We start from the raw sequence: 72,089 nt of genomic DNA, 5'->3' as shown, positions 1-72,089 counted from the left end.
ATCCCTAATAGAAAGGGAGAAAACCAAACCTAAATTATCTTAGAGTTTGGAAATGCACTGCCTAGTACAAGGTCCCAGGTAATAAAAGAACTAAATTACGAACAAGTGCAATTAAAAGTGCATTTATAGGGTACGATAAAAATTTTAAAGCCTATAGATTATTTGACTTTGATTCTAATGTGACTGTAGAGTCAAGAAATGTGCAATTTTTTAAATAAGATTTTCAAAATTTCAATACCTACTGCAGATCGAAAAATTGTAAAGCCTATAGATTGTTTGATTTTGATTCTAATGTGGTTGTAGAGTCAAGAAATGTGCAACTTTTTAAATAAGATTTTCAAAATTTCAATATCTACTGCGGATCGAAATAATGATCAAGAGCCACTCCAAGATATTGGTCCTTCCTAAAATAATAAAAGGAAGGTGGATGACACCCCTATTGAACCCAGGGTAAGTTAAGGACAAATAAATGAAAAGTATCCTTTTTTATTTTAGATTTCATATCTTTACAAGCAATTATCTTTTTGATTGAAAGCCATAACGAATCTCTATATAATAAGATACCAATCTTATTGAACGTAGAAGAAGATCCAAAAATATTTAGTAAAGTTATGGCATTAGGAGATGCTGGATCTTGGAGAGAAATGATAATTGATGAAATGGATTCAATATTATCTAAGAATACTTGAGTTTTAATTGATTTACTACAAGGTTCAAAACCAATTAGATGTAAGTGGGTATTTAGAAGAAAAATGCTACAGATATATCAATTCTGGCCTTTAAAGCTAGATCAGTGACTAAAGATTTTAAACAAAATGAAGGAATACACTATTTTGAGACCACCAATTGCTAGACTTACACCCTTAAGAGTACTATTGCCATTAATTTCAATGCAAAATTTGTTTATAAATCAAATGGACATAAAAACAACATTTTTAGGTGGTATCCATGAAGAGGTATATATGAAATGACTAGAAGGTTTTAGTATGTATAGAAATGAAAAGAAAGCATGCAGATTGATTAAATCATATATAGCTTAAACGAAGCACCTAATTAATGGCATAAGAATTTTGAATCCATATTACTCTCAAGTGGATTTAAGTATAATTAATAATGATGATAAGTACATTTGTTTTAAATTTACTCAAGGAGTATGTTATAATTATTTGTCTCTACGAGGATGACATGCTCATTATTAGAACTAATATGAAAGGTTTGAAAGAGACTAAGAAGTGTCTTCCTTCGAAGTTCTAAATGAAAGGATTTTGGAGAGATGGATACTATTTTGGGCATTAAAGTTAGAAAACATAGTAGGGTTTTTCCTTATATTAATATCACTATATCAACAAAAAAATTGAATGAGTTTCAACATTTAAAGGTCAAAGTACTAAGTACCCTCTTTGATTCTAACTCGAAACTTTATGAAAATTCTGGTAGTTTAATTGCTTAATTTGGGTATGCAAGTGCAATTAAAACCTTGATATATGCCATGCACCATACAAGACCAGATAGACCAAGAATCTAGGTATGGGACATTGGAATTCCATTGAGAAAGTTCTTGGTTATCTTAATGGACTAAAATTCTACAACTCTTTTATAATAAATTTTTAGTAGTACTTGAAGATTACTCTAATGCTAGTTGCTTTACTTGTGCAAGTGATAAGTATTCACTTTGAGTGACAGTGCAATTTCTTGGACTGTCAGGAAATAAACTATAATTGCTCATTACATCATGGAAGTTGAATTTATTACTTTGGTTGCTGTTAGGGCAGTCAAAAGAGCCCACTAAGCCTAAGCTTAATTAGATAAGACGGAGTTTAGACCTTAATATTACACCCGAATTAGATGCAAGCCGTGTTTGGGCCATGCTATGCTCAAACTTGATTAAGGGTAAGCCAGTATATGAGTGTGTGTGTGTGTGTGGGGTATTTGTGTGTGTGTGTGTGTATAATTTACAATTTATAATTTATGATTATACATATTGTGACATAAAATGTTAATAATTTATATACAAATTTATAGTAATTTATAATTATAAAATATATATTATATATAATTATACATTTAATTTGAGATTGGGTCGAGTCCAATTTGATCCCGAAACTCATATAATAATATATGTTGAACTTGAACCTTTTAATTTGAGATCGAAACTCAAAAAATCACATAATTTATGAGCCGAATCTAGGCATGCCAAAATCTGTTCAAAAGGCTCAATTGACACCTCTAGTTGTTGCATGTAAAGAAGTGAATTGACTTGATTTAGGAATTTATTACTTGATATCAAACTATGGCCACAACCTATGCCTCTAGTCTCTTCATGTTACGATAGTGAAGCTACTATGTCTAAATCTTTGTCAAGGTGTATAATTTTAAACATATTAGTTTAAAATATGAGTATCTTAGATAAATGTTAAAAGATGATGTCACGACCACTATATGTGAAAGAATATATAACAATTTAGTGGATGTGTTGATTAAGTCCTTTACATGAAACTTAGTGAATTTGACATCATTTGGAATGAGGTTAAAACCTTTATCTAAAATCACTAACAATGAGAACCCCATCTTTATTCTAACACTTCCAGCAGATGAAAAGTTTAAGAGGTAACATAATAAATGATTGTGAGCACCAGGACTTGTGTATACCACTACACCCCACAAGTGCACGTTATTATTAAAGGTTGAGTGGATGCTTAAATTATAGGGCAAATTACATTTTACCCCCCTATGATTTAGTATTTTTTGTACATAATTCTCTTATGGTTTCAGAAGTTATACATAACCCCCTCATAATTTGGACTAAAGTGTCAAAATGACGAAAATGATCATTCGTAACGGAACCTTTACAAATATCGAAATTATCCTTGTTTAGAAATTAAAATGGTTGAAGTGATCAAAATATATAAACATAATATACATAGCACACTATATCCGTATGGTTTTATGTTTTACCATATAGCCTCTTTATAGTTTAATGCTTTACCATATAACCCCCTTATGATTTTCAAAATATACATTAACCCCCTTGTGGTTAATAAATAATTTTTAACTTTATATAGGGGTATTTTTTACATTTTAGGTGACTCCATTATGGATTGCAAATTCCGTTACTTTGACATTTTAATCCAAATTATAAAGGGGTTATGTATAACTTTTGAAACCATAGGAGAGTTATGTACAAAAACACTAAACCACAGGAAGGTAAAGTGTAATTTGCCCTAAATTATACTCTTAATGAAATGTAAAGCCTTTCATCGTTCTACATTATAAAGTTTCAAATTAGCTTCACCTATATGATTATAGAAATGATACCGCTTCCAGCAAAAGTTTTCAACTTGCTTTCATACATGTTCATAAATCTAAGATTGAGTATATGGCCAATAATACTACTAAAATTCTTTGTGAATTAATCAAAGTTTACCATGTGTATGATATATCCAGTTTAATTTAAAAATTATAGTTTGAAACTATAGGCCACCTTGATTTGGTTAGCTTTAGTGATATTTATACTAAGGGAAAGTTTAAATTAAAAGATGCTTTATTTTATGCATTATATTGACCGGGTTAGTTTGATTTTTCATTTATTTACTAGGGGAATATTGGATTAGTTTGAAAATGAAATGTACAAATGTGCAAACACACAAACATGACTCAAATTATACAAGTAAAACATTAAAGGATTAATTTTGTATACACTAAAAGCATATACACTTTTATTTTTGGATGCCTGACAACAAATCTAAATTTTAATTTAAAATTTAAATTTTATATACGTCATATATCCAATCATAATAGTATACAAGATTTGCTTAATATATGCAAATGTAGGTTGATTTGTGAAATGCAAAACTTGAAACTTAGAAATGGAAACCCAATGGACTAACTTCATCAAAAGGATCCGACACCAGATCCTAGCTCGTTCAGCAGGGCTGGATTGTGTCCATAAAGTTCCAAAATCTAGTTTTACAAATCTGTCCAGGGACTCCCGAGATTCGACGCGGAATGCTTGCCGGTCAGAACAATGAACCGGATCTAGTCCTAGACCCGATTCTCAGTGCATCCGGATTCGGGGCCGAGCTTCATCAAGAAATTTTCTGTTGACTTTTCCCTTTAAACAGTGGTTACTTTGGTATTAATAAATGCTTTTTCAATGGCTGGCAGGAAGATGTCCTTCTGGCAGGAATTGAATTGTCACAAGTCTCATTACAAGGGGAAATCAAGGTTGTTTGGATTGTTAGTCTTTGGAAAAAAATATGTTGGGATGCCTTGAATCAGATTTTCGACCTTCGTTGAGCTGTTCGGGGTCTTGTTACCCTGTCAGCGAGTCGGGGGTTCAGGGGGCGACGCACCCCCGAAACTTACGATACATATTAGTTACCGTGTCTGTTTTATTTTGGATCTTCTTTGGGACCTATTTTTGGGTCCAATCCGTTTGGTTGTATATGTATATACACCATATATTTGGTCTATAAACTTTTTCGATTAGAACCCTAATAAAATCTGATTTCCCCCAAAGTTGTTCTTGCTTGTTCTTGTTTGTTCTTTTGTTCCGCTGCATCTATCATAACAAAATAGAAATATTCTCTTAATTCATCTTTTAACAAAGTTTTTATATGATAAACATCACATTCTAAATTGTGTTATTAGTGTTTCTAAATCACATCTACGCAATCCCAACGTTCTTTTATTGATGTTTGGCTTGATATACAATTTCCTTTTCAATGGCTTGATCTACAATTACGGTTTCGGGGATGAGTCTAGATAGACGTATTAAACAGAAGTCTCATTGAAAAATTGTACCCATGGATAAAGACATATGATGATTCTGACAGCTTTTCAATTGTACCCATGGATAAAGACATATGATGATTACGACAGCGCTCTACAAATCAGATGGATCCCCGATGATGGTAAATCACTGGTTTAGTTAACTGGTTTCTGCTTGCTGATATTTTAATTCGAGCGTTCTTCAAATCAGATGATTTGCCGATTTTGAGTTGGTGTCTGCGAAATATATATGTATGGACCAACCACAAGAACCATTAAACAGGTAAATTAACAACATTAGTTCTAAATTTAACAAGAGAAAGGAGTTTACATTAGGTTTGATCATACTCAAAACACTGTCTTAGATAATCAACAGGCAGACAAGCAGAGACAGCACCAGCAAACACACAGGTTACCACCTTTATACAGAAGAAGAACAAGAGTCCCAGAGAATTCTGTTAGTTTAGAATTTAGTTCAAAACATGAAATGTCATTTTGTATGTTTCGAAGTCACAGGAGACTTTTTTGTGTATTAGGTATACCACAAGGGGTTTTTTTTTGTTTTTAACCCTTTTATTTATTGTAACAACTAGTATACATGATGTGCCATGATATAAACGTTATCACCCAAAATTGAAGTTCAAAGGTAAAGCAAAGAGTACTAGAAATACAAATTTTTAATTATAAGCAAATAGGATACAAATTTTTTCTTAATTTCTTACATTGAAGGATAGATGAAATTCTTACTCTTAATATACTTTAAACCATGTTCAATTGTATTATACAAGGATATTTATTTTAACAAAATTTTATAGTAATCTCAAGAATATTTCTTTCCTGGTTTACGGAGTAACTCTAGGAGCTATTCTTAAAATAGCAGCTATTCGTAAAATATTTGAGGAAACTTAGATTAACAAAGTTGTACCGCAAATTTACACCCTCAAGGCACCTTTTCTTTCCTTCTCCCGAGGCAATTAACTTCTAGTATCATTTCTTAAAATATTTCAAGCAATATTCAATTCCAGTATATGAGAAAATGCATTCTTACAAGTTCTATTTCTATATTCAAAACCTCATAATGGAAATTTTATTCTCATAATAGGTTCTATTTCTATGTTAAGGCCTCATTTTCCAATATTACAGAATTAGCTACCAAAACCATAAGATTTTCGTTTGTATATATACATACGTTGTTGTTACCCGAGAGACTGTTACTCTCCATCTCAATTTCCCAAATCCCTAGTAGTACTCAAGGCAATTAAGAGGTTCGCTTTCTGTTTTTTGGTTTCTCTCGTCCGTCTCAATACTTCTTCTTGATGCATGTATTATTGTTTGGTTTCTCGTCCGTCTTTAGAATTAAATATTATTGCGCGATGCATTATGTTGTTCGGAAACAGGGAAAAGGCAATTATCAAGCACCAAAATATGTACATGTTACATGTGTTAAACGCTTTCATGCATAAGAAGAAAAAAATTATTATTATTATTATTTTGCTTATTTTCAAGTAATTGTTTGCATATCATATTTTACTGAATCTTGGATAAGTAATCATGGTGGATGATTGGTATATAATTAATTTTTTTTATTAACAGTCAAAAGCATGATTAGTTTTTTTTTTCCTTGTTTCTCTTGGATCAGTTGGTGATATTTTCGTCAGTGGTGCAATGGAGTCTTATGCAGATGCAGTAAGTGGTACCTTTTTTTTTTGGAAAAAAAAAATTCAAAATGTAAACACCTATTTGTAGCTAATTTATTACAACAATGGCATGGCAGTGTTGTATCTTGAAAGTGAATGTCAATTGTGAGGCGTGTAAGATGAAGGTGGTCGAAGTGCTGAGTTCTGTTATTGGTAATCATCCATATTAGTTCCTTTAACCTTTTATTCTCCTGTTTTTTTTTTACCTGTTGCTTTTCTGGGGAAAAAAGAGAAAGACCGGCCAAAAGGAGTCGTGGTATAAACAGTAAAATTTTGATAAATTTGATCTAAATTAAATTTTGTTTAAGTTATGGTACTTGTCCACTTGAATTTGCCATCGAGATGATATAGTTGTGTAATAAGTTATGAGATTGAGTTCTATTATTTAATGTTTTAGCACCATGCATTATAATTATTGAACTATAATATTGTACAAGGAAATGGGAAAAAAATAAAAATATTTACATATGCTATGAATTTGAAAGTTACAAATTACTCTTATCCACTAGTTTTATCAAATTTATTAGTTAATTTGCAATACATTAAATACGTACGTCTTATATATGTCGGTCTCTATACATACCTGTACTGTATTTGTGATGGTAGAAGACCATGACTTGGCTTCTTGTAGCATCAACATTAGCCCTTCTTGCCTTTCTGGCCCGCCTTATGGCCTTGTTTGGCAGGTAAGTTTTTTGCTAAGTTTGTCTGTTACAAGTTTTTAACAATTTTAACTGCAGTAGTTTCAAAAACTTCTCAAAATTTTTAACTATACATTTCAAAATATTAAAAAATTTATATATTTCAAAAAAAATTTTTACAACTTTTACAGTAAACTATAATAAAGTTTTAAACAAACATAAAAAAAATTCACTTGCCAAACGGGGCCTTATGTTGCTAGGAGATGGTAACTAAAAGAGAATTTAGAAGTCTCCCTGACTCTAAATTGACTATGAATTAGTAGAAGAAAACTATAGAAATCCCTCCAATAAAAAGAGGTCCGTTCACCTTATATGCATGGCAGCACGAAAATTCATGTCCTCTCTCTATTTTTAACTGATTGGCAGGTGTGTATTCAGTAGACGTGGATGCACAGGAAGGGCTGGCAAAAGTGTACGGGGAGGTGGATCCAAACATGCTTCTCAAGGCCTTAGCCAGAACTGGGAAGCATGCGGAGCTGGCATGGGTGAAGGTGAAGCATCCGGAACTGAACCCGCGCAATGATGACTATCATAATTACAGCAACTATGGCTATGGAAATTACGAGGAACCCCACAGCTATAGCAGGTACAGAAGGCCGGGATTGCAACAGTTCTACCCACCAAGGAGGTCGACAATGGCAGATCACCAGAATCCTTATAATTATTACAATCACTATCATCAAGGTTATGGATCGTCGTACCGCCCACATACGTACCCCTATGGTGATTATACCGCCAATAACTGCACCATCATGTGATCTAACTTGATCATTGTTACCAAAGCTTACTTTTGGTTCCCAAGTATGATACTGTGTGGCGATTATTTTCTTGAATTTCTTTAGTTTTGGTTTGATGACAGACTTGAAAATACAATGCTAATGCTAAAGACCCTGAAGTTTTATTTGTTAATGCATTGCTTGACATTATGGGATCTTATAATGTCATCAAGGTGATTACACTCAATCGATTATGGGATCTTTAATTCTCCAGTGCGTTTCTGAAATTTAGAAATTCTCTCTCTCTTTTTTTCTGTCAGCAACTACAAAATATGTTCTTTCTTCTGTTATAATTAATTAATTATACTATATATATATATATGTATATATATAGTTTGTTCAACTTTGCAAATTAGAGAATGAACAATATAAATTTTTTGTTAGAGAAATTTTATTTGCTTAAATTAAAATTTTTAAAATAGAAAACTAATTTGGAATAAAAAAGAAAAGACTAAAAAAGAGAAAAAATCAGCATCATAAAGGGGTAATTTGTCTCTCCAAGGTTAAATGATACAAATAAAGGTTATGGGGTAAAGTGAGAATCAGTATATATCTTAAGGGGATAAATTATAATTAACCCTAAAAATATCATGTATTTGTTCTAAACTCAATATAAAACATGCAACAGCCAATTTTATTTTGATTTACCATTTGTTATTCCTGTGGTAATCAAAAACTTTTCTGATTTAACTTTATCATTTCCTGAGTGCCGCCTGTTATCATATCAAGTTTTTTACTTTGGCCTTGCCTGATAACATGATTTAAAATTTAAATTTAATGGGTTCAAATCTTAATATATTTAGACGCATTTGATAATAAAAATATAACATTTTAATTAATTAAATGGTACTTAATTTTCTAAACAAAACTAACTCCAAAACATAAGTGATAACCTATTCACTTATTAATTAATGTAAAATATGCTCAAATGTGAAGATTTTAATGCTTAACAATTTAGTAATTTAATATATTTTTATTTCATATTTCAAATTTCAAATTTTAGTTTTATCAAATGTACATGAAATGAAAAGAACCTATCACTTTTGGCTATTTATAATTATAATCTTTAATCAGACGATCACTTGTGCGGTCATAACTAATACGTGGAAAATCTAATTGTATTTATATGTCCTTTAATTACAATTGGCCATTTTAGTCTATTTACCCTCTTACTTTGTTTTTGTTACATCTTATTGATAAGTGCAAGTGTCATATCTTCAAAGAAACGTGCAAGTGTTATGATAGTTAGGGCTGTAATTATGTCGTGTCATTTAGTTTTTGTGTCGTGTCACAATTATATTCATGTTAAATGAATACAAGTTTATAAATGGCACATTAAACTTTTATATTATATTCGTGTGATGACTACTTGGGACCCTCAGTTACATTTTTCTAATACCAACTCAATGCCACTACTAGAATTGCGCCAAGTGTCTTGTTATCATTAGCACTTTAGTTTTTTAATAACTCAAATTGGTTCAAGGTTAACACAAGTTTTCTTATTCTTTAAAACTCTGAACCAAAATTAACCGGGCGGTCTAATTCATATATCAATAATTTTGTACGGCTGCTGCTTTTGGAAAAAAGAATAAGAAAATCCTCTGTTTCTGATGATTGCCTTCAAACTCTTTTGTGCTTGATTGCTTTTAAAAAAGCCAAACTTTATTGTTGGCTATTTCCGCTATATTGTTGGTTGTTTCCAATGAGATCCACAATTCAATGACGACGTCCTTCTCTTGCCGATGTACCTGAATGTATGAAGCTTGCCGTTATTCTCCTTGGACAGATGTATCCTATTTATTCCTTTATCCTCTCCTTTTATTTTTAGATTTTTCCCAGTATTCATTGTTTACTTTGTTTATTAACCCAATTTGTGCTGGATTTCTATAATCTATTGTGTGTAAAAATGACTTTGTAAAGAGTTCTATTCAGTATAGTTTATAAGCTTTTTATATTGATTTTGTCTTATTCTCCCGTGGATAACTAAATGAACTTGGTAGAGTTAAATTCAATAGGAGATTGTGGGTGCCCAATCCTGGGAATCTTGATAGTTGAATTTTTATGGTTTTCCTGCAACCTATAAATTAATAGAATAGTGGTTTTATATTGGACAGATAATTTGGACTAGTGCTCTTGTTATTTCTGTTAAAAATTTCCTCGAGAGCAAGGGAATCATGATTGGCCTATTGAAAAGGTTTCACTGGACTCAGTGGAGCTATCCTGACACAAATATAGTTGGCTGTTTATGGGAATGATTCCAAGTCTCTTATTCTTCTTATTGCTTGGCTTCCAGCTGCTTTGTCGGTGGTTTTCGTGTACACAATTTGCGAAATGAAGGTTGTTAGGCAGCCAAATCAGTTGAGCATTTTTTACTACTTCCTATTCGTGTCAATTGCGCTTGCATTGTTTCTTATGGTTATGACCATACTTCAAAAAGCAGTGGCTTTCTCACAAGCAGCTTATGCTGGAAGTGCAACTGTGGCCTGTGTTTTCCTTTTTTTCCTTTACTGATTGCCATTAAACAAGAGTGCCTAATCTAGAGACAAAGAAACCATCCAGTTATTTCTAGTCCTACAGCATCTATTGAGATACCGGTAGAAACTGAGCCAAAGCAGACTTCAGAAGCTCAATCTTCAAGCAAAAAGATTGATGAGAATCGGACAGCACTTTGGTACCAGAACATCTTTAAGAAGCCAAAGAGAGGAGATGATTACACTATCCTACAAGCACTTTTGAGCACTGATATGTTCCTTCTGTTTCTTGCAACATTCTGTGACTGGGATCAAGCTTAACTGTAGTGGATAACTTGGGACAGATAGGAGAATCATTAGGATATCCCACAAAAACCATAAAGTCGTTCGTTTCACTTCTCAGCATACGGAACTTGTTTGGAAGAATCTTTTCTGGTTTTGTCTCTGAAACTCTTCTTGTCAAGTACAAATTTTCAAGAACTCTAATGATGACATTAGTCCTACTCTTGGCTTGCTCTTGTTATCTCCTTATTGCCTTTCCTCTCAATGGCTCAGTTTATGTAGCATCCATCATAATTGGATTCTCATTTGGTGCACAACTGCCGCTGATTTTTACCATCATTTCCGAGCTTTTTGGCCTGAAACATTACTCGACGTTGTTCAATTGCGGACAGTTGGGTAGCCCTCTTGGCTCATATATCCTAAATGTTAAGGTCACCGGACCTCTTTATGATAGAGAGGCATTGAAAATCTTGTTAGGAGGGGAATGACTAGCTCATCCGTGAAGGATCTGACATGCATTGGAACTTAATGTTATAGGATGCCCTTTATTGTATTGGCTAGCATTACCCTCTGTGGAGCTCTTGCTACATTGATTTTGGTTGCTAGAACTAGGGAATTACAGAAGTGATATTTATTAAAAGTTCAGAGATGCAGCAGAGGCAGATGATGATCCAGACATGACATTGCCAAAGCTGACAGAAAGGAAGCTTATAAAGATGCAGAGAAGATGGATCTTGCTTCCAATTATGGAGTGTCAGTCATAAACTAGAACCAACTATGTTTAATATTGGTGTTCTCATGTAAATTAAGAAATGTTTCGTAATTAATTCTAAATTTGTGATTTGGTTCCTAGTATTCATATTGCACCAAAGTTGTACATAGTCTAACGTTTTTTTATATTCTAGTACTTGGAATTGGTTTGAAATCGAGCCTCCAAGTTTTAATCGTTTTTAATTCTTTTGAAAGTCTATCATTTTAAAAACTCATTCTTCTGAAAGTTTATCATAGAGCTAATTCTCTTTGCAGGCAACTTCAATAAGCTCCACTTAACATCACTACTGCCCATATGAGACTATATTAAATGCGATAACTAGCTGCTTGGTGAATAACTCTTTTTCTTGGTAAATAATAAAACAAAATTCATCGTAACAAGGAAATCACCGACTTGAAATTTCGTTAACAGGTGGCTCATAAAGTTCAAATGTCTTATTGAATTTTGGATTGGTAACAAAATGTTCAAATGTAAGATCTAAAAACTTAGTACCAATCTCAATTGAAACAAATATTCTACGTAGAAGAATGTGCATTAATTTTAGGAAGCACTAGAAGTTCCATTGTCAATTTATGTCAAATTTTCAAGTCTTTTCTCCACTTGAACACTTGCTTGAAATATCACTAATGCATGGAACTAGACAACCACACCTATCATTGCAATCAGCTCCAATTTGTTGTCCCATAGTGCAAGAGTTGTCATTCAACTCGAACTGATTTATTTTCGCTCCGCCGAAACCATGTAATTCTTGTGCCTATGGTTAGAATTGCATCACAAAAAAAAATTGAACACATAAATAAATGGATGAATACAAAAAAATCATAAATAATCTTTTCTTAAAGAAGTAATTATTCATGATCACAACTGTAATAATTTACCTTGAGCAAGCCAGTCATGTTCATGGAATTGAAAGTGCATAGTTGGCTATAATTTTGTTGATTAAAATCCAAATTCACAAACTATCAACCACAAAAGTGAAAAATATTCATGAACTTTAGTATAAAACCAAAACATAAATTTGTTATAAAATATTTTTATGCAAATAAGAAACTAAAAAATTACCGGTGTAGGATGACATAGTTGTAGAAAGTTGCTTTGTTGAGATTGCAAAGACTCTATCATACTTATGGCATAGAATGACATGGTTGAGTAAAGATTTCTTGTTGATACTGTAAAGATTCTATCATGCTCACCTCAATTGTATTTGCCTAAAAATAAAAAATAAATAAGCACATTTATAAATAGCTTGATAGTGAATTATTTTTTATACACATATGAATACATGATTCTGTTTAACATTCCGAAAGTACAACCTTTGAAGGTTCTATAACCCCACAAAATTGCTGATTAAGAACATCAACATTATTTATGCTGTATGTAATATCAATTTGTTGCCGTTGCTATTCAACCAAAAAGAAAAAAAGTTAGAAAAATATTGTTTGGAGCAAGTATAATACTTAATTGTTAGTCAATATATAATGAAAAATTATTACCTCTTATAGTCCATGATGTTGCATACTGCACCTCATAGATACAATATTTATAGTATCTCCTATAGGCTAATGAAAAGAAAAACAAAGATTAGAATCATAATATAGGAACATATTGAATTGCAAAGATAGTAAAATTATAATGTAATAAAACCTCATTATGTGATGACATCTCCTTAGTATGATGACATCTTCTTGTTGATCTTCTTCTCTTAGTAGCCTTCTCCAGACTACTTCTCAATTTCTTGCCTGAAATAGTTCTTGCCTTTCTTTTAATGCCCTTGATATTGATACCACTCGCATTAGTAGTATTATTTGTGGGGTTGGAAACTTTTGTTGCATTTGACATCTCATTGCTCGACCCCTCTTGATGTAACCTTGCATCAACCAAATCCAATATTTTCAAAAGGCTTTCTTTAGCAACTTTATAAGTTTCTTTTGCTTGTGCAGCTTTTGTGACCAATTGAGTATATAGTCTACACAAATCTCTATAACGTTTCGTAAAAAGCACTTTCGGATCCAAATTGTTATTGATATTGCAAGAATTATTGTCTTCAATATATCCTGCTTTTGCTTTGTTGGTCCATCTCTTTAATACGTATTGACTAGGGATCTTCATGATGTTTCTTACATTAAGAACTTTCAGAGAATGAGAGCATAAAATCCCAGAGAATTCATACTTCTTGCAACTACATGAAATTTGATCACCCATTGAATCAAATCTAACCATATGATAGTTTTTTTTGTCTTTAGGAGTGATCTTATACTCTGTCACCATTCCAACCTCACTCTAGGTGATTATACCACAATCATGAGATTTACCCCATTCAATTTCAAACCATTTGAATACTTCAGGAGTATAAACACTTGTAGCTTGTTTCAAAACATCAACATCAAATGGTAGTACTGGAGTACTTGTATATGCTCTAAAGTCAGCTTTAAGTTCTTTATATCTACGATCATCAACTAATCTCTCAAAATGATTGAAAAACTCATGAAATTTATTCTTGTAGGTTACATACCTTTTAATCACACTATTCATGCTTTCGCTCCTTTGAGTTGTTGTCATATCTACACAAAATGTTTCCCTTCCATACACCAATGCCCATTTTTCTTTAATTTCAAACATCTGATTTAACCAATCATTGTCTTCGAGATCATATTTTTTCAACATAGCATTCCATTCAGATATAAAAGTCTTCTTCTTCATCAAAATCATATACACATCTACTAAAATCATTTGCAAATTGTTTAAAATTTTCGAACACATGATTGAGATGAATAGCAGCATTTTGAAATATATGCCATACGCAAAGACGATGACGTGTTTCAGGCCATGTAGAAGTTAGTCCTTTAGCCATTGCTGCGTCCTAATCCATAAGTATAGTGTTTGGATTTTTTCCAGACATGGCTCTCACAAAAGTGTCAAACAACCACTCAAAAGTCGAAATAGTTTCATCATATAATAAAGCGGCCCCAAATATTGCAGTCTGCTTATGATTATTCACTCCAACAAATAATGCAAATGGACGGCCTTCATTGTTCTTTCTGTAGGTTGTGTCAAAACAGACAACATCTCCAAAACTAGCATAATCTACCCTCATTAATCCGTCAGTCCAAAAAATATTTGTAATCAAAGCATCTTCATCCACTTGAATTGCATAGAAGAAATTAGGATCCTCCAATTGCATTTTTTGCAAATATTCAAGTACACCTCCTTTATCTCCGACATCCATTTGTATTGTTCATTTAGAACGTAAATAATTCTTGTAATCCTTAGGAATGAAACCTAAGTTCTCTCGTCCTCCTGCTTGTAGTGCCATAAGTTCATAAGAAACTTTTGGTGCTATACCCATACGGTGTGCCATATCAATTTCAGCTGCATGAATAGAATTTATCTTTCTATGTGATCTATGTAAGTGAGTTTTGTTGGGACTTGAAAGATAGTGATTATGCTCAATGATCAACTGACATATAGGAAACTTACCGGTTTGTCTACTATTAACCTTCATTTCGCCGAACAATTAAATCGTGTTTCAGGACGATGAGCTCTTACATTGAGATCTCTTTTATCCTTTGCTCGTTTTCCTTCAGCACTACAACAAAATACCCTATCCATGACCTTACCATTGCTATCTTTATGGAAGCTACTTCTTTTGATTCCAAAACCAACTTCCTTTGCATATGCTAAGTAAAAATTATAAGCATCATCTTCACTCTCAAATTCCATGTCCATCTTCGGAAGTAGTTCCAGAGGAATCGATGCATGAATTTTGTTTACATCTTTTATCACATTTAAAACTGGTGGAGTGGTAACCTCATCATTAGTAATTTGATCTACCTTGTCAAAATCCAATCTGTGACAGGGTGATACCTCAGTTTCTATAGAAGTCGTAGCATCCATATCTTGCAAATTTCCACAAAAAGTTATTTGCAATACAATAAGAAAAAAATGTAAGCAAATTTTTTTCCTTAATAATTTCGTTGAAATAGCTGAATTCTCAATTCTACTCATTCACTACTACTACTTGCAACTAGCCAGAAAAGCTATTGTTATTTCTTGTACCTCTTTTTCAATTTGGTACATTAGTAAAATTTATAATAATTCTTGAAATAATAAAAAATTTTTTAATCCCACAAAGTAACTTATTTTCAAGATAGTAAATTGCTTAAAGTATTCAACTACTCAGAAATGCCTAACATCTCCTTAAGAATTGAGGCTCTCCCGATATGTGCATGAACCTGCAAAACTGTTTGGCATCTATTATGATAGGGCTAACTAATCCTTTTTATCTGGTGTCAGGAAATTCTCTCTTCATCTTGTCTCTTTGAGTTCTCAAAAAAAAAAAAAAAAATCAAGACCCACTGAGTTATTTCCAAAGGATTACTAAATCTGTTGCAATTTGTGAACTTATCATAAGATCACCGCTTAACTGGACTATTGATCACCACTATTCTATTGAGCTTTTGATGTCTGCTTTGGCTCAGTTTCTACCGGTATCTCAATAGATACTGTAGGACTAGAAATAACAGGATGGTTTCTTTGTCTCTAGATTAGGCACTCTTGTTTAATGGCAATTAGTAAAGGAAAAAAGAGCAAAGCACAGGCCACAGTTGCACTTCCAGCATAAGCTGCTTGTGAGAAAGCCACTGCTTTTTGAAGTATGGTCATAACCATAAGAAACAATGCAAGCGCAATTGACACGAATAGGAAGTAGTAAAAAATGCTCAACTGATTTGGCTGCCTAACAACCTTCATTTCGCAAATCGTGTACACGAAACCACCGACAAAGCAGCTGGAAGCCAAGCAATAAGAAGAATAAGAGACTTGGAATCATTCCCATAAACAGCCAACCATATTTGTGTCAGGATAGCTCCACTGAGTCCAGTGAAACCTTTTCAATAGGCCAATCATGATTTCCCTACTCTCGGGGAAATTTTTAACAGAAATAACAAGAGCACTAGTCCAAATTATCTGTCCAATATAAAGCCACTATTCTATTAATTTATAGGTTGCAGGGAAACCATAAAAATCCAACTATCAAGATTCCCAGGATTGGGCACCCACAATCTCCTATTGAATTTAACTCTACCAAGTTCATTTAGTTATCCACGGGAGAATAAGACAAAATCAATATAAAAAGCTTATAAACTATACTGAATAGAACTCTTTACAAAGTCATTTTTACACACAATAGATTATAGAAATCCAGCACAAATTGGATTAATAAACAAAGTAAACAATGAATACTGGGAAAAAATCTAAAAATAAAAGGAGAGGATAAAGGAATAAATAGGATACATCTGTCCAAGGAGAATAACGGCAAGCTTCATACATTCAGGTACATCGGCAAGAGAAGGACGTCGTCATTGAATTGTGGATCTCATTGGAAACAACCAACAATATAGCGGAAATAGCCAACAATAAAGTTTGGCTTTTTGAAAAGCAATCAAGCATGAAAGAGTTTGAAGGCAATCATCAGAAACAGAGGGTTTTCTTATTCTTTTTCCCCAAAGCAGCAGCCATACAAAATTATAGATATATGAATTAGACCGACAGGTTAATTTTGGTTCAGAGTTTTAAAGAATAAGAAACCTTGTGTTAACTTTGAACCAATTTGAGTTATTAAAAAACTAAAGTGCTAATGACAACAAGACACTTGGCGCAATTCTAGCAGTGGCATTGGGTTGGCACTGGAAAAATGTAACCGAGGATCCCAAGTGATGACATGACCTATTTATTAACATGTTGTGTCATATTTTAACCCGTTTGATTGATTTAATTTTTTAGATTGAATTTACCAACAAAACATCACAAAAACTTGAGAAAATATTGTGGTCTAAGTAATGCGAAAATACATCTACATAGCTAAACTTTGACACTACTGACGCTATAATATAGAAACTTTTGCAATCCAACTTAATATAGAAGCATTATATGCTGGGCCCCTACGTTCTAATTTACCAACTTAATAGTAGTACATCAAATCAGCCAGCCCACAGACCCACATATCTACCTATCTACCTTGTATATAAGAAAAGAGCAAGGTTTAAGTGTTTTCCTTTCCTCTTGCCACATGGCTTCTTAATTATCTGACAAGTGGCAAGGTAAAATGTTTCTTGCAAATTGTCTAAATCTAAAGCTTCTCTTGTCCGAAACCTTCTATTTCTTTTCCTTCTTTTGCCATTGCACTGTTACTATAGCATGCTGTCTCACTGACGGATGGTACTCTTGGTGAATTTTTGAGCTTTCATTCTTTCCTTTTCTTTTCATAGGCAACGGTAGATAGATTGGACTGCATTGCACAATGACCAAATTTGGTCTGGCCTTGGCATTCAAGTATGAGGTCCAATTATTTTTATTGGACTTTTCAATTTGTAAGCCTTTGATAGATGTAATTCAATTACAAATTATTAGTATTATTATCATTATTTAAATTTATATTTATTATGATGTCAATTTGAGAGAGTATTTTTTAAATCATCATATTTTCACAAAGAAAAGAAATATTTAAAATTGATTTCAAGCTCTAGGTCTTAGACAGATGTAATCCAATTATAATATTATTATCATTATCATTATTTGAATTTATATTTATTACGATTTGAAATATCATTTAAACTTATATTTCACAGATTAACTTGATTTTATTAAAAATCATAGAATTCTATTCGTCTTTTTGAAAGTTTTTATTTTTTTATTTTTTTGCTACGTTGTTAATATAACTTTTGCTATTTTAGAAGCCGTCAAAAAATCATAGAAAAATTGTCACATTTTCAAAAATTAAAAGAAATATCCAAATCTCATAGCAAGAATTTTATTATTTTAATCTACATGCTAAAAAAATATTCAAACTTTCTTAATCAAACCTTGGCTATTTTTGAACTCGGAGGAAAAGAAAAAGATATCTTCAAAGTGGGAAAATGATAAAAAAAAAAAAAGAAATTGGTTCCAATTTGTTATAAATGCAAAACTGAAATAGCCAACTAATAGAATATACACTTTTGAATCAATTTTATTTTAATTTATTGATATGTGAACATTTGTCTTTTATTTTGACAAAAATTTTTTTGTTGAGCAAATGAATGCATTAATTTTTGAATGACAAAAAATATATGCATTTGTTTTTTTAAGGATTTATTACTATATATTCAATTATGGCAAGGTAAAATGTTTCTTGCAAATTGTCTAAATCTAAAGCTTCTCTTGTCCGAAGCCTTCTATTTCTTTTCCTTCTTTTGCCATTGCACTGTTTTTTTTTTCAAATTGCCGTTGAAGCCTTTGCCTGCTCTCTCTACCACACGCCTATTCTGAGCAAAATTTGGCACACCTATTCTGAGCAAGTCCAATTCCAAACGCCTATGCTACCAAACCCAGCAGGTCAACACCCCTCTTCAAGCCTTCTATTTCTTTTCCTTCTTTTGCCATTGCACTGTTTCTTTCCCAAATTGCCGTTGAACCCTTTTTTTCCTTTCTCTCTACCACACGGCTCTTCTCAGCACAAATTCGGCGCATCTATCCTGAGCAAGTCCAATTCCAGCCGCCTATGCTACCAAACCCAGCAGGTCAACAACTCTCTTCAAACATGTAAAAAGTTTGGATTTTCCATGATTTGGGAGATGGGTTTTGTGAGTTCCTTCTTTAAGCCAGCAGGTCAACTGCTACTCCTACAGGCGCTTGATTTGCTGATCACTCACATGGTGTTTGTACTTCAGAGCAGGAAAATTGGGTGAAGGTGAACTACTTTGCTTACACTTGTCGTGTTTTCCTCTTTCTCTAATATCAAATTAACCCATTTTTGTATCAATTTCATTTCATGTTGCCGAATTGTTGGACCCTCATGTGATAATTGTACTTCAAAAGAGTGAAATGGGGAACTTTTTGTTAGCTTAGGTATGCCATTCTATTCTCATCAGCTTTGGTATTCAGTTTTCCGTTCAAATTATGCTTTCTATTCAACCCTCATCATCCGTACGATTATGATGAGAAATATCTACTTAGATGTGATTTTTCCCTTATTCCAGTTATGATAAGAAATAGGTTTCCTATTCACTTAGCCTGTACCTTTTCCAGTGACTTACGGAATCAAAAAAATGGAATGGACGTATTTATCAGTGCATCGTGCTGGCTCCTCTGCCTTATGAACTGCAAGAAGAAGCCTCCGAGTCTTTACACCTTGTTCTTTGGAGTCTCTTTGGTGAGAAAAAAACTTCCCCTTTTTTTTTGCCAAATTTTCCACGTATGAATAGTACGCAGATTAATAAATTCTAATATACACATATGTTTCAATTGATAGGTTCCTTTTGCTGCGGTTCCTTCAAGGAATCCTTTAACTTGAAGGTCAGTTTGTTGTCTTCCTTCAATCTATGCACTGCTTTTCTTTATTTATGTGCCTATATTTTCATAAGTGAAATTTCATCTTTCCCTTTTCTTTTTAGTAGTTTTTCTTCAGTTTCTGCTTCATTTATTTTAAGTTTATTGGTGCTATTTGTTTTGTGTCATCCTTTGTGAAACAAATGATTGCTTATTTGAGCAGGTGACTTTGTTACTATTGACAGTTATACTTTTCCTGCAAATAAAGCACAATAAATAAAGGAGAAAATTGGTAAAACCTTAAAGCTTGATGCAAACATTCTTCATCATCCACTCCAACCACCAGTGGTTGATGACATTTTTAAGAGTCCAATGAGCTTGTTGATGACTACAACCCTTTGGTTATCTTCTTTTGTGTCCTGTTGCAGCCCTTTGACAATTGTGCTGCTGCAACTCATTTGGCTACCTATTCACCTAAAAAAACAAGCCAAAAAGCAAGATACCAATCCAGCTCCCAATTCAATAATCCTTATTTTGAAATTTGGTGAATTCCTAAAGCAATATATTATTAGTGGCATACCAACAAAAAGGAGAGATCCATATGCTGATGTTATTCTAGGTAACTGAGCTGTCCTATTGGTTTGCATATAATCAATGTTTTATCAAATAGTCAAATTGCTATATACACTAGAAAAAAGATTGTAGTAATGGACATCAATTATAGATTTTATGCACCAAAGTCATTACCAAGCTCCTGCTATTGGTGCTTTTGTCTTTAATCACAATGAAGTTATGCAGAATCTAAGTTAGTTTTTCTTACAATATACATATCTGATATATCTGACCTGTTGTTGTTCTAAATGAGGAATGGGAGTGATTATCTATTTTTAAGATAACATTAAGGTGGCCAAGCTTGTTTAGTGATCTAAATGCCTATTGGTTAAGCAACTTAAGACTTTGTACTTCTTGTTTCTAATTGCTTTCTTAGTGTGAGCCTTGTTTGCTGTTTCGTTTAGTCTAGACTTGTCTAGGGCGATGAAAAGCTCGATGATTATTTCTTAGGGATATTGTATGTACAGCATTCTTCGTTTGTTATTCATTGTATTCCTTTTACGCAGAGCTCATTCACTCATTTATATGACTATCAGTTAAGCACCTTAGGTTATTGTGCCTGTTTTACCCCAAGTTGCATGTGATATGCTTGCTGTTTTGTTTAATCTAGATCCAATATGTTCACTGATTACAACTTTATAGTGCAACAGTTCATATAGCAAACTAATGCAAGGATTAGCATTTACTGTTTTTCTTTGCCCCTTTTGTCTATGTTCTTTCCCTGATATTTCTTTTTCCCTGTGCTTTGTTGCTTGGATAATCTACACTTCATCCTAGACGCAAAGCTTTGTGCGTTTCCCTCTCTCATTTATTGTTGCTGTTGCCAGGTATGCCTAATGCTTCAGCCTGACTTTTACAAAAAAAATTGTTAGCTATATTGTCTCCTTAGTTCATGATTTTTTATGCTTTTGTTATTAGACTTTGGTGGCTCTATACACTCAATTCCTTTAAGCTCTGCTTAGTCATGTGTCTAGTTGGTTTTATATTTATTCTGTAGTTGCTTTCTGTTCATTTGATTGTCTAATATTGTTTGAGTAAGAGTATATAAACAACCGTATAATAGAGAGCAATTATATGGTTGGCTAAATTGTGATTGAGATATCTGATAGTCAGCCATTACCTTAGAGAAGTTCTATTAGCTATTTTATCATGCTGCCTTGATGGACTAGCATCCTTCTTTTCTTATATATTTTGTCATAAATGAGGATTGTGAGAATGCTGTGACGCCCCGAGGCAGAAGAAAAGGGAAAAATTTCTGGTGAATAGTGTTTTGTGGAGAATCCGGCCAGAAGCCGTGTAAATTCCTTATATTTTTCTTAAAAATTCCCTTTTCTTTGACAAATACCAATTTATAATGGCCCTACTACTCAATCGTTCCACAATAAGTGCAAATAAACCTAGAAAGTAGGGTTTCACTTTTGGTTTCAAGATTAGAGCAAAATTAGGGTTTTCGCGATTTTTCGCCGGATGAATTTTCGGTACAGAGTAAGGATTAAATTTGGAGATTAAAAGTGGCTTTTAAGTGAGAAATAATATGTGATTAGTAGCAATGATATAAGGTTAGTGAATGGGAAGTAAAAACCCTAGTACGTGAGTTTTTAAGAAAAACGGCGCGAACCAGCGGGTCCCGCGCACAACCGATTAAACGCACCACTTGACCACCATTTTTCTTACCATACAAGCTTATTGACTTGTGAGCAAAATATCTTCTTAAATGGCAGCTGCTTTGACCGAATTCTAAGGCTAGAAATGCAAGGAAAATAAAGAGAAAAATGGAAGGTGGTGGTGGCGACAAGTGTCGCCACCTTAGAGCTTCTTGACCAAAGACAAGGACTTTCTATTTAACCCCAATTTTTGCATCTTCTACCCATTATTGCTGCTGCTTAGCCGAGAGAGAGAAGGGAGGAAACACCAAGGGAAAAACTCTCCATTTCTTCTTGAATCAAGCTACAAAGTGAGAAATCAAAAGAAATAAACCGATTAATCTTACCTTTGAGTGATTAGTTAGTGATTGTTGGTGAGATTTTGGAAAGGGAAGCCAGGAATATACTTGGTGAACTCTAATCAAGGTAAGAAAGATGATCTTTCTAATTTTTACTTTCAATCTTGTTTAAATTAAGCTTAATAACTCAATTTGTGGTGGAATCATGGATGCTATCATGTTTTGGAAGTTTTTCCCTTTTTGATATGATGAACTAGGGTTTGAGGGCTTGCTGTTAATTTAATGTATGATGCTTATATGTTGTAATTAAGGTTGTATAAGGGGTTTTGGTAGTGATTGAAGTAAGAAATTGAGGAAGGTTGCATCAAAAACTGAAAATTCCAGATTTCTGGAAAATTTTACTTCCATTCTGTCCGGTTTTGTAACCTCATGTTAGAGGCCGAATTGGCCTTAGGTCAAAGAATTAAAGTTGTAGAGAATGGTGTTTTATAGGTGCCTACAAAATTTCAACTCAATCGGAGCAACGTAGGTCATGAAAAGTCCAAAATACCCTTACTATTTTAAGTTTTTCCCCAGCAGTCCGTTTGGTCAGTTTGTCCAGTTTTTCACGTTAATTCACTAGGATCAGTACTGATTTAGCTTTTAGCCAAAACATGAAAGTTGTAGTATTCTGACTTAGCTTTCAAATTCCTCTAAGAACACCTTAATCGGACTTTTGTAACCTGAGATATGACCATTACAGTGCAATGTGGTTAAATAGCCGATGAATTGGATTTTGGTTCTGTAATTTGAGGATTTGACTAAGTTAAATTAGGAACTGGACTAAGTGACCTTCATGAACATTGTAGCCCTATGTCTTAGCTTCGAAACGGCATAGGTTGTGACTTAATCCGATAAGCGTAGCCTTGGATATGTTATTTCCGTATCCACACGTCAAATCTGTCTTGTGCTAGATTGTATTTCTGCACTTGTTATTATTGTGATTCTTATTCTTATGATATTATGAGCCTATGGAACGGCTTTTGACTTGAATTATGATATGTGTGACTTTGGGTTGTGACTGAGGAAAAATAATGAAGCCTAAATGGCTGGAAAAATAGGTAAACACAAAGGGCATGCTGCCCGAATTTATACTCGAGGACTAGGAAACTATACTTGCAACTTGAGTAAAGGTTAAGTGATTATCACTTGAACTAGCGAGAACCGTTACTGCTTTGTTATCGAGGGTTATACGTTAGGACTCGGCCGAACTTGTACCCTTGGGGAAAAAAAGAAACATAATGACCAATGTAAACTCGTTTTCCTTGTATTGTCGACTCAAATGACATGTCCAGGTAGTGTCCAAGAGCTTAAGAAGCAATTGACTATGGCTCCAGTTATGGTCAAAAATCGTGTAACCCAAGTTGTACCATTTGCATTTCCGCGCACACGCACGTACATTTCTCAACCGTTTTAGCCATTTTGGACCGTTTAGGATTATTTTTGTTATTTTGTTACCATTCCAGCCGTTTCGGCCGATTTCGACTGTATTCGATCGTTTAAGTTATAAATTGCTACTGTATAGCTGTTTCACTTATGTGTGCATATAATCTGTCCTATTTTTGCACCGTATGTTTGACCTTGAAAGAGACTGAATCGGCCCTTGCTCAAAACATGGAACTTGTAGATACATGAGTTAGCTGGTTACCTGCAAAATTTTTAGATTTACCGAGATACCCTTGACTGACCTTAAGCCTGTTTCACGGACAGTTTCTACTTTCCTCTAAGAATTCGGGTTTTGACCCTGAAAATGTATGATTTGGCTTTGGAGGTCTGCATAGGAAATGTTGGGATATGTCTTAGCTTTGTAATGCCATAAGGTTCGTTTCAAGTGGATAAGTGTAACTTTACTCGTGATTAAAATGCTAAAAAGGTGATAGGAACTTGCTGGTTTTAGATTTTCTTTTGCTTGACATGGTCATTGTACTTTAGGGCTTGGACTTGAGCATGGCAATGAGATATGATGGATAGTTCCTGCGCTGTAGTTGGTGAGTGATCCCTCCATTACTTCTCAAAGGTTACTTTTGAAATGATTCTTGCATTGATTGCACAATTGCATATCATTGTGTTTGTGTGTGTGCCATGACATAATTTGGCTCCAATGAGTTCCTGGAAAGTCTTGCGCTTAGAACCAATGTTTTCACTACTGTTTATACATTCTTTGGAGCACGATGGCTCCTTACTTCTGTTTCACGGTTACCTGATCTAAACGAGCGTTGGATATTTAAGTACAAGAACTTCACTGGCTCACATGAGCAATAAATGAACACTTGATTACTGCATCATGACATCATATCAATGTTTTATAGTGAAATATACTTGGCTGTTGATTTTACCGGTCACTCGCTGAGCTTCTAGCTCACCCTCTATTATCTTTTGCTCTCCACAGGGATCGAAGTAAAGGAAGAACTTGTATTTGGATCTCTGTATGGCTGGATGGTGTACATCTTGTATAGTTTAGATTTGGTTTTGGTTTATGTACCTTTGGGCCTGTATAATTATTTGAAATTGAATCGGATGTATATCTACATTCTACGCTTAGAACTAGTTTCCGCTTCGCTTATGATATGTAATTTTGGAGAATTGGATGTACTATTCGAGTTGTATCTTGTAATTTACTTGAGGAATGTAGTAAGTAAGTGAGTCCCGGCGAGAGCTGGGCAGGCGGTCCGCCGAACCCTCTGGTTCGCCTTAGGGGGAGGTGGGGTCGTTACAAATGCTACTGGTATTCCTCCATTTGAGGTGACTGAAAAATATGGATAGAATTAGTTATAGAAAACAAGCTATTCAAAGATGGAGGCAAAAATGGTTAGATAGGCTGTCGCGACTTCGTGGCCCGGGACCCTCAAATGTAATTAATGTGCCTCATTTGCTTCCTATAGGCCCAAATAACAGCCAATTATCTATGAGCAGATCACTTCCATTTCTAGAAAATCAATTTCTTACTATAAGAAATAATCGAAGCCAAAAAATTATGAGATATAGAAGCAAAAAATCCCAAAGAGATGGCTTGCTTCACTCCATATCTCTGGGATCACATCAGCCATTTCTTCTTAGCCGTCCGCATGTCCACTCTATCCTGCCAGCCAATTCAAATGACACAAAAGCATCCATAAATACGTCATTTGGATTTGCAGCACTTGAGTCTTCCAGTATAGCCTATAACAAAGAGGATCATCTTATATTAGAAGCTCAAATATCTCAGATGTATTGTATGCATGAAACAGAGCAAATAGAAGCTGAAAATGCTAGCTGCTCTAGGTTTGTGACTCACTCTATTGAGTCTAGTATGCCTTATCCTGTGAACCTAGCTGCTTTGCTGTTTGCAAGTTCAAATATGGTGCATTCATTTGTCAATGCACCATCTGAACTCTTGGCAACAAAAAATCTTGTTGTAGCAAATAATAGAAGGCAAAGATCTGTGATACTAAAACATAAAAGGTATAAAAAAAAAAGACATCTGAAAGTGCGCTTGCCAAACCTCAACTTCATTTTTCTTCAATTGTTGACATCCCTGCAGTGGATATTGTGCAACTAGAATCAATTCAATATGACTCTACAGGTTCTTTACTTAATCAGCCCCATTAATATGCTATTAAAGTCAAACCAGCTCATACAGTTTCATGCCAGCATTTTCCCCATATCATTATTTTCACTAATTTCTGCATATTTTTCAAGTTAACCATTTTAAATTTTTGTAAAAGTATATGACTTCTATTCAATGCCAACCAAAACAGGTCCATAACATAAAAAATATTATGTGATTATATTTTAAACTCATTTTGTCTTTTAAAGCCATTTTCATAAACTTCAGTTTCCTATGTCTTCAATCTTAAAATTAAATCAATTACTCTAACTTATTATTTTATAAACTATACAATTAATTTTATACATTTTTCATGCCTTTTCACATTTAAAATAGTTCACTTGGCTACTGGAATGATTATCCTTTTACAAACACTGTTTTCCAGCCCTTTAGTATGCCATGAAAAACTTTAACCTTAGATAAACGTTTCACATAAACATAAACCTTTAACCTCCTACACTTTAGCCTTTTTGTTTAACTTATACCATATTCTATCCAGTTTCGGTAGCAAACACTGAAGGAATAGATAGAGACATACCCCAATCAAGCCAAGTAAAGCCTAAGAGAAGACGTATAGGTTTTGTAAACTTTTTAATGTCTTACTAGCTTCAGTTTTTTAATTTCTACTGCCCTGCGCTACACAAAATGAATAAATAAATATCTTTTTCTTGTCGATTATAGCAAGAAAGCCAAAAATAGGTCGGGAGGTCTTAAATCACATTCCTACTGCTGCCGATCTGCTTCCTCGCCAACCAAACTGTCCCCATTGCGGTGCAAAAAAATTTGCTCATGAAATAGCAAAATTTTGTTGTTCTAATGCGGATGTTATTTTAGCTAGCAATTCAATCCCAATTGTTCTAAAAGAACTTCTAACCTCATCATCTGAGAAAGCTCAACTGTTTAGGACCTGTATTAGAACAATAAATAACACATTTGCTTTCACTTCCTTTGGAGTAAAATATGATAAAAATTTGGCGAAGAGAAATAAAGGCATTTATACTTTTAAAGTGCAAGGTCAGGTTTATCATTTCATCAATGATTTAGAGACCTCAAAAAATTTGCAGTTCTATTTTCATGACAGTGAAAATGAATTAGCAAATCGATTAGATACCTACCCAAGATTAACTGAGAGTATTCTCCAAAAAACCATGAATCTCATGCAGCAAAATCCCTATGCTAGATTCTTTCGCGGCTTAAGAGAGGTTCATAACCATGATACTTATCGCATTATTTTACAAACACATCCTGGTTTAGACCAAAGAGTATTCAATAAGCCTTCAGTGTCCCAAGTTGCTGCTTTATGGGTAGAAGGAGAAGAAAAATGGAGAAACAAGCCGTCGAGATATTCGAGTGCACACCCATGGTGGCCATTCACACAATATCCAATATTACTATGGCTGTTATTGTGACGCCCCGAAAAAAAAGAGTTTGAGAACCCGGAAATTTTTTAATTTTCTAGGGTTTATTTTTTAAACGCCCGCCTTTTCTACATTTTCTTGATTAGAAAAATTCCCCAGATAAAGTTTATGAGCAAAAATAGTTTTAAAATGATTTTTCTAGTATCGGTTAGTTTTTGAGAAATTAAAAGCGTATTTTGGACGTGGGACCCGCAAGTGCGGTAAATGCATTATATTTTTGACAACTTGTTGGAATTTTGTATTAAGTGATATTATTTTACAAAGTGTTAAGATATTTGTATTGGAGAGACAAAAAGGATAGAGTTGCATTACAAAGGGTGACAAGTGTCACTTTCCTATTCAACCTTGACTTTGACCATTATTTCCTACCTTTACTAATACTCAATTTTGACCCAAAAATCACCCAAATTTCTGCAAGCTTGGCCGAAGCTCTTGGAGCAAAAATACAAGAAGAAAGCCTTCAACTCCAACTCCATTTCTTGCTCAATCTTGTGAATCAACCGTTAAACTTTCGAATTCCTCCACAAAAGTCACTTGTTTAGGAAGATTGAAGGTAGTGGTGGAGTGATTAGAGAAGGCAAAGGACTAAGCCATCAACTTTCTTGATATTTCAAGGTTCATGTCTAGCAATCCTTTCTTTGTTCTTGATTATGCTAAATTAGCGACTTGTGATGGCTAAAGAGATGGTTTGATGGATTATATTTTGAGTTGTGGTTGAATGGATGAACTTTTATTATTTTTGGGGATTTTTCTGTTTTAATATGAACATGATTGTGTGGCTATATATGATGATTGGAAATGGTATATAATGATTCTAGAAGGTGGAAAAAATGGAAGATTGCAAGTAATTTCTGTTTTGGAAGAAATTTCAGAAAATCAGGTTTTGTGAAGGAGCATTCTGTCCGAATTTTTAGCTCCTAGTTAGAGGCCAAATTGGCCTTGGCTTAAAACATGAAAGTTGTAGGGAATGACATTTTAAAGCTGTCTAAAAAATGTCAGGTCAATCAGAGTAGCGTAGAGTGAGAAAAGTCGAAATTACTATTGCTGTTCTGGTTTTACCCGAAATTGGGATTTGCGACTGTAATTGGTTGTTTTGGCTAGAATTGCGTCCGAATTGGTTGTTGAGGTCTTCTGATGAAATTTATCCCTGTTTCTTATCTTTCATCTGGTTTTAGAATTTCTGGATTTGGACTTGGAGAGCCTGAGTTATGATGTTTCCGCTAGAATGCGTTCTGTGAATCTATTTTTGTGATTCTGGTATAGTATCTTGCATTTTTGACCTGGTTGCACTCGAAACTGGGTTGAGTGACCTTCTGTAATATTGTAACCCTATCTCTTAGCTTCGAAACGGTGGGTCTTGAACCTTCATCCGACAATCGTAGAGCCTTTGATACCATTACCGCAAAATGACGTCAAAACTGTTTTTCTGGTTTTGAGCTTAACTTTCATTTCCAAACTTTTCCCTAGTTTGACTTGTACTAGTACTACTTGGAGCTTGCTGAATGGCTATTGGATGAACTTGTTGTTGTGTGTGTACCTTTGGGTTGGAATGAGGAAATCATGAAGTCATGACGGCTGGAAAAGTAAGCAAATTTAGGGGAAGTGCTGTCCGAACTTTTAAAGGATTTGTTTGCATTGAGTTTGTGATCTAAGACTTGGGTTTGAGCAAGACAATGTTATATGATGGATGGTTTCTGAGCCGTGGAGGTGAGTGACCTCAAACTATTTCTAAAGTTATTTATGAACTGTTTCCTGCATTATTTACTTTTGAACCGTTTTCTTGCATATCATGCGTGCTTGCATATGAGTGTTCCTTGTTTGCTATATCACTTGATTTATTGGCTTGTTATTATTGATTGATAATGTGTTAAGTGCTTTCAATGATTGTTAAACGAGTTTTCTAGGCGAGTGTGTACTTTATCGCACTCGACCTAAATAAATATGAAATTTTCAATGATTAATGATTAAATGCTAGTTGCGCATGAATGTAAGCCGTTTGGCTGAATTGGGCCCTGCCCTTCGTTACCGATCGACTCGAGCCAGAAGCGGACTCGGTCGGGCGATATGGTGACCCTGGGTGAATTTGGTATACTCGAGTATTACCTTGTAGTCCGGCTACGTCCGGATGGGTGGAGACCGGCCAACGTCCGGAAAAAAAAAAAGATGAACGAATAAAAAGATGAACGAGGGATTATTTATAAAAAAATGAACGTATCCTTTTCATGAATGTTACTATCGCTTTCCATTGTACATGTTTCTTGAATTATTGATACTCCATATTTAATGTTTTGTAAATGCTGTAATCGTTTCTGGACTTATCATTTGATTTATGACATCATTGAAAAGAAATATTGTTAAACCGATTTGATTACTGATTTTCTGGTTACTCGCTGAGCTTCTAGCTCACCTCAAAAATATTTTATTCCCCTCCACAGGGCTCAAGGCGAAGGCAGGACTTCTTGTGCTTATTCACGTGAATGGATGGCCTATATCTTGTACAGTTTTGGATTTGGAATCATTTGATGTATAGTTGGGAATTTGTTTCCGCTGCATTTATGACATGTAATTATTGGAGACTTGGATGTATATTTGTAGACCATGGATGTAAATTTGAGATTTATCTTGTAATATATTTGAGGAATGTAGTGAACGACTGAGTCCCGGCGAGAACTGGGCAGGCGACCCGCCGAACCCTCTGGTTCGCCTTAGGGGGAGGTGGGGTCGTCACAGTTATGACCCTTTCCAGTACCCTTTTTTGCTTCCTTTTGGTGAATCTAGTTGGCATCAAGGGATTAAAAAACAAGGAAAAAAGGTGCACAAAAAAAGACTAGGAAAAGGGATGCTCAAATTTCTATTTCTCCAATGAATGCTTCTACTGCCGAAGAGTTAATACAAGTGGAACAAGAGTTAATACAAGTGGAACAAGACTGTAAGTAGAATAAATCATTTCCACCTGTATTCTATTAATTTTAGCATGCCAACCTCATTAACCTTTTTTCTAAATTCCTTCAACCAGTAATAGCAGGAATAGACGGCGATCCTGATTTCGTTTCCATCCCTGAATACTAGGCCTATAAATTGCAAATGAGAAATGATGATGAATCTTTCTTATTGCACTTTGATAGGCTATTTCAGCAATATGTTGTTGATATGTATGTTAAACTTGAATCACAAAGATTAGATTATTTGAGAACGCAGTAAGAAGAATTTAGAAAAGAGTTCCTACAAGGTATAGTAGACTCAATAGGTACTGGTGAAGTCTGGGCAGCAAATGTCGGTCAAGGAGTATTTTTACCAGCTAGCTTTATTGGAGGACCAAGAAATATGAGAAGAAAATACATAGATGCAATGGCTTTGGTCCAAAAATTTGGCAAGCCGGATATATTCTTGACCATGACTTGCAATCCCAATTGGCCGGAAATAAAAGAACATTTACTGCCAACAGAGGAAGCCCAAAATCAGCCAGATTTGGTTGTAAGGGTCTTTCGTGCTAAACTAGAAGAATTAAAGAATGAACTTTTGAAGAAAAATATTTTTGAAGAAGTGGAAGCCTATACATATGTGATAGAATTTCAAAAAAGAGGCCTGCCACATGTTCATCTTCTTTTAATCTTAAAGCCTCAACACAAAATGTTCATCCCTGATGAATATGATAAAATTGTCAGTGCAGAAATTTCAGATAAAATAAAATATCCACACTTGTACAGAATGGTTAAAAAACACATGATGCACGGCCCTTGTGGTGTGTTGAACCCATCAAATGTTTGCATGACTAAGCATGGCTGCTGCAAAAATTCTTATCCAAAAGAGTTTTCTGAGCAAACAATTTAGACGCTAGATTCCCATCCAAAATATCGAAGAAGAAACAATGGTGTTAAAGTTAAAGTCAGAAAACAAAAGCTTGATAATAGATGGGTCGTTCCTCATAATGCATATTTACTTGCTAAGTTCAATTGCCACATTAATGTTGAGATCTGCTCAACAATTCAGGCTGTCAAATATATTTACAAGTATATCTGCAAAGGGCATAATCGAATCAGTTTCCATATCAATTCTGATAATCCAAACAATCAGATTGATGAAATTCAGCAATATCAGGCAGCTCGATGGGTTTCGCCACCTGAGGCTGTTTGGAGACTATTTTGATTTTCCATGGGCGAAATTGAACCAGCTATCATTCATCTACAATTGCATCTTCCAAATTTTCAGCCAATTCACTTCAAGAAGCATGAAAATTTAAATAACATAGTGAAAAACTCAAGAAATAGGAAGACAATGTTGACTGAATTTTTCTATATGAATAGAACAAATTCAGTTGCACAAGAACTAAATTGCACATATGCTCAATTTCCAGACCATTTTGTCTGGTTAGTTGATGAAAAACACTGAAAAATTAGAGATAAGGGACATTCTATAGGCCGAATAAATACAGCTCATCCATCTGAGGGAGAAAGTTATTACCTTAGACTTCTTTGTCTAAAGTCCGTGCTCCAAAGTCTTTTGAAGACTTAATGACTCACAATGGAGTGCAAGTTACCACCTTTCGTGAGGCAGTTCTCTTGCGTGGCCTACTTGAGGATGATAATAGCCAGGAAATTTGTCTACAAGAAGCGTCTCTTTTTCATATGCCTTATGAAATGAGACGACTTTTTGCTACGCTATTAGTTTATTCCTGTCCTAATGACCCCAAACAGCTATGGACAAAATTTGAGGCTATCATGTCCCAAGATTTCATGAGAAATACTGATTTGTCTCCTAGAGAAATCAAATGAAATGTTTTAGAGCAAATAAATGGTTTTCTACAGTCAATGGGAAAAAATATAGATTCATTTGGCCTACTTCCTAATAATTTCTCATTCTCAGATGTAGAGAACCAAACAAGAGATGTATTGGCTGAAAAAAACATAAAAGTTCTTGAAAAGGACTTAAATGCGATTTCTTTGCTTAATCAGAACCAAAGGCATGCATTTGAAGTTATATCTAAAAGAGTTTATGAAAATAAGAGTGGTGCATTTTTTGTTGATGGCCCTGGTGGAACTAGAAAATCTTTTCTTTATAGAGCGTTGTTAGCTGATATTAGATCAAAGGGATATATAGCATTAGCGACAGCCGCATCAGGTATTGCTGCATCAATACTACCTAGAGGTAGAATTGCTCACTCTCGGTTTAAAATACCAATTGATACCTCAGAGGGTAGAGCATGCAAAATTAGTAAACAAAGCAGTTTGGCAAGTATGATTAAGGAATGCAAATTAATTATTTGGGATAAGGCTCCAATGTGCAAGAGATCTGCGATTGAAGCTTTAAATGATTTTCTTAGAGATCTTATGAATTCAGATAAGATCTTTGGTGGGAAAGTAATTGTTCTTGGGGGTGATTTCAGGCAAACCTTACCAGTGGTTCGTAAGGGAAGCCAATCTGAAACCATTGTTGCTTCTTTGATTAATTCCCCTATCTGGCCAGCTCTTGAAAAATTAGAGCTCACACAAAACATGAGGGCTCGATTTGATCCCTCATTCACTGATTACTTATTAAGGGTTGGTGATGGCACTGACCAAGCTGAAGATGACAGTCTCATACACCTGCCTTCTTCCATTTTGGTTAGCAACGGTTCACAGAATGCATCACTTCATGATCTGATAGATGTGGTTTATCCCCACATTCATTATAGATCAGAAAATCCTGCCTTGCCATTAAATCGAGCAATCCTCACCATAAAGAATCATTTTGTGAATAAAGTGAATGATATCTTAATTGATAAATTTCCAGGTATAGCAGTAGAATATCTGAGTTTTGATCGAGCTTTGAATCCAAACAACCAAGTTCAATATGAAGATTTTTTAAACTCCTTATCTCCCAGTGGCCTTCCACCCTATAAACTAATCTTGAAACCTGGTGTTCCTGTGATATTGCTTAGAAACCTCGACCCTACTGAGAGTCTTTGCAATGGAACAAGATTAATTTGTAAAAGTTTGAGCAAACATGTCATTCATGCTCAAATAGCTGTAGGAGATTTTGCTGGAAAAGATGTCTTCATCCATAGAATTCCCTTACAACCTCCAACTGATGAACAATATCCTATTCCATATACAAGGACTCAGTTTCCAATTTGCTTGTGCTTTGCCATGATAATAAACAAAGCTCACGGACAAACGCTTGATTATGTTGGTATCTATTTGAAGGAACCAGTGTTTTCCCATGGGCAGCTCTATATTGCATTATCGCGAGCAAAAACTGCTTCTCAAGTCAAAGTGCTCATTCAATCTCCATTTTTTGACAAGCCTAGAACAGACCAGACAAAAAATATTGTATTTAAAGAAGTTCTTGAAACTTCTCGCATAGCTGCCAAGTAAATATGTTGTTTTAGGATTCAGTTCCAGTTTTCCTGAATGTTCCAGAATTTCTTCTCTTTTAACTTACAAACTGATTATGTGTCTTTCTTATTATTATAGATAATAACAATGGCAAGGAGATGTCTATCAGTGAATGAAGTCCACAACAAGATGAGAAGGTGGACAGTGCTTGTGCAAGTCGTGGAGAAATCACACGTGTTAACTAGTAACGGATCGCCACCTATCAGATTTCAGCGTCTCGTGTTAATAGATTCTGAGGTAATATAAGCTGAAACTAATCTTAGCAATTTAACATTTCCTAAATCATCAACATGTCCAGATTATTAATTATCCTCTGTGCAATTTAATTTCAGGCCAATTACTTTTTAATATTGGTTTCTTTTTATGTTTCTTGGGTAATATTGTTTCGTTGGAACTTAAAATACCAATGCTTGCAAATTGACTATAGTGAAATTCTGATTTAACTTACATGATTCTACCCTATAATATTCCAAGGTTTATTATTAACCAATGATATATGCCTAATCAGTATAACTTTCTGTATGGGAGATCATATATAGTGATTTGAAAATGTTACAGCTTGGATGCATTTGAGTGCCTCAATGTGCATTCAATGACTAAAACAAAATACAGAAGACTTACGGAAATGATTTATAGCAAAAGAGGAAAACACAGCAAGTGTAAGCAAGAGTAGTTCACCTGTTCCCAATTTTTCTCCTCTGGACTTTCGAAGTACAAAGAACTTCTTGAAATTTTCAAGAAGGAAAAGAATCTGAAAAAATTCCTGCTACTAACGTGACCAATAGCTGCTAAAGTATCTATACAGAAAGCGTTTTAGATTTTTGCTACTTCAATTCGTTCGAAGAGTCCCGCGTTTTCTCCTGTTACATATCCCTGTATCCGAAATACTTTTTTTCCCTTTAAGGAAAATTGAGGCAAAGGATAGCAGTCTCTTGTCAAATTCTTTTCTGGTTTTTCTACCATTTTCCTTCATAAATGTCTCCAATTATTCTTAGTGATTTGCTTCTTGCAGCTCAAACATTGTTGTTATATGTTTTCTTCCCTCTCTCTCTCTCCTTAAAAAAAAAAACCTCTGCATACTTGCTGTTGTATGTTTCTCACCTTGAGTGTTCTACTTCAGCCTTTTGGTTAATATTGCTCATCTTGGTTCTTTCTGTGAACAGGGGACTATGGTTTCAGCTGTCATTTATGGAAACGACATTCGTTATTTTGCTAATCTGCTGCAACCATTCAAGCGATACTATATCACTAGTGGAACTGTCAAAAAACAGGATGCAAAGTATAAAGTTAGTGACTATCAGTTCTCATGGGTGCTTCATAACAAGACATTAGTTGAAGAGTATGTCGAGCCAAATCCACCAATGCTACCATGCACTTTTGAATTCACCAAATTTGAAGACCTTTTTAGGTCCGCAGACACGGAGAATGTTCAGAGTAAGTTATATCTATGCTTTACTAATTGAAATATAAATTCATTTTCATATTTCCTTTAGCTATTGAAACACAGCCAACCTCTTCTCTTTTGGTTTGTACGAAGATTTACAAGCTGTTGTTGTCACTGCATTTGCGACAAAGGAACAGAATAATGGGTGTACAACAAGAGACTTCATTGTTGTGAATGAAGAGTTAGTTATATAGACCTTACTTTTAATCTTCCTATTCAATGCATAAAACTGTTGCATTCACATATTTCCCTATTTTTTCTCTTCTTTGTAAAGGAAAAAACCAATGCTTCTTACTCTTTGGAATGAGTTCGAACAAAATCAGGGAACACAGCTTGCAAACAGCATTGGGAATGCCAACGTTATCATTGGCATAAAGCTGAAAATCACAACTTTTAATTGTAAGTGAAGTTAATATACTTTTAACAGCTTATACTTCTATGATAGTCATCTAGTTAGAATAACTCAGCCAATCACTGTCTTTTAAATTGCTCTATTACTTAATGAAATCTATTGCTTTTATTATTAGACTTATCCCTGACAACCAAGCCTGGGAGTGGCCTTCTGATTAATCCTCCCACTTCTGAAGCAAATGCACTCAAAGAATGGTACGTATGTTCTTTGATCATTTTAGTTAAACTTTTCTAGATCCTTTTGATAAATTATAGTCTATTGCATTAATTTCTTGGATAGGTATAATGCAAATACAGAAGAAATTGCAGAATTGATACAACAAATGGCATACAAAGATTCATCTAAGCTGCTGCCACCTCCAAGTGCTAATGACATGATCAGTGTAGCTAATGCACTTAACACACTCAAAGATGTAACTTTCTTTTTCGTTTATAACCTGATTTATATCTTTTAGCCATCCAAAATAATGCAAAACTTAGATGTTCTTCTTTCTGTTCACAAAAACATCTATTAGGTGAAAACAGTTTGGATAACAGGAAAAATCAGTTTGTCCCTTGGACAACAAAAATTCTGGTTTGAAGCATGTGAGAACTGCCAAAAGGCTATCAATGTTGACGTAGGATGGGTTATGAGATGCCCATCTTGCAAAGAAGAGAGCAGAGTTGTAGCAAGGTAATTACCAAATTAAGTTTCCCTCTTTTGTAATGAAAAATTAGAATATAATATTTTATTTCCAATGTGTAATAGGACCCGAGTTGGGATTGCTGTTGGTGATGGTACGGGCTCCATAAACACTGTTATCTTTGGCCTTGATGCTGAAAAGCTTATCCCATTTACAGCACTTCAATTCTGGGAAGCTCATACTGAGGTAAGCTAACAATCTTGGCAACAAAAAAATCTGCTACAAGTTTAGCTCTTGCATGATAATATAACTACTAGCTTAATACATCTTGCTTAATGTTATCGATCCTTTTTCCCTTCATAGATTTCTTCATTTTCCTCTTCAGCTGCCATGAACTTCATGTGCCTATATTTCTGTTGCCCATTATAGTTTCCTATATTTCTGCTGATTTTTCCTATATCATGTGGACTATATTTCTGGTGGAATTGCCAGTTTCATCTTTCTTTTCCATTTTTTGGTTGTTTTTGTGCGTGATGCTCAGCCAGTTGGTTTGCCTGCTAATTTGAACTCTCATGCTTGTAGCCTTTTCTATTAGTTACTGAAGCCACAAACTGTCAAATTCTTACTATTGTGTGAGGCTAATTTATTAGGAATTTAGTTGTAAGAAACCCATAAAGCAAAAGGAGGGGTGGTGGTATTCAGGAAAAAACAGTGATAGCTGTCAATGGGTACATTTTCCTGGATAAGATTCTGAGATTTGAGTCCAATTGAGCTATCCTATAAATGAGATATCGAGTTACCTCTTCTAGTCCCTTCTTTGTCAGATTTGATTAGTTTTAGGTAAATAAGTAAATAGAAATTTTGTGCACAATTGGAACTGTATATTTGATACTAATAGAGTTTGTGCACAATTGGACAATTAGAGCATTGACCATTCTTTGCATGACAGATCCAATCTCAATTGAATTGGAACTGCATGTCCAGAATGAGTCAAATAGTTCTGCCTTCTTTTCACCAAGTGACTTTCTATTGATCCAACAACTAGAACATCTGTCCTTCGTTGCTTTTGCTGGTCTATATTAATAGGCTAGATGAACTCAAAAGATTTCGGCCTTTTTAGGCCTTTACCCGAATAGAAAAAAGATCTCACCATGTAAAAATGTCATGATTGTAGGAAACAAAAGATTATTTGGTTTTGCCATCTTTCATAGTAATTCCATAATGTCTTGGGTATAATATGTTTTGTTTCCTTCCATAACTTATGCTTGTGATCCAATTCTATTTACACAACATGAAGTTACTCAGAATTTGAATATCATTGCTAATTATTTATACTTTAAAACAAAAAAAATCAGGAGCTTAACTTTTCTGCTGAACTAGCATCTGCAATCAGAAAGCATTCGATTATGTGTTTCATTCGATACTATGAGTCAGATTATCAAGGCCAGAAGGAAGGCAAGTATAATATTGTCAAGGCATACACTACTGAGGAATCAGTTCACATTCCAATGGCCATCACAACTGTAGAAACGAATGAAAAAATTCCAGACCTTCATGCTACTGTCCTGCAGCCTGCCAAGAAAAATGAATTTTTCAGTCCATCAACCAAAAAATTGCTTGATACCATCGCTGAATCGTTTGCTACTGCAAACGAAGTGCCGCCTACAATGACCACAGCAAAAAGGGCCTTGGTTTTTGGAACTGTGCCTCCTGGAATTGGTTTGAATTCTGCTGAAGCTAATACACCTACCTCGCTGTCCACCAGTGCACCTGGAAGTCCCTTGAAGAAGCAGCGTGATGATGAACTCTAAACTTCCTTGAAGCCTTTTGAACTGCTGATTTTGCTAATGTTAAAGCACTTTACAGCTGCATTTCTAATCTTGCATCTTTTGACATAATATTGATATCCATTAAGAAATTGTTCTTTTGTGCACCTTAATGGATCTCAATATGTGATCTTTTGTAATTGCAGCCTATGATTGCACTTTATATTAAGTATTTAGCAAGTCATCTCCTGTCTCTGTAAGAGTAACTTGCACTTGAAAATATTAAGCTGTTTGTGAAACTACTTGCCAATCTTTTGTCATCTTCTCTTATCTTTTGCAATGCTAATGATTTTTTTGTTTTGTTTAGTCTTATATTGTTAGCTGCATACTTGATTGGTAATTTATAATTTTAAGAATGTTATTTCACAAACATTACTGTTAATCTTATCTTATACGAAAATATATAACAATAGATTATAGGGGGCCTAGGTTGTGCTTAGCACAGCTGATAACCTCCTAGTTATATAAGAAGAAAGTGGAATTACTATATCAACTTCAACTATTGCCAAGTGGATCCCTCTTATTTTGACACGTGGCCCATTCCTTTTCTTTTCTTCATTTTGCTTTGTTTTTTCTTCTGTTCACTTTATTTCCTTTCTCCTTTTTGGCTAAAGATAATTAAACAAATTCTCATATACACTGCAGGTTTCTTATTTAGTTTCCACTTTGTACTCCGTTTTTTTTCCCTATCATCCTAATCATTTATTCTATTTTTTCTCTATTGGATTAGTTGATGCATTTTCTTTCATTTTTGTCCATAATTAACTAAATGAATGGTTTCGTTATCGGAGATAACAATGGGTTTGATATTTCCTTTCTTCCATAGTCCAATAATTATGATTCATGGTCTTCTACTTTTACTGTCTCTCTTTGGTATGTACTATGTGATATATTTTTTTTGTCATTTTTTGCATCTTGATCAGAAACCTTTGTTTATTGTTTTTCTCGCCTTTTCCTTCTTCATCTGACTTTCTTTTCCACCCAAAAGAGGTATGTGATGCTGTGAATATTTTTCCCCCAAATCTAAAGAAACATTTTTTTTCAATTTTTTATATTTTGTTTATTCTGAAACTACGTTTTGATCTTTTTATTTTTGGAAAAAAATTCCCTAAGGCTAACAACAAGATGGGTGGTGATTACATGAAGAATTTTTAGGCTAACAATGAAAGAATTGTAACTACTTTTCCCCCATAAAATAAATAACACCATTATGCAGATTCATTCTAATTTTAATTTTTTATTTATTAAAATTGTTATTTGATAATAGGGTGATAGTACTAGAGTAGAGGAGAAAAAATCTAATAAATGAAAATCCAAGGTAAACAATGATCAAGAAGAAAATAATGATGCCTATTAAATTAAAAATTAATCAGAATCTCTTAATTTATGGATAGGTAATTATATTTTAATTTATATAAAGTTTATTAACGGTAAAAAATGCTTATAAATTGGATAAGGTGGATGCCATGTAAAATAATGTTGGGGCTAGCAATTTAGAATGTGAAGATAATATTTTGTATCTCTTCATTCAACATTTTGAATTACTAGCTTGTATTCATGATAGGTAGTTTATTTTCATGATTTTTATTTTAGCAAATGATAGCTTGAAAATAAAAGAAGTGTAAAATTAGATTTCAGAATCTTTTACTTAAACTGGTTCTATATGACTTTGTACTCATATCCCTTTTTATTGCCCATAATGATAGATAATGTAATTAGAGTTTGAGATGATTGTTAGGCATGGAACTAGACATATCATTACTATTTGGCTAAAGGAGCTAATAATATTTTGTCGATTTGACTAGCTAAAACGATTGCAGTTGTCTAAGGAATGCATTTGGTGGTGGAAGCTAGCATTGAGGCTTTTAGCTTAGAGTGTCACTGTGACAGGCCCACCTCCCCCTAAGGCGAACCAAAGGGTTCGGCGGACCGCCTGCCCAACTCTCGTCGGGACTCAGTTACTCACTACAGTCCTCAAATAACTTACAAGATATATCTCAAAATTACATCTAATTCTCCAAGAATTTCATATCATAAGCGAAGCGGAAACTAGTTCCCAAAAACGAAGCAAACAAATTTCCAAGAGTGGAACATATATATACATTTGTTCAAGTCTAAACATTCAAACAATCCTAACTATTACACAAGAGGAGTCCGAATTCAAACTGTACATGAGGTAACCCATCCGATCACATGAATAAGTACTACAAGCCCTTTAGCCCTGTGGAGGGGAAATAAAATATTTTTGGGGTGAGGTAGAAACTCAGCGGGTGTCCAGTAAATTCCAGAAATCAAATAAGCTTCACGATAGTGCATGTAAATGATGTCATAATTCAGTGATCAAATGTATGTATTTTGCTCTTGTGAGTCAGTGAAATTATTGTACTTAAATCCAACGCTCAAATAGATCAATTAACAATCCAACAGTAATAGGGAACCATTGTGCTCCAGGTAAACAGTGGTGGAGACGTTGGTTTTAAGCACTAGATTTCCCAAGAACTTAATAGAGCCAAATCATGTCATGGCACACACACAAACACAAATGATATGCAACCGAGTAACCAATGCAAGAACTAGTTCGAAAAGTAACCAATGCAATTAATTCGAAGAGTAACTTTGCAAATAGTTTGGGGATCACTCACCAATCACGGCTCATGAACCATCCATCATATATCATTGCCTTGCTCAAGTCCAAGCCCTAGATCACAAATATCAGGTCAAGCAAAGGAATTCTAACATTATCAAGCTTTTATCACCTTTTGGCATTTTAATCACAAGTAAAGCTACACTTATCCGATTGAAACGAATCTTATGACTTTACGAAGCTAAGACATATACCAACATTTCCTATGAAGACCTCCAAAGCCAAATCATACATATTCAGGGTCAAAAACTGAATCTTAGAGAGAAAGGAAACTGTCCATGAAACAGGGGTTATGGGCAGTCAAGGGTATTTCGATCATTTCACAGGCTACAGTACTCCAGTCAAATCTGAAATTTTGTAGGTAACTAGCTAACTCATGTATCTACAAGTTTCATGTTTTGAACAAGGGCCGATTCAGTCTCTTTTACGGTCAAACATACAGTGCAAAAATAGGATAGATTACTACCACAATTGGAAACCCTAATCTGGAATTCATGTACTCTAGCTGAAATTCCTTTAGGTAATCAAAACTAGTATACCAAAGCTTCATTTATCACAATATCAAGCTATCATGCTATGAACAACCACTACTTATCACATGAGGGCAGAAATAATACCATAAAAACTGAAATTACATTTCTAAACAAATCTTTGCATATACCCATCACTAATTACAATTAAGGCTAGTAATTCCACCTTAACACTAGAATAGCTTCTACTAATCATATACATGGCAAATCAAAAATGAAATCACTTAGATAAAGTTTGGAAATATCACCAACATGGAACTTCATCATCCCAACTTCCAAATCACATGAATCTCTATAAAATTAATCAAGATCAACTTATCCAATACTTAATCACAAGATTAAAGAACAAAAGAAGCTTCTAATGATTATGCCTTCCAACACCTTGAAAACAAGCAAAGCAAGATCCTTCATTTCTACCAAAAGGCAACTCAACTCAAAGCGATCAAATGCTCTCAAAGATTGGACAGCACTTCCCCTTAATTTCTTTATTTCCACCCTACAATAAAAACACCAAATTGCATCTTACCAATCACAATTACACATACAGGTCATAAGCAATAAAACACATTCAATTAGGGCCACAATACCCTTCCACTTGAGCCAATTAATAGCTCCAATACTAATCACAAGAAAGCCCCAATTCAAAACCCTAGAACTGAAATTTCCACACAAACCAGAAATTTTCCGCAAACAATCATATCCAACGTATACAAGATCCATTTTACACCACAACAAGCTATCATTCCATGACCAACGAACCATAATCATATAAAATCAAAAAATGCCCCAATAAATCAGAAATTGGTCCAACTCTACTTAAAATCATGAAATCATCCACAATACAACATATTTAACCACTATAAACCATTAATATGCCATTATTAGAACAAAGAGAGAATTTTTCAAGCAAGATACCTTAAGTCCTCAAGAAAAATGATGACTTAGAGCTTTTCCTTCCAAAACAACTCCACCAACCTCTTTAAACCTCCTTAGTACACACTTGTATGGAGTAGTTTCCAAAACCATCGGTGAAATCTCAAGATTTAGTGAAGAAAATCAAAGGGAAAGAAAAGGAGTTTTTCCTCTCTTGTTTTCTCTCCAAGACAGCCGGCCAAGAAAGGAGTAGGAAATGGAAGATATTTCAGCCAAAAGCAAGATAAGAAGGAAGAAAATCAGCTGGTCAAAATTGATGGCTGACATGCCACGTCACAATCCGGCCGGATTCCAGGCCGGATTCAGGGCAAAACGAAATCCCATTTTTTCAAAATGCACAAACAATCCGGCAGGGAATCCGGCCAAGAACTGGCCGGATTTGGACCTCCCATTTTCCACCAAATTTTTTTTTTGCTTCTTTTCCTTTCGGGCATCACAGTCACTCGACAAAATATTATTAGAAAATTCTATTTTGATTAAGAAGACATAATTGCAATCAAAGTTGGATTTGAATTTGCATATGTAGATTTAGAAACATGGCAATTCATGTTTTTATTTAAACTTGCTATATGTATTCTATAACTATTTGGTTAGATAATATTTTCATATATTTGTAATGCTATTAGACATGATTTAAATGGATAAATTAACTTGCTTTTTCTCTCAAAAAAGAAAAAAATATGCAAGTTTGTATGTTTTTTTATTGATGTTGAAGATTGTGACAGGTTTTGGTGGCTTTCTATATTTTTTCTAATTATTAAAATGTTAGAAACATTATAACTACTTTTTATTTAATTACAACTAAAACTATGCTGCTATTAAATCGATAATGCACTCATAATGGATTTGCTTTCTTTTTTTTTTTGGTATCATTATGTACACATAATATTGGTTGAAAACTCTTTGTCCAAATCACAATAAATTGGGGTTAACTTTATAGATGGAATTTCTTTTCACAACAAATTTTAATTATTTTTATACTTAATTTTTTTCCTATATTTCTATTTATTATGTACTAAAACATTTGTTACTATGTATTTAACTAATGTTCTAGAGGGCCTCTAGTCTTACATCCTATCCTAATAGAGTAAAAGGGCGAATGGTCTTAGGAACAGTGATTTTGGTCCCTCATTGGCACCTTAAGTGTGTGGGTAGTTTTGTAATTTTGGAACATGGGTGGTGTGGTTATTGTGTGATGCTTTGAGAAATTTATGGCTGGCATTTGTTGTTGGGTTGGCTTTTGACGGTGGTGCCCTAATATACCGATCCTGCCCTTGGTTCACTTATTTGAGAATAGTTTGGTCCCCTATTGGCACCTTCCGTGTGTGGCCAATTGTGGAATTGCACAGAAACATTTGGTCATCCTCCTAGGCTGGTGCTGGACAATTGCATGGCTGTGAATGATCATTGTATCTGGACAATTGGCACCTTCCGTGTGTTGCCATCTGTGGAATTGCACAGAAACATTTAGTCATCCTAGGCTGGTGCTTAACAGGTCTGCCTTTATTAGACCAGTTCTACCTTTCCTGATGTTAATACTACTTTTTTCAATGCAGTATCTTTTGCAGTGTAAATACACTTTATTCATGAGTTCCAGCAAAACTAACAAACTAACCCCATTGCAGAAATAATATCTGCGCAACCTCGCGCGAAGCGCGAGGCGCACATCAACTAGTATATATATATATATGGCTTTGCTTCCCTAAGGATTTTGTTGAAGTGGGTTTAAGGATGGAAGCTGGAAATCTAATGCCACCAAACTCAACTTTCAACTTGTAGTAATAAAGTTCACCTCTTTCCCTCTTCTTCCTTTGGCTTTGAATTAACCCCTTGACATACCATACGGTTTGTTTGAGCCCAGTGGTAGGATTAGGAAGTCAATAATAATAATAATGGTTTTGCCCAAATTCGAGTTTGAGACAAAACTATTGTTGTATGGCCCATCCGTTTTTATTTTGGTACTGGCCAACAAAAGCCCATTGAAGCCACTCTTTAGCCGACCCTCCTGACGTGGGGCATTTCGGGTTTTTTTTTATAAATTTATATTTTGCCTAATTAGATGGTGACCTGTTGCTAGTCACAAATCTCGCCCAGATTTCATTATTGACTTCTCGTGTAATTTGAGGTAGGCTTTGTTTTGTTAGCTCCGTCCAGTATTTAACTATTTATTCATTTGACGTGGTCCATCAGTTTTTTATTACTGTGATGCAATGACCCGTCAACGTCGGTAACTCTGAAGATAAAATCAACGGATGACGGTAAAAAAAGTTAAACATATAGTAAGGGTGTTCAATTTCTTCTGTTTAGTATTTCCTTAGAGAAACACAAACCAATAGATTCACACTCGTACTAAAAGCCAAGGATGTAATAGTTACACTTGGCGGATGCTGCTAACTGACGGTGACGGGCGCACACAATTTGATTCCCACATCCACTTTACACAATACAACACTTGAATTGAAAGAGGACAGATTCAATGTCCACGATGATCACACGCAGTTCTAACACCAGATGGGGAATCCAATGATAACAAGCAAATTTAAAGAAATTTGGTTTACATGTAGAAGAGAACCAAGAAATTGATTTTTTTTTCAGTTCTATACTTTTGGTTTGGTTGTATATCCTAGAGGTACCAAAAGAAATAGAATTCCCTAATAGAAATGGTAATTCAGGTTACAAACGTCTTGTGCTGTATGTTTGGGGTTAACGTATCAACCCATAAGTTTTAACGGGTCAATAACATGTCATTCATGTCAACCCACTTGTTGACTCATTACGACCCATTTTGTTTTTGTGTCATAATCGGATCAACCCATTTTTGACACTGCGAGTAGCCCCGTGTATCCCATTGGAAAGGCAGCTGAAGCTACTTCTTTTGGCACGTTGAGATGTGAGCTTTTTTTTCACTTCATTTAATAGAAAAGATAGATTTTATTGCGGCTACTGAATGAAAGAGCACCTCTTACTTATAAAAATCCCCTGCTGCAATGGTGGAGCTTTGAGACATAGCCTTCTTCCACCATACACATGACATTATGTCGTCAACCGGCATGTTTTGGTAAGTCTATGGTCCCCCTTACTCTTTTACGCATTACATATGCTGCGATCGGGACTATTCAGAATATGTTTCGATTCTTGTGCCAAACAACTGGAATGTACTCTGCGGAGCTTCATAGTGTTGTAAAATATAAGTGTATTTCAAAAGTTTTGTCCCACATCGAAAAATGAGAAGGATTGCTTTCTCTGTCCCACATCGGGAAGTGAGAAGAGTTGCAGTCTTTGTCCCACATCGAAAGTGAGAAGGGTTGCACCTCATTCTAAAATCTATAAATAGCATCCATTCCCTCCTCAGAAACTCACCCCGACAGCTTCATTTGATACCTTCCTGATAGCTGCTCTGACTCTCTCTCTCTCTCTATTATTAGTGACAGTTGATACCTTCCTGACAATTCTGTTCTCTTCTTCTCTCCTTATATCTGCTGGTTTAATTTGCTAGTTCTGGTCCTTCTTGTTTGCAACAAGAAAAGAAAGTTTATCTTTCTTATTCGTAACAAGAAGAAGACTTGTTTAATCTTGGGGAGACATTTCAATTCATGAAACAGTTTCTTAGGACAGTGCTACGCACGACTCAAGCAGATAGTGTTAACATTGTTGTGGCTGTTTCACCAACAATCTAAGAAACTATGGCCTCCAACAATGTTAACACCTCGCAAATCAGGATCAGTTGCAGTCGCATTACGTTTGGCTAAACCTTTTCCAAACGTATCCAAAATTGAAGTTTTTGCCAATGAAAACTTCAAAAGATGGCAAGAACGTGTGCACTTTCTACTAGACATTCATGGAGTAGCCTATGCACCGACAGAAACACAACCACCTACAACTACGGATGTCAAGATGCAAGAATCGTGGCAATATGCCAATAAGGTTTGTCGGCATACTATTTTACAAATTCTTTCAAATGTGATCAATGAAAATGCATCTTCATCTGCTTATGTTGTTGATTCAATTTCTTTATGGCATGCTAGATTAGGACATGTTAATGCAAGTTATATAAAGAAAATGCAATCTAGTGGCCTAATTTCTGGTATTAATGATAAAATGGACAAATATGAAATATGTGCAAAAACCAAAATAACAAAGAAAAGTTGTGTAAGTGTCCAAAGAGAAACTGAATTATTAAGTTTAATTCACACAGACTTAGATGATTTGAAACAAACTACGATTAGATGAGGTAAAAGATATTATGTTACTTTTATTGATGATTACTCTAGATACACTAAACTTTATTTACTTAGAAATAAGGATGACATTCATAATGCCTTTTTATCCTATAAGTCTGAAGTAGAAAATCAACTTAATAAAAGGATAAAAAGAATTAGATCAGATAGAGGAGGTGAATATTTAGCTTTGGATAGCTTTTGTGAACATGAAAGTATAATACATGAAGTAACACCACCTTATTCACCACAATCGAATGGTGTAGCTGAAAGGAAAAATAGAACACTAAAAGAAATGATGAACTCCATGTTAGTTAGTTCTCATGCTCCTAATAATTTGTGGGGGGAAGTTATTTTATCTGCTTGTCATTTACAAAATAGAATTCCACATAAAATAACTAACAAAACACCTTATGAGTTATGAAAAAAATTATAAACCTAATTTGAAATATCTAAAAGTGTGGGGGTGTTTAGCTAAAGTATTATTGCCTGAACCTAAGAAAAGAAAATTAGATTCTAAAACTTCTGATTGTATATTTATTGGATATGCTGAACATAATGCTGTATATAGATTTCTTGTTTTAAGAAGTGATGTACTTGATTGTAATACAATCATTAAGACAAAAAATACTAAATTTTTTGAACATATTTTTTCACTGTCTAATAAATTTTCTCATACATCTGTTGAAATAAATAGAGAAATAACCTCTAATGAGGAGTTGACAAGGAGTAAAAGGCCAAGAAAAGAATTTTCCTATGGAAATGATTTTCAAACCTTTCTTGTTGATAATGATTCGTTAACTTATTTTGATGCTATTTCTTCTTCTGATAGCAAATTTTGGAAAGAAGCAATTAAAACTGAAATGACTCTATTATGAAAAATAAAACTTGGATTTTGGTAGATTTACCACCTGGTGCAAAACCTATTGGTTGCAAATGGATTTTTAAAAGAAAATATAATCCTGATGGCTCTATTGATAAATACAAAGCTCGTTTAGTAGCTAAGGAATTTTCTTAAAAATAAAATATTGATTATTTTGACACATTTGCACCAGTAACAAGAATTTCCTCTATTCGTGTTTTATTTGCTCTGGCTTCTATTCATAAACTTTTTGTTCATCAAATGGATGTCAAAACAGCCTTTTAAAATGGTGATTTAGAAGAAGAAATTTACATGATCCAACCTGAGGGATGTATCATTTCTGGACAAGAAAATAAGGTTTGTAAATTAACTAAATCTCTTTATGGCCTAAAACAAGCTCCTAAACAGTGGCATAAGAAATTTGATCAAGTATTGATCAAAGACAGATTTTCGTCTGTAGAAGTGGATAAATGTGTATATGTTAAAATTATAAATGATCAATATGTCATAATTAGTTTGTATGTGGATGATATGCTTATTTTTTATACTAGTCTAGATATTGTCAATAGTACTAAAGAATTTTTGTCTTCCAATTTTGATATGAAAGACATGGGTGAAGTTAAAATGATATTGGGTGTTAAAATCATAAAAAGAGATGATGGTATAATGTTGTCACAAGAACATTATATAGAGAAACTTCTTAAGAAATTTGAAAATTATGATGTGACACCTGTGAGCACTCCCTATGATGTTAACACTCAATTAAAGAAAAATAATGGTGACCCAATTTCTTAGTTGAAATATGCTCAGATTATTGCGAGTATGATGCATTTAATGAATTTTACAAGACCAGATATAGCCTATGTTGTATGTAGATTGAGTAGATATACCTATAATCCCAATCGTGAGCATTGGTCAGACTAATGAAATATTTGAGAGGTACCATAAATTATGGTATTTTATATAGTGGATTTCCCATTGTACTAGAAGGATACAGTGATGCTAATTGAATCTCTTATTCAAATGATACAAAATCCACTAGTGGTTATGTGTTTACCCTTGGTGGTGATGCAGTAGCATAGAAGTCAGCTAGGCAGACAGCCATTGCTAGGTCAACTAAGGAGTCAGAGTTTATAGTTCTGGAGTTGACTGGTTCTGAGGCTGATTGGCTAAGGAATTTCTTAGCCAATGTTCCTTCAAGTAAGGATCTGTTACTTCCCGTGCCTATACACAGTGATTGTCAAGCGGCTATTGCTATTGCTAAAAAATAAATCTTATAATTGTAAAAGTTGACACATGATATTGGGACATGATGTCGTAAAGCAGCTGTTTAGAGATGGAATTATTTCCAATGATTATGTAAAGTCAGAGTTGAATTTGGCCGATCCTCTGACTAAACCCGTAGGAAGAAAATTGATTCTTCAAACTACAAAAGAAATGGGACTTCGACCAACAAGTTGTCAATAGAGACAGTAACCCAACCTATGTGATTGATGATCCTTGATGATCCCATGAAGTAGGTTCATATGGGTAATAATAAGTCAATATTGATGGTAAAGCACTTCAAATTTAAGTCCCTCCAGAGATAAGTGCTTTGAGTAATTGTGAGGATGAGTTAAAACTTTTAATGAATTCATATCCCATTAGGGAGGTGTAGTTAAAGTAATACACACTTGATGAATTCACCTATACGAGAGTAGAGTGGGGCCGCTCCTATAAGATTCATTGGTCAAATCTTTAGAGCTCTCATGAATAACCAGGAGGCGCATGGCCTAAAAGCGCAAAATCGCGTTAACAGCAAATTATGGGTTGCAATGTGATTGATAAAATCTCTATCATACATCAAGAGTTATTGGTTCATAGAAATTTATATTTCACCAATAATTCTGTAAGTCATGTTTTATCAATCTAAGTTTGGTTCATAATCCAAAAGACACCAAACGAATTACATTTCACCCAAATAAATCCAGCAGATTATTTTCTTATCTTTTGTCCAAAAACCTTTTGAAATAGGAAGGAGATTGTTGTAAAATATAAGTATATTTCAAAAGTTTGTCCCACATCGAAAAATGAGAAGGATTGCTTTCTCTGTCCCGCATCGAAAAGTGAGAAGAGTTGCAGTCTTTGTCCCACATCGAAAGTGAGAAGAGTTGCACCTCATTCTAAAGTCTATAAATAGCATCCATTCCCTCCTCAGAAACTCACCCCGACAGCTTCAGTTGATACCTTCCTGATAGCTTGCTCTGACTCTCTCTCTCTCTATTATTAGTGACAGTTGATACCTTCCTGACAATTCTGTTCTCTTCTTCTCTCTCTATATCTGCTAGTTTAATTTGCTAGTTCTGGTCTTTCTTGTTTGCAACAAGAAAAGAAAGCTTGTCTTTCTTATTCGTAATAAGAAGAAGGCTTATTTAATCCTGGGGAGACATTTCAATTCATGAAATAGTTTCTTAGGACAGTGCTACGCACGACTCAAGCAGATAGTGTTAACATTCTTGTGGCCGTTTCACCAACACATAGTTCAAATGGTGGCGTTGTTGGAACGTATTTCGGTGATCCCCAGTGCTCTAAGGGGTCTAGTCGGGATGCCCATCCTTATTTTCATTGTCGGTGAACAGGTACCAGTGGTAGTGTGATAGTGGTCAGAGCAGGAAGTCCATATCTTGAATCGTTGCTTTGTGTGTTGGAGATAGAACCCTTGGTGTCACCCTAATTTCATTACCTCATATCCAGCTGACTGAAATACTATGGGGGCTTGTCTTCTTAACCTTCTGATACTACCCTGTCACTTCCTCTTCGGATTGATCTTCCTCTTACATTGTCGTAATCTCACCTGCAGTGAAAAAAAATTCAAAGGTGGTTGTCGCGCCCCACTTTTCGAATGAATGAATTGTGTGTGATGTGTGTGTGAAGTGTGGTGTGAACGTGTGCAAAATGAAAAGTAAAAAGGCCATGGGACTTTGGAAAGCGACGATTTGGCCAAATGAAATTTTAAAAAGGGTTTTTTTTAAATATGAAAACGGAGTCGCCACTTGGTATAGATTTGGGGTGTACCAAGTCACCCAAAAAGTGTTTTTTAAAGACAAAGTAGTAAAACCCTTTTTAAAACGACTCCTAGTCCACGTAAGCCAAAGAAAAAGGTTCGGGGGTCACGTTTGACAAAGGGGAAGGCAAGGATAAAAATCCAAGGCACCCCTTTGACCTAGCCAAGGCTAGTTGCGCGACTTAACCTTACCTTTCCTAATTTTCTACCCAATATATGTTCGCACGTTGGATATGACTATATGAATGCAAAACGGAAAGAAAAATGCAATCCTAAATTCTACGATGTCTCTCGTGAGGCTTTTGGTCCCAAATCACATGAATTGTGGCGGCCAACAAAGGAAAACCCCATAGAGGTCGATTAATGCAAATGAGACTCAAATGTGCAAGTGTGGAAGTGTATGAAAGAAATTAAAAATCCAAGTGTTTGTGTGCAAGTGTATGGAAAGGTGCACGTGTGCAATTGTATGAAAATTCCAAGTGTTTGTGTGCAAGTGTATGAAATATAGTGAGAAGTGCGTATAGGTGTAATTAAATGCAATTTTGTGAAGTAGAAATCAAAATGAACAATAAGGAAAGGAAAATGTGAATTGAAAAGAATGAGTGAGTGATAAATGAGAATGAATGAACCTAAGGGAATGCATCAGGTCGGGTGTGGGAATGACTCCTAACTTTTTCGACTTCGATTTTCCCTTTGATTAGAAGGCAAAACTAGCGTGCTAAGGCTATCGAGTAGCCACACTCGCTCGTTTCCCTTATCAGAAGGGGACCCTCAAGCAAATGGACCCTACAACTATCATGATATGCAAAAATCCTAAAATGAAGGGAAAGGGGGTTCGAGGAGCATGCCAAGTGATAAAACTAAGAAAAATGCATGATATGTGGTGAACAAACAAATGATATGCTAATGAGGGGAAATCCCTAAGGGTCTAGCGTTGGACTAGCCCATTCTATGAATTCCGACTAGCGTTGGACTAGCGGAAACGTACATTCATCCATTCCATTCATTCATGGCTATGAAAGCAAGTAGACATGCCAAAATACTCGTAAACACATAGCACATAGCATTTAGCATGCTCGACTAGATGCAAGAGCCTAATAAAGCAATTAAACATGTAGCAACAAAAGCAAGCAACCAGGGGGAAGGGGAAGTGGACCAGATGCTCTCCGAGCCCTATCTATTACAAGCCAAGAGGTGTACACATACCCCATAAAACTTAAAGGGGAAGGGGAAATGGACAAGATGCTCTCCGAGCACTATCTATTACAAGCCAAGAGGTGTACACATACCCCATAAAACTTAAATAAAATTAAAAGCAAGTAAATGCATGTAAGGAGGTAAGGAAAGCGAAATAGACAGGCATATTCACATAACACGTAGGAGCACATAGGAAAAATAAAATCAAGAATATAGAAGTTACCTCCCTTGCAATGGAAATCGAGTAGATGAGATATTAGCTTCAAAACAATAAAAAGGTCAAGGTACCAATTTATTTGGCAAAATCACAAAGGATGGAAAATAAGCATGAATTTGAATCAATTAAATCATGTAGACAATTCACATTTAAGAAGTCAAGAGAAGAAGGGACTTAATTGCAAAAATGAACAAAGTTTTGGGGTCAAAATTAAAGAAAAATAAAGTTCAGGGACCTATTTGCAATTAATTAAGGACCGAATTGAAAGAAGTTGAAAATGTCCAGGGCCACAGTACGATTAAGGAGAAATTCAGGGACTAATTTGCAAAAACGTTTTCTGGTTTCCTAATGGATCAAGCCACTTGGGCCGTTTCCTTTATTTGCTTGGGCCAAAGCCTTACAAGCCCAACCGAAAATTCAAAACAAAAAGGGAATGGGCCATCTTCACCTTTCTTGGGCCAAGATAACTTGGCCCAATCGAAAGTCCAAGGAAAACAAGTGGGCTAGTATAATATTTTGCTTCAAAAATTAGCCAACCAAAAAGATGGGCCTTGACCCTCTAGCCCAAACCAAAAGCATAATACTAAGCCCAATCAACATAAGCAAATCAATTAAAATTACTAAACCACAATTATGAATTAAATTCCAGAATAGATCCATCCAAAAAACCACATAAAATATGCAAACAGAGGATTAAGCTTAAAAGGGTGAAATTAGTTTGATTTTTCCAGATTTTGCCACGGTGAACAAGGGGGAGAATCGGGGGGCTAAAGTGTAATTTCCAAAGAGTTATTTCATGCAAGCTACGGGGAAGCTTTGCTTCAGCAATTTTTGCAACCAAACGCTTTTCTGCAATTTTTCTTTAGAACCAGTACGCCCGTTTTATTATGAGCGAGGCAACCTATGCGCAAAAACCAAATCATGCTAATAAGATTGACGAATGAATCTAGGCTACCAAACAAAACATACATCTTTAGCTAGAATCAAATTAACTCTCAACGATTAGAGTGAATCAAGTACGAAAGCAAAACAGAAGACAATTAACATCGAAACCCCCAAATTCCTTCCCATTTTATTGATTAGTAACTTTTGCCATCAAAAAACACTCCTTTACCAAATTTGGCAACTCACACAAAAGACAAAGGGGAAGGCTATGCGATCATGGCACGAATGACATAACTAAATTGATCTAATGAGAGTAAACTGCCAAAATTAACTAGACTAAAACCCCTGCCCATCTCCCCATGCGCGTGGACTACAAAGGATTTATTTACTCCTCATTCTCACTCGGACCTTTTGTCAAACAGAAAATGGGCGTTAGGAACTTCATTGATTGTCACTCCCACGAAGTCCCGGCTAACCCCAACATTATCAGAGAAACCAGAAATTACAACCCAATCAACAGACCGCATGCAACCAATCACGGAAATCATTATCTTGCTCACCATCCCAAATGCTAAAACTGGAAGTGCCTTTTTCGTCCAATCATGACAACAAGAAAACTCAAATTTCAGCATCTTGAACTTCCTAAAAAATGGTTAAGCAGGTAAACATGTCTGCTATAAGCGCAATCAACTTCATTAACTAAGCAAACAGAACTACTACAGAAGCCCACAATTTGTACAATTTTTGGCCAGGTCTGAAATGGGATTCACCGCACGAGTCATCATTCGAGAGGAATTTTTAATTGAGCATTTTGTCAAGCAACAAAAGAGCATATAAATTTAATGACTCTTTGTTCAATCAATGCTGTAACTAGCCCACAAATTTGTCAAAAACAAAGAAATTCAGCCCAGAAATTGCGCAGAGAATCAAGATTTCAGTCCAACTTAGCACGTAAGGCGCGGACAATCTAAAATCACGAACAGTAAATTAAACATTGACTTCAGGCAGACCCAGGGCTTCAGCAACCCAATCTCAACCCAGATATCGAACATCAAATTTTTCTCTCGAATACAAACATTGGGTAATGAATCGTATAAAAACTCCAAGCAATTGGGCTGTTCTACAAAGTGCAGCAAAAATCATTTTTAAGTGGGACTTTCGGTTAGGCATTTTGTCAAATAATACACGAGCTTAAGAAAAATCAGCAAGTCTGTGCTCAATCAAAGGTGACAACCAGCCCAAAAATTATCAAAAACAGAAAAACTCAATTCCGGTCCCCATATACAGCACGCACATTTCTAAATTTAAGGCCAATTAGCAGGGAAATTACACTAAAAGAAACCACGGCAGTCCCATTTCCGACCTCCTTTGCGAATAAAGAAAACCAGAAATTTCAAATGAAACTCACGCAACCCAAAATTTATACAAAGGAAAGGATAACAACAAAAAGAAAAAATGTTTGATCATAAAAATTTCTAGGGAAAAAACTTCTTCTTCCTTGCTGCCAAAACAACACTCTTCGGCCAACTTTGGATTGACCAGAGCCGCACCTCACATATAGACAGACACAAGATTTCATCAATTTTCCCTGCTTTGATTCAACGTCTTCTATCAGGCATTTCTTCAAACACCAAATAAGCATCAAATTTTAGCTAACCTCTGCTCAATCGAACCTATGACCCGCCCAAAATTTTACCGGCACCCAAAACATTCAATCCAATCAACCCACAGAGCATTTACAATAAAAAAGAAAACGGACAATCAATCAAGAAAGCGACACAACCGATTCACAGAAACATACTTGGGGTTGGGGATTTTCCAGAATTTGCACTTGAAGAAGTCAAGCTGAAATTTAAAGGGCTTACAATGTTCTTGGTGAAGCTTCACAGGCGGCAATGGCAAGTTGGGGGTGGTGGCAGTAGCGACCCCTGCTGCTTCGACGGCTACGGTGGCGATGACGGACAGCAGCTGCTGCGGATGCGGATTGGTGTGAGGAAGAATCTGGGCAGGCGGCAGAGGGAGTTAAAATTGTGACTGTCGTGTTGGGAATTTTTCCTCCTCTCACGATTATTGAAGCGGAAGCCCCCCCTCTTTTTAGATTTTTCTCTCTGTTTTTCTTAGCTCTTTTGCAGCTTGCTTTTTCCTTTTCCCCCTTTCCTTTTCTTCTTCCAACTCCTCCACCGCAAGCTCTCTCTCGGTTCCTCTTTCTCACGAAGCTCCCCCATTTTGCCTAAACCCCTTCCCCTGTTTTTCTTTCTTAGCCTTGTTTCTTCACTCTTGTTCCTCCCTCTGTTTCTTTTCCTTTTCTTTCTTTTTGTCTACCCGAAACCTCCCCTGTTACTTCCAACCCTTTTGCTCTCCCCAATTTCCATTTTTCTGTTTTTCCCGTAGCCTTCTTAGCCGAAGCCCAACTTCCAGATTTTCCTCTGTTTTTTTTTTTTCCCCAAAGCTCCAAAACCTCTCTTGCGTTTTTAATTTTTCCTTTTGGCCACTTAGCCGCCTTCCGTCGTCCTTTCTGTTTTCGGCTCCTCTCCTTTTAATGCCTTCCCCAAAAACTAACCCTAAAATGAAAGGTTCAGATCTCATCCTCCAAAAATAGGCTTATGTGCAAAAATAAAATAGAATAAGATGAAGTAAAACCCTAACATCGAAAACAAATTGAATTAAAAATTAAATGATTGAAGTTTAATTTAAATGATAAAATGACTTAAAAAAAATGAAATTAATCAAATAATAGAAATAATAGTAAACAAAATTTCTTAAAAATTTGGTGTCTACAGTGGTGCCAGAGCACTCCTTTGATCTAGTCAGATTTGTACACTTGCCAGCTCCTTGCACATCCTCTTTAGACTCCTCCTTCCTATAGAATAGGATAGATTAGGTTTTACATATGTTATCGTTACCGGCGAAAAAAAAAAGAATGGTAAGGAAGTAGGACTGTGCATGGATGCCAACGTTACTGGGATTTATTGCAATTATTGCATATGGTGCTGGTTTGGATTTTTTCTTTTTGGAATTATCGTAAAAAAATGTGCATTAGGAATTTGATATAAATGAAATAAAAAGACAATTAAAAAATATATTAATGAAAAATATAAAAAAAATTTTAAACTAAAAATAACAATCCAAACAAGACAATAACCATTATACTTCAATTCAATGTTCACTAGACACCTTTTGCCAGCATTTTCAGGTCAGGATCTGCTGGCAACTTTTATCAACAAGTATAGTTGTACACATCTGGTTCGGTTTAATTCACTCCAAGTTTTCCCTGATCTCGTTCGGCATGTCCCTTTCTTCAATAGTAAAAGATTAGTTATAAATTATTGATGTTTAATTTAAAAAAATAATAAAAAACCTGAATTGATGCGAGAAGACTCCGTAGAGAAAGGGAAATTGTACATGGACCATGGTACATGGTTGCGCTACGTGGCCTTAGAAGCTAGAACCGTCTCCGACTCCACTGGCAAATTAGGGGTGCACATGTAGAGCTTGTCCCTGTTCTAGAGCTTAGTGGTCATCGTGATGTATTACTCATTCCATCCATGGTCAAAGTAAACTTTTCACTTTTTACTTCCACGTTCTTAAGGTTTGGTAGAGTGAAAAATCAAGAATTCAAATCTTATCTCTTATTAATTGTCACAATATGTGGTTTCTCAAAAAATTCATACAAGTGCATAATGTATCCATCTAATTCGATGGTGATTCAGTCCCCATTGGTCCCCCATAGGCACAGTTAGACCTCCTCCTTATATTAGAATAGAGTAGGATAATATAGATAAAAGTGACGATGACAAAAAAAAAAGACACACAAGGATCATTTTGTAAAATCTAACACTACATTGTTGCTATTTTTCTATTTTTTGTTAAATGAGAAAATAAACTATCTCATGCACTGATACATTTATTATAATTTCATATTTTGAATGCGAGTATATTAACATGAATTCATCCGATGTCAAATCATCCAAACATAATCATTATGTGTTTTTTTAGAAAAATTGATTTTCCACAAAAAAATCTCCAATTATGGGATACAAGAAAAGTTATACTTGATGTGGTGGAGGAAATCAAGGTTAATTTTAATGTGTCACATGGATAAAAGTAGACCATATATCAAATCTATCTGAATATTATAGCAAAAAAATTTTAAGTGTCGAAAGAATATTTTTTTTTATATTCAATTTGTATCAAAAGCCAAATAATGGAGTATCCTAATGTGTCAAAATCAATCTTTTATATAAATAAATTGACATTATTTAATGGTTGGTGCTAATGTGACGAGTAGTGAGTCGTAGCTGAATTTTTGCATTATTTAATTTTAAGTGATGTCAGGTTCCTCACTTGGATTAGGTCTGTTTGTTTGGACTGAAAATTTTTTTCCCATGGAAAATCTTTTACGCAATCAGGAGTAAAATAACTTCCGCATCTGTTGTACTGAAGTTATTTTCCAATAACTCTCAGAGCTCATCAACCTCACGATCCCTTTAACAGGAAAAATTTTGAGAGCTCATCAGTCTCATGATCCTTTACTAAACCGAAAATTTTCAGATCATGACTGAAAATTATCTATTGTGCCCAACCTAGACCTACAGCCGCCTTCCCCGCCACCACCACAAAGAAGCCTCCCCATCTTCCTTATCTTTCTTAGTACTATTTGTAAGCATCAGTGAAGTGCTTCATCTGATAGAACTCTATCAATGATAAGGATCTCATTCTCGAAGCAATTTCCATTGACATAGCGATTAGGTAATTAGTATGATCGATAATGGTAATGGGTTTGCAATACTATGGATTTCCTGATCATGGAGTATGATCTAATTTTTTGGAATTTGAAGTATTTGGATTGGGGTGATGAATTGATATAGGTGTGGATGGGAGTTCTGGTCGTTGGCAGAAGGAATCTGACGAATCTTTGAGGGGAACATTCTTTGTGGGTTTTGGCTTCAAGGACTATTTTTCAAAAGTGCACCAAACACCTGAAAATGAAGGGAAATAATTTTTTTTCATATGAAGATGATTTTCATTGAAAATATTTTCCTTAGGAAAAAATTTTACACCGAAACAAACGGACCCTACATCGTCGAATGGGTCAGCATCCAATGACAGTATGGCAGTATGCTCTACTTGTCTATGCATCGTGAATCATGTAAGTATTTAGTGACAAAGTTTCATCTATTGTCCTCTGATGAGATGACATTTTTAAATGCTGTTAAGTTTACATATAAAACTTGTAGCATAGGGCCATTTCGGTGTTCGAGTAATAAATAGAGGAAGTTCCCATCCAGATATGATTTCGAAGTAAATTTACTAATATAATGCTGAAAACTCCATATAATTGAATGTTATATTCAAAGTTCTTTGTGAAAACTATGAAAGAGTAAATGAGAGCTCACTAATTCATTCAACACAGAAATTATTAAAGAATCCACTATGACATTTTTGTCAAGTATTAATTGTTTGTTAAAGATTGATTGGATGTCTTATTGTCCATTTGTTGTTGAAGAAATTCCTAACCAAATTTTGTCATGCAAGCCCTTTTTGACTTCTTTTGTCGAATATGTGATTAGAATTTAAAAAAATAATTAAAAAACACCTGCTGAGACCATAGGTACGTAAATATATTTTGGTAAAGGAATTGATAATGTATTTTTTATTTTTATTCAAGGGAAGGCTCCAAACCTTATAAAAAATAAAAGAAGAGTTTGAGAGTTGAATGAGGGACCTCCTATTCAAGTTAATATCTCTATCAGGTTAACTAGATATTCATGACGTCGACAATATATTTTTAATATATATTAATTGGTTAATTGAAATTAATATTGAACAAAGACACGTTCTTAAATGAGCAAATAATAGGTCATGCGTGATTAAATATTTTGCAAGTTTTCTACAAAGAAAAAGAATTGAAAGCAACAAAAAAAAATTAAAAACCCATCACAAAGTAAAAAAGAAAAAAAGAAAAAGAAAATAAAATAAGCCTTTATTAGCTCCTTTAAGCAATTAGATCTCCATCAACTGCTGCAAGATCACCAATTAAATCACCAAAAGGTCTTGCTATCCTAACGGGGACACAGGCAGTGGCGAAAAAGTGGAGGGGATGGGGAGGGGAGAGAGATAGTGGAGGATAGGGGTAGTGATAAATTGCGCATTCGGTGAGTAGCTCGATCAAAAAGCTCGGCTCGAGTTTAGTCATACCTCAAATTTGAGTCAATTTCAAGCTATTTGAGTCCGTTATTGAGTTGAGTACAAGTCTTTAAGTATTCTGCTCGAAAACTCATTGATTTTTTTGAACTTTCTATTTTTTATATATGATTTTATTTTTATATAATTGTTAAAATATCTAAGAGCGTATATTCTGGTGACAAATTACATATCTTACCATTCAAACTTGAATAAATCAAGCATGGACTCGATCTCAATTTACTTGTCATTTGACATAGAGTTCGGTATCAAAGTCCTTATATTTTGCACAAGTCGAGCTCAACTTTCAAAAATAGAGGTCCATCGAGCTTGAACTTAGGTAATGTATTTCAAACTCAACTTGGATTATTACCAGCCCTAATGGGGAGTTGGAAAAATGAGAAGGGGGTGCAGGGGGAACATTGAGAGAGAGAGCGAGAAGGGGGGGAGGGGAAGATAGAGAGAGGTGGCATGATTGGGTGCACGAGGAGAAAAGGAGAAGGAGAAGGAAGAGATGCTTTGGAAAATTTACTCTTCTCCTTCTTCAATGATAACAGTGTATACACTGTCAATATATATATAATTTATTCTGCATATAAAGTCATTTTTTTTTAAAAACAACTACAATGAGGTAGAGTAAATTTTAAATGAGCACCTCCTAAACCCACTATCTAAACAAATGCAAGCTCAACATCAGCACACACATTTCTAAAGCCCGCAAGTGGGGTTACTTTCTGAGTAATTTTCATTGAATTAATCTTTCCTACACTGACAGTATATACACTATCAGCGTTGGATGAATGACAACTATGTAAAATTTGAGTTTGAAATTCAACTTTTACACACATGTCATGAATCCAACGATGATAGTGTATACACCGTCAGTGTAGGAAAGATTTACTCATTTTCATTTTATATAAAACAAGATATGGGTTATATGAATATTTGTAAGCTTTATGAGAGTGAGGTGATTATATCCAAATCTTCAAGGAGGTAAATAACAATTTTCCCCGTTTTACTGCTTTGCTTTTTCTTTCTTCAAGTATTCGCACATCAGGCTTGTAACCAACAGCAATTGGCATTAATGACGATGACCCCAAATTTTCTGCAGATTTGCCGTTCCATTCACTTCCACGTTTCTTTTTTGTGTCACTTCGTCATGACATTTTGATTCTATTTTCTTCTTCTCTTATCCAGGACAACATTTTTACAATATTTTTGTCCATGAATCAAGCTACCAAGCCACGTGTGTGATTAATCCTATCATCTTTTGACTTTTCACAGCCCATGTAATACACGATCAATGCATTCTAAGGAGAAGTAATTATTTGTAAAAAATCTGACCATCATCAAATCATTAAGTGGTTCAACATTTTCATTTTAATTTCTCAAGTTTGAGCGAGACTTTTCTCTTCTAATACATGAAGTACTACAATTCACGTAGACTTTTGGGATGAATTGTGACTCAAATGATTAGACACTTGAGACATCATGCTCCTTCTACTACTTTCTTTGAAGCATATTAGATTAAACAACATTTTCAGCACTAACTATATTTTACAGCTTTAAATTTGTATCAATTTTTCACTTTGCACCTTAAATTTTAATTTTAAACATTTTACACTATAAATTCATAATTTTGGACATTTTAAAATTTATGCTCAAATTTATCGCATTTAAGTCAATCAATGATAGCGTTAGTAAAATCAATAACACGAGGGCCTTATAAATCAATGAAAATTCACTGAATGAAGGTGGTGAAAAGGAGCCAAGGTATCTCAAGTATAATAAAATAATATATTGTCATTAATTTATACCATCTTTCTAATATTATTAGTGATTGTAAGTATATAAATCAATGACAATGTGCTGAAAACAATCAGAAAGAATTAAGAGATTGCAATTGGAACAAAATTATACATTGTCATTAATTTGTACCGTCTTTTATCTCATTAATTTTGCTAATGTTGTCAATGGCTAATTTAAATGGGACAAATTTGAAAATTTAGGGAGCAATATGTTCAACAAAATAGCTAAAATTAAAGTTTGGGATTACATTTTTATTCTGCACAAGAATTGTAATATCAAGTTCGTGTAGTTGGACTGGTGGGTATTAGGGAAAGAGGACTATGCAAGGGCACCAATTAGTGGGGCCAATGGCCATTACTATGTGCATCTAATCTACTCCAACTACTATTCCTACTCTTATACTGAGAAAGGAGTCTATTCTAGGGGATGAGACTGAACCACCATCAAATCAGACAGGCATCTCAAAATTAATGTGGTGGCCAACTTCTCTAGAGGGATTGATTATATAGGGATATTATTTAATGGTGAATACTCATGTGGCGATTAGTGAGCCATAACTGATTTTTTATATTATTTAATTTGAAATTATAGTAGGACGTATTATTTAATGGTGAGTGCTCAAGTGGCGAATTGTGAGTCGTAACTGATCTTTTTGCATTATTTATTTTGAAATTATAGTAGGAAACATATCCACTATTTTACTGTTGAGTGATGTTAGGTTCCTCACTTGGATTACATCATCGAATGCGTCAGCATCTAATGATGGTGACGGGAAATTAAGCGTTATTTCAGTACGCGCTACTTGTCCATCCATTACCTCGTGAATCATGCAAGTATTTATTGAGGGAAAGCAATTGTTGTGACTGATAAGAGTATATTTTACATGTTTTTGGTGCATTTAATTGGTTAGTTTTGATGTGTTTTATTTAGTTTTATAGCTAATGAACTAGGATTCTAGTGAAAATATGCATTTTATGGTTTAAAGTGCGAAAATTGTATTTCTATGGATTTTAATGGTGAAAACTTCATGTTTTTGTAGGTTTAATGATTCAATTATCAAAGGGAGTGAATTGAGAAGAGAATTGAATGGTTATTGATGATTTGAAGTGGTTTAGAGAAGACATGAAGTGCAAAACATTCAAAAGAAAAAATGCAAGTGAACGCAACTTTGACACCTTGTGGTATTTTGATAATATATTGAGCTACACAGATCAGATTGAGGTGATTCTTGAACCATGTTGAAGCTAAGAGATAGATCTATATTTGTCATGAGACATAGAAATCCAGTTCAGTCGTCTTCATAGTCAAAAATTAAAAATACAGAAGTACAATCTGTTATTGAAAGCTGAAACAGAGCGCTGATCAGTTGATGGTATTTTGGTCATATCTCAGTCCATAGAGCTCCAACTTAGATGATTCTTAAGGCATTGGAAGCTAACTCAAAGCGCTACAACTTTCATGTTTTGCACAAGAGTAGTTCGGCCTCCATCATTGAGAAAATAGTAGTTGAAGTGGTGTCAAATGCATAGAAGTGAAAACGCGACTTCATGAATACATGGCTTGAAGCCGCGTATTCTCTTTTGTTTTTTGCAACTTACTCATCAACTTGCCCTGCTTTCATATAACTTTTCCATCTCAATTCCAGCTATCAGTCTCGGCAGTATCTCATCAAGAAAAGGTTGAAATGTTGGAAAGACAACTCATGGAAGTTTCAAGGGTCAAAACTGACAACTAAAAACAACTTATTTGGCTCTTGAATCCTCTATAAATAGAGGCCTTTGGAGAACATTTGCACAACTTTGGAAGGCTAGAGAAACACACCAAAAATGTAGACTTTCACTAGAGTTTCCTTAGTTCATTAGTTAGGGTACATTAGTATAGTTAGTGTAGTTTATCAGTCTTGTATTTGTAGTTAGATTTCGATGAAGATTTGAAGAGCAAAGATGGAGAGTTAGAGCTCATGTGACAAGGGTGACATCTCTTCTATCACTTTCTCATTTGTATTTGATTTCATGTTTAGCTACAATACAAGTTTGGATTTGTTTTTCTTCATGTTTAGTTAAAATTTATGCCTAGAGTATGGATGAACTTTCTATATCTTGTCAGTGATGTTTATTTGGTTATGTGATGCTATTATTTTGAGCAAGTTATTTATCACTTTTGCTTTTCTAATCATGATTAACCGGCCATTAATTGTGATAATCTTAAGGTGTTAAGTTGGTAATGAGAATTGGAATTTAACACTAGTTCAAGGAAGTGATAAACGTAGAGAGTACACTCACAAGAGTAGAGGTGCACCTTTGTGGCTTTAGTGACTTGTTTCATGTAATTTCATAGAAGAAATGAGCTTGTAGTTAATTTCATAACCACGAGAGTAGACATGGTTTAGCTACAAGTATAGTTGATTCACTACAAGAGTAGGTTTTACATACATTAGGAAATTACTCCATTACTAGCCAAGATAATAGTATTCACTTAACCGGTAATCTCATTTGCAAGAGTAGTAATGAATTTCATATCTCTAGGAGCTTTCTAGTGTTATTTTCATTACTTTTATGTTTATATTAGTCTAGATAATAAAGGAGTTTGAAAAACAGCGGTAGTTGCAATCTTCCCTGTGAGATCGACCCTTAATACCCTATATTCGCTCTCGACTCGTATACTTGCGATAAATCGCGTATGAGGTATTTAGAATTTATGAATGTAAAATTTGATTGCGGATGAGTCAATTGTTATATGTATGCCCCACATACATCAATGACAAAGTGTCATCTATTGTCCTTTGATAAAGCAAGAAAAATTATACTTGATGCATGGAGAAGGGAATCAATTTGAATCTTAATGTATGACATCAATCCAAGCAGACCATATATCGAATTTAACTAAATACTATAAGAAAAATTTTGAAAGGGTTCTTTTTGATACCCAATTTGCACCAAAAGCCAAATAATGGAGTACTTTAATGTGTAAAAATCAATACTTTCTAAGGATAAATCGATATTATTTAATGATGAGTGCTGACATGACGAGTACTAATTAGTTTTTCTCATTAATGTACTGAATTTGAAATTGTAGTCGGACACATTCTACATCATCGAATGCGTTCAGTACGCGCTACTTGTCCATCCATTACCTCATGAATCATGCAAGTATTTATTGAGGGAAAGCAATTGTTTTGAAAAAGTGTCATCTATTTTCCCTTGATAAAGTAAGAAAATTATACTTGATGCATGGAGAAGGAAATCAATGTGAATCTTAATGTATGACATGAATCCAAGCAGACCATATGTCGAATTTAACTAAATATTATAAGAAAAATTTTGAAAGGGTTCTTTTTTATACCAAATTTGTACCAAAAGCCAAATAATGGAGTACTTTAATGTGCAAAAATCAATACTGTCTAAGGATAAATCGATATCATTTAATGATGAGCGCTCACAAGACGAGTATTGATTTTTTTTCTCATTACTGTACTAAATTTTAAATTAAAGTTTGGGATACAAATTAAGAAATCAATACAAGTTTGGAGACGTAAAGTGAAATTTATTTACATTTTTGTTCCGCACAAGACTTGTAATATCAATTTTGTGTAGTTGGACTGGGGGGTATTAGGGAAGGAGAACAACTATGCAAGGGTAGCAATTAGGGGGGCCAATGGCCATTACTGTCTGCTCCTGTGGCGATATTATTTAATGGTGAGTACTCATGTGGCGATCAGTGAGTCATAACTGATTTTTTGCATTATTTAATTTGAAATTATAGTAGGACGTATTATTCAATGGTGAGTGCTCATGTGGCGAGTAGTGAGTCGTAAATGATCTTTTTGCATTATTTATTTTGAAATTATAGTAAGACACATTCTCCACAATTTTACTATTGAGTGATGTTTAGGTTTCTCACTTGGATTACATCATCGAATGCGTCTGCATCTAATGATGGTGACGGGAAATTAAGCATTATTTCATTATGCGCTACTTGTCCATCCATTACCTTATGAATCATGCAAGTATTTATTGAGGGAAAACAATTGTTGTGACAAAGTGTCATCTATTGTCCTTTGATAAAGTAAGAAAAATTGTACTTGATGCATGGAGAAGGAAATCAATGTGAATCTTAATGTATGACATCAATCCAAGCCGACCATATATCGAATTTAACCAAATATTATAAGAAAAATTTTGAAGGGTTCTTTTTGATACCCAATTTGTACCGAAAGCCAAATAATGGAGTACTTTAATGTGTAAAAATCAATACTTTCTATGTATAAATCGATATCATTTAATGATGAGTGCTCACTTGACGAGTACTAATTAGTTTTTCTCATTGTTGTACTGAATTTGAAATTAATGTTTGGAATACAAATTAAGAAATTGATACAAGTTTAGAGATGTAAAGTGAAATTTATTTACATTTTTGTTCCGCACAAGAATTGTAACATCAATTTCGTGAGTTGGACTGGTGGGTATTAGGGAAGGAGAACAACTATGCAAGGGTACTAATTAGTGGGTCAATGGCCATTATTGTGTGCTCATGTGGCGATATATTATTTAATGGTGGGTACTCGTGCGGGATTAGTGAGTCATTACTGATTTTTTGCCTTATTTAATTTGAAATTATTGTAGGATGTATTATTTAATGGTCAGTGCTCATGTGGCGAGTAGTGAGTCGTAACTGATCTTTTTTCATTATTTATTTTGAAATTATAGTAGGACACATTCTCCATTATTTTATTGTTGAGTGATGGCAGGTTCCTCACTTGGATTATGTCATTGAATGTGTCAGCATCTAATGATGGTGACGGGAAATTAAGCGTTATTTCAGTACGACCTACTTGTCTATCCATTAGCTGGTGAATCATGCAAGCATTTATTGAGGGAAAGCAATTGTTGTGACAAAGTGTCATCTATTGTCCTTTGATGCATGGAGAAGGAAATCAATGTGAATCTTAATGTATGACATCAATCCAAGCAGACCATATATCGAATTTAACTAAATATTATAAGAAAAATTTTCAAAGGGTTCTTTTTTATACCAAATTTGTACCGAAAGCCAAATAATGGAGGACTCTAATGTGTAAAAATCAATACTTTCTAAGGATAAATTGATATTATTTCATGATGAGTGCTCACAAGACAAGTACTGATTAGTTTTTCTGATTACTATACTGAATTTGAAATTGTAGTCAGACACGTTCTACATCATCGAATGCGTTAGCATCTAATGATGGTGACGGGAAATTAATCGTTATTTTAGTACGCGCTACTTGTCCATCCATTAGCTCATGAATCATGCAAGTATTTATTGAGGGAAAGCAATTGTTGTGACAAAGTGTCATCTATTGTCCTTTGATAAAGTACGAAAAATTATACTTGATGCATGGAGAAGGAAATCAATGTGAATCTTAATGTATGACATCAATCCAAGCAGGCCATATATCGAATTTAACTAAATATTATAAGAAAAATTTTGAAAGGGTACTTTTTGATACCCAATTTGTACCAAAAGCCAAATAATGGTGTACTTAATGTGTAAAAATCAACATGTCTTAAGCATAAATCGATATTATTTAATGATGAGTGCTCACATGGTGAGTACTGATTAGTTTTTCTCATTACTGTTCTAAATTTCAATTGTCGTGATAAAGTAAGAAAATTATACATGATGCATGGAAAAGGAAATCAATGTGAATCTTAATGTATGACATCAACCCAAGCAAACCATATATCGAATTTTACTAAATATTATAAGCAAAATTTTGAAAGGGTTCTTTTTGATACCCAATTTGTACCGAAAGCCAAATAATGGAGTACTTTAATGTGTAAAAATCAATGCTTTCTAAGGATATATCGATATTATTTAATGATGAGTGCTCACATGACGAGCACTGATTAGTTTTTCTCATTACTGTACTGAATTTGAAATTGTAGTCAGACACGTTCTGCATAATTGTACTTTTAGGTGATGTGATGATTCATCACTTGGATTACATCATTGAATTTGTCATCATCCAATGATAGTGATGCAAAATTAGGTAATACTAGTATTTTAACCCATGCTTTGCACTGGCTTCTATTTTATATATTTATATATTGTGGTACAAAATAATATATATATATACTAAAAATTTTAAAGAAGTATATCCTTAACATATTGAAAAAAATTAATTTATAATGATTTATATGATAGAGGAATTGTTAAGGCATTTAAGGAGATGGTTAGGTTGGGTGGTTAGTTGACACTCTTTAAACAATTTGTAATTTTATATGAACTGCTCATACAACTTTCTAGCAGGTACATAATTATTATACGTAGGACTCATATGAATATTACACTTCTATTGCAAAGTGGTAAAGTAGTTAAGAAGGAATTACAACCTTTTTAAACAGTGATACACCATTCAAGAATGATTGAACAGATAATGGCATTTGCCAATTAGTCTAACATCGTGAATCATGCAAGCATTTATTAAGGTAAATCAACTCTAGAAGTAGTTAAGAAGGAATTACAAGTTGTTTAGATGGTGTTACACCATTCAAGAATGACTGAACTGACAACGACAGTTGCCATTAGTCTAACATCGTGAATCATGTATTTATTGAGGTAAAGCAATTGCCGTGACAAAGTGCCATCTATTGTTGTTTCATGAAATGACACTTCAAAAATTGTTGTTTGAAGAAATGACACTTCTAAAAGTAGTTAAATTCAGTGTTTTGATACCCGAGTTGAATCGGTCAATTCGATCAATTGTACTGCAAGCCGATCATGACTCTAACCTGGTTTATACTTTGGGTTGATTGGACTTAAGAATCAGTTGAATATTGGACTCAAGTTACTTTTATCTTTTTGTCTATATAGTGTAAGTGGAAGGGTTTGAACCTGTGACCTCTCACTTATACTCCTTCCTTTCAAAACACCTATCCCGTCCCTCTCTCAGACTCAATTACTTATGAAAACAATGAAACGGTGAATTGAGATCTAATTAATTTTTCTGGTACAGAAATATTTAAATAATCCACTATGACACTTTTGTTATAGATTGTTTGTTTGTTAAAGATCAACTAAAGATACATTAAAACACCTTCTAAGACCATAGCTAAATAAATTTGGTAAATAATTGACTATCTATATATTATATATAACTTAGTGAGAGACTCGAAACCTTATAAGGGAGAAAAGAAGAGGGCTTAAGACTTGAAAAAGGGACCTTCGGTTCACTTAGCTAGTATCTCTACCTGTTAAACTAGGTCTTCATGACATTGACGATATATTTCTAATAATTATAATTGGCTAATTGAAACTTGTATTGAAGAAAGACACTTTCTTAAACGAACAAACAATAGTTCAGGCGTGATTAAATATTTCGGAAACTTTCTACGAAGAAAAAGAATTGAAAACAACCCAAAAAAATAGAAAACTCATCACTGAGTGAAAAAGAGAAAGGAAATATTAAAAACCAATTTGAGCTCCTTAAAGCAGCAAGATGTCTCTCACACTGCTGCAAGATCACCACTTGAGGCGCCAAAAGGTCTTGTTACCTTAACAACGATTAGCTTCTACAAATTAACCAATTTGAATGTCGTGATTGCACAAAAAAGATAAACAATAAAAAGGAGCAGAGAAAATAGGAGGACTAAATTTGCACCTCTTCATTCTAATTCTACATATTGTACACAATTTAATACTAATAATACAAATCATTAATGCATCAAAGATGTGTGAATTTAGGATGAAAAGTGTGGATTTAGTATGTCCCAAAAAAGATGTGCATGGCAACGGACCAATGGTGGGCACACTATACATCAATGTGTTATTTATAGTTTATATGTTTAGTATACAAAAGGAAAACCGAAAGAAACCATATAAAAGTTCCCCAACATGAACATATCAAAATACTCGAATCCTGTGCTTGGAGGTGAAAAAGAGGGTGGAAGGATTAAAAAAAATATCAAAATGCAACACAATAACACTTTTTTTTGTCCCGAGTGCCCCGAGGGGGTGTGTGGGAATTGATCTTGAAGCTAACACGAGAACAAAAGTCAGAATTTCAGGATTGAGAAAAAAACATAGCTCAAGATCCTGTTAAACAATGAAATACAGGTAAGAGGTTGCATCTGAACTGTAAAGTAACAATCCTATCAATATCCCAGAATTATCAAATGAAATGAAATTGGATCCCAAATTGAACAGGTAATTCTTTTTTTTTTTTTGAGGCGGGGGAGGGACTCAAAAGGAAAGAGAAGAAAGAAATAATTTTCAATAACGGTCGAATACCCATTCTTGCTCTCCATGATGCCTGTTCAACTTTCACCTTGTACCTATTTTTGTAACTGCAGCACTAGCTACTGCACCTTGTACGTATTTGTTGGAAAAAATTTGGATGTGTAAACAAGAAGCGAAAATGGTTAGTATTTAAGATAAACATTTGAAACTGAACCAAAATTTTCTACATAGTAGACATAAATTTCTAAATTTGTTAACTGCGAGCATTTGTTGCACAAATTTAACTTGGTCACATAGCTTTAATATGTCCTCACCCCGCGGCGCGCAAGGACATAAAATACTGTTTGGATTGAGTAGAGTATTATTTCAAATAATTATTTGGAATAATTACTATAATATTTTTTGTGATGTGATGTATGTGAGGTAAAAAAGTAATTGCGAATGTAAAAAAGTGAATTGAAAAATGTGTTTATGATATAAGCGAAATTTTTTTTGAAAAAATTTGCTATCCAAACATTGCAACTTCCCTAAATAAAAATGTCAATGGACAAAAAGAGATGATCAAGTAGTTACATCAGAAAGGACTACAGGCACATGTAGTTAAAATGGTACAATTGAAGTGTTATTGTACTTTTTATACAAAATAGTGTACTTTTATATAATTTTACTGTATTCATAAATTTTATTCTACTCGTATATATCAATTCAATACCTAAATACAACCGCGTTTATAAGTATACACCAAGTTATGAATAAAGTATAATAACCGTACACAATTGCACCTAATTCATCCATAACTGCTCCAATTCCCATCAATGGTAAACAAACTAGAGGCGAAAACTGCATTTCTCCCGCATCTACAAGTATAAATACTCATTACCACATGTTCGGAAGCAGCGTATTTCTGGAACTAAAAGACCTACCATTGTCTATTCTGTTAACAGTCATGCTACCAATATTGTTCAAACAAGCAAAACGCCATTACCACTACCTGAAAGGGCAGTACGGCTCCGGCATATGCTTGCAGCAACATGAAACTAACAAATCTTTCCTACTCACTTTGAACCAAGCCAGCTATGGCAATGTTTTGAACCCAGAACTCATTCAGACTATCCGGGAATGTCTTGATGCGGTTAAGTCCAAGGCCACCAAGGAATCTGTCCTCATCACCACTGGTGAAGGTGAAGTATTCTGCAAAGGATTTGATGACGGGTATGTTACTGGCAAATTAAACATGACTTGTTAAAGATAATTTCTCTTTGCATATTGAAGAGCATCGTCCAAGAAAAGTTCATCTTAAGAGCACAAACCGACAACAAGGTTTTATATGCCAGAAATCACAAATTTTTCCGAAGTTAAAGAAAGAAATATTGATCACAGAGAGACTGACTAATTTCCAAAGCAAATTTCAAGTAATTCCTATGATTATGAGAAGAGAAGGTAAGTAATTTAATTGCTGCTCTTTTTCTACCATTTCGGCAGAAACCACAGAAAAATGGAGTTACAAACCTTGCGTTCTGTCGTTTACCCTGACAATTTTTCTCTGGGCTGAAAATATTAGGAAGAAATTGTATGGACAATACTCAGAGTACAAATTTAGCCTAAAAGTAAGACTGTATAACCTCTTCTACGATTCCACCATTGATTGAGCTGAAAAGATCATAAGGTCGAATTGTAGGCTAAGAAAAATATGTGAAACCATAATTTGCCATATTCGTTTCTGGCCTTAGAGCCAAGATTCGGTTCCTAAACCTTCCCATTGTACCTTAAAACTTAAAAAGTAAAAATAAAATAAATTAATAAACAAATAATTAATGGAAATAAAAGCAGGTTTTAGATCTTTTGTAACGCTTTGGTGTTACTTTCTTTACACTATGTATTTGGATGACATGTACCTTCCGTAGAATCTAAAACCCTTCGAGCAGCTACTTGTAATCTGTTCAAATCTGACGCTGTTACCGTTTTCCCCTTATCAGTTGTGCCAGGAAGCAAGCTAAAGGGTCAAATGAAAGTTACAAACGCTACTACGAAATAATGATTGACGACTTCAAGCATGTAGTATCAGATCTCATCTCCCTTCCCATGCCCACAATTGCCGCCATCAATGGCTACACGCAAGAAGCAGGGGTGATGCTCGGTCTCAGCCATGACTATCTCACCATGAAGAAAGGTACCCGTTGCCTACAACTAAGTTTGTTGGCCAAACAGACGGCTTTACCAGCCTACTTCTCGGCTCTGCTTAGGTCAAAGGTTGCCTACCCTCTGGCTTACCGTAACTTTGTCTCGTGTGACTTACACTACGATACAAAAGCAGCAGCAAAAATCCATGTTTTAGAGATGAAGCCTGAGCCTGGAAACAATGCGCTGGAAGTTGCAGAGGAAAAAGCAAACCATCTGTCAGGTGAACAGCAGAAGTTAGATAAGTGGAACGGGGAGGTCTATGCTGAGTTAAGGAAGGCTTTGTGCAGAGGCCCCGTCCTGGGTCTAGACACGTGGCAGCCCAGGAAGGTCAGAGTTGGGCCTGGACCCCAGGCCCATGGCAACCGTCCTGGGGCACACCGCCGTTAGGGCTCCGAAAGGCTCCAGGGAACAATCCCGCAGAGGGCGGGGAGAATCCACCTTAGCGCGGGATTGAGATTATCTCGGGCAGGTCTCGAAATGTACGGAGGTCGAACTCTCGAGCGGGTATAAATGGTAACGCACACCAACTGCACAAGGTACGCTCACTACAGGCAAGAGACCCTCACCTGTTTACTCTCAGTACACTCCACCCACCGGAAAATTAACTTGACCGTCGGAGTGCCCTCGGGGACAGTCTCGGGGCCCCCCTTTGTTAGTCACCATCGAGGCCGCTTTTTGTCTGTTTTGCAGGGTTTGGACACGCTCTTCTCATCAGCACGCCGAGCTCATCAGATCAGCTCGGTCCGGAGAAGCTCAGCGCTTCTTCAGTTAGCGTCGTCTGTGGGAACGGAAAGGTAAAGTGTAGTTGTGTTGATGACGAGAACGCGTTCCAAGCGAACCATGGAGACCACCGATCCCGGAGCTGGCGAGGGGTCCCGGCGAAGGGAGACCGAGGCTGCATGGGACGCCGGGGGCTCAGCCCTTTCAGGAGAACGGAAATAGCAGATCCTTCAGTTCGTGACGGAGAACCTCCCCATGCTGGAAGACATGATCCGACAGGCGAAGGAGGGAGGTGAAGCCGGGGGCGCGCAGACCTCCAAGACGAAGGAGAAGGAGAAGGAATCACCTCTCATTCCCTCAGAGGATGAGTCACGGGACCAACCCCCCAGGAGGAAACGGC

At 34.9% G+C, this 72,089-nt stretch overlaps 1 protein-coding gene, 3 long non-coding RNA genes and 1 pseudogene across 6 annotated transcripts; 4 read left to right on the top strand and 1 right to left on the bottom strand.

Annotated features, from left to right (window-relative positions):
* The first annotated feature begins 8,093 nt into the window (after positions 1-8,093).
* LOC113738945 (uncharacterized) lies at positions 8,094-11,461 on the top strand (annotated as a pseudogene).
* A 20,717-nt stretch (positions 11,462-32,178) lies between these two features.
* On the top strand, positions 32,179-33,723 carry LOC113738937 (uncharacterized). Its single transcript, XM_027266204.1, has one exon. It carries the CDS (start codon positions 32,179-32,181, stop codon positions 33,721-33,723), a length of 1,545 nt encoding a protein of 514 aa, XP_027122005.1.
* A 1,745-nt stretch (positions 33,724-35,468) lies between these two features.
* LOC113738928 (uncharacterized) lies at positions 35,469-35,779 on the top strand. The gene is made up of 2 exons (XR_011841190.1): positions 35,469-35,587; positions 35,716-35,779. It is a non-coding gene; the product is annotated as an uncharacterized lncRNA (long non-coding RNA).
* Positions 35,780-35,895: 116 nt separating this feature from the next.
* On the top strand, positions 35,896-36,234 carry LOC140037269 (uncharacterized). The gene is made up of 2 exons (XR_011841189.1): positions 35,896-36,012; positions 36,115-36,234. It is a non-coding gene; the product is annotated as an uncharacterized lncRNA (long non-coding RNA).
* Positions 36,235-40,124: 3,890 nt separating this feature from the next.
* Positions 40,125-55,152, bottom strand: LOC113719344 (uncharacterized). Of its 3 annotated transcripts, XR_011840754.1 has the most exons (4): positions 42,138-55,151; positions 41,604-41,718; positions 40,691-40,746; positions 40,125-40,269 (listed from the first exon to the last, which is right to left on the bottom strand). It is a non-coding gene; the product is annotated as an uncharacterized lncRNA (long non-coding RNA). The 3 variants fall into 3 exon arrangements; XR_003454877.2 differs by having other exon boundaries at positions 40,691-41,718; positions 42,138-55,152; XR_011840755.1 differs by lacking the exon at positions 41,604-41,718.
* Between the last annotated feature and the right edge of the window lie 16,937 nt (positions 55,153-72,089).

This window comes from Coffea arabica, chromosome 2e, assembly GCF_036785885.1.
Source record: "Coffea arabica cultivar ET-39 chromosome 2e, Coffea Arabica ET-39 HiFi, whole genome shotgun sequence".
NCBI lineage: Eukaryota > Viridiplantae > Streptophyta > Magnoliopsida > Gentianales > Rubiaceae > Coffea > Coffea arabica.
This window is presented reverse-complemented; position numbering and strand designations above follow the sequence as displayed.

Coding starts and splice junctions, on each gene's coding strand:
- LOC113738937 (XM_027266204.1), top strand. CDS start 32,179: ATGGGAAAAAATATAGATTCATTTGGCCTACTTCCTAATAATTTCTCA.